Genomic DNA, 72,089 nt, shown 5'->3' on the forward strand with positions numbered 1-72,089 from the left:
ATTTTGCTTAATCTTTATTGTATTTTTCCATTCCCCTTTAGTCTCCTTATTTGCTTCTCCCCCCAGGAATCACCACACTGTTGTCCAGGTTCGTGAGCCCTTTCTCCTTTTTGCTTAGTCCCTTCACTGCCTTACCTTCCCCCACAGCTGTTTTTCCTTATACTAAAGGCTTATAAGCTGTTGTAGAAGTTCTAGGCTTTTTGTGAGAGTAATTGCTATTTTATGGATGACGTAAGGCATTGTCTGGTGAATGGAGTCTTCTTTCCGGGTAACTTCAGGCACACATTTTTTGCCTCCCCACGTGGGGCCTGTTATCAACTCTATCAGACAAGTACTCAGTGATCTTGAAGTTTGTATTAACTCAGAAATACTAGGACCCTAAAATTTCTTGGGTAAAGAACTTTTGATGATTCTCCAATGCCTCTAGGGGACCAGGCAGTTAATAGAGAAAATATACAGAGGTTGGATAGATGGAAAGTGCTGGATACTCTCCAAAGCCAATACATTTAAAAAAAAAGTGTCACCCAGAGAAAATATGCTTTTAGGGCACATTACTCAAGAGTTAGCATAGAACTCTGTACCAAAGTGACCTTGCCAAGAGGTGTACTTGGAAGGGCTTTACCTTGACAATAGGAAAGGACTCTGTTTGAATGAGCAAAACACTTGCACTTCTGCGGACTGGCTTTATGTTCCAGCCTCTTCTGGATTCAGACTTCCTCAGCTAGGGAGGAGAATGCTTTCCTTCCAGCTTCCATGCAATCTTGTTGAGTTTTCCCACTAATGCTGGCCTTGTGCCTCTCATCCTGGCCCAGTCAGGGCACAGCCAAACACAAGCAAAGGGTACAGCTGAGAGAGGAACCAGCTGGATTTCTCCAGATGAGGGGACCATCTATCATGACATAACACAAGGGAAAGCCCCTTTCCCACAGTGGGCTGGATGTGGAATAGAGCTTCCTTCCATCTCTACCAGTCCAGCCTAAGCCAGGGCCATCTGTGCGCCCTACTTCCACAGTCTCCCAACATAGCCCCTGTTTTCACCCTTGCCACCATGCTGTCTGTTCCCAACAAATAAACTAGCATGATCCTTTAAAAATGGGATGTCACTCTGCTGTCCCCAAACCTTCCCAAGTTGTCCGATCACTTAAAACCCTAAATTCTTTTTTTAAAATTATTTTATTGTTGTTCAATTACAGTTGTCTGTATTTTCTCCCCTCCTCCCCCCAACCCCCCCCAAACCCACCTCCCTCCCTTGCTTCCACCCTCCCCCTTGGTTTTGTCCATGTGTCCTTTATAGTAGTTCCTGAAAACCCTTTTCCCCACAGTCCCCTCCCCCCTCCCCTCTGGCTATTGTTAGATTGTTTTTATTTTCAATGACTCTGGTTATATTTTGTTTGCTTTTCTCTTTTGTTGATTATGTTCCAGTTAAAGGTGAGATCATATGGTACTTGTCCTTCATAGCCTGTTTTATGTCACTTAGCACAATGTTCTCCAGTTCCATCCATGCTGTTGCAAAGGGTATAAGCTCTTTCTTTCCTTCTGCTGCATAGAATTCCATTGTGTGAATGTACCATAGCTTTTTGATCCACTCATTTACTGATGGGCACTTACGTTGCTTCCAGAACTTGGCTATTTTAAATTGTGATGCTATGAACACTGGGGTGCATAAGTTCTTTTGGATTGGTGTTTCAGGGCTCTTAGGGTATAATCCCAGCAGTGGAATTGCTGGATCAAAAGACAGTTCCATTTTTAGTTTTCAGAGGAAATTCCATACTGTTTTCCACCATGACTGCACCAGTCTGCATTTCCACCAGCAGTGCACTAAGGTTTCCTTTTTTCCACATCCTCTCTAACACTTGTTTGTTGATTTGTTTATGTTGGCCATTCTGATGGGTGTGAGGTGCTATCAGAGAGACTGTAGAGACTTGGGTTTATTTCTGGACTCTCTGTTCTGTTCCATTGGTCTATGTGCCTATTTTTATGCCAGTACCAGGCTGTTTTGATTACAGTGGCCTTGTAATACAGTTTGATATCAGGTATTGTGATCCCTCCTGCTTTGTTCTTCTTTCTCAAAATTGCTGCAGCTATTTGGAGTCATTTATGGTTCCATATAAATTTCTGAAATGTTTGTTCTATATCTGTGAAATATGTCATGGGTATTTCAATAAGGATTGCACTGAATCTTTAAATTGCTTTGGGTAGTATGGCCATTTTGATGATGTTAATTCTTCCAATCCATGAGCATGGTACATGTTTCCATTTGTTTGTGTGTTCCTTAATTTCTTTCTTCAGTGTTGTATAGTTTTCTGAGTAAAACCCTAAATTCTGAACACATCCCTTGAAGTCCACATTGTTTGGTCTTTGCTGCTCCCTTCTCTCCTTGTTCTTTGCCTTGGCCACCTCCAGCTACATGGCTGCTTTTTGTTGTTGAATCAGTCACGCTCTTGTCCTGGGGCTTGTGCCTTTGCTTTGTCCCCAGTGGGCTCACTCTACACACCCTCAAGTTTCTCTGCTCAAGTCACCTCCTTGGAGGGTACCTTGACTACTATCTAAAATAACACATTCTATCATTCTCTATTGCCTAATTTGTTTTGTTTTATTTTGGAGAGCTTATCACTATTTGCTATGCTAAATGTCTGTTTTGTGCCTGACTCCCAGGTAGAATGAGCCCATGAAGGATGGAGCTTTGGTCTGTCTTGTTCTCTACTGTTTTCCCAGAATCCAGAACAAAGCTTGGCCCATAAGAGTGGTTGAACAAATGAATGAAATAAGAACAAAATGTGTGTGTGTGTGTGTGTGTGTGTGTGTGTGTGTGTGTATGTATGTATGGGGAGGTAGCTTCTGCAGGGGCTGATCCATATATATCCTTCTTTAATTTCATTAAAACCTCAAGAACTTTTTGCATTTTCCTGAACTGATGATGTTCATACCAAGATATGCCAATTATAAAACTGTCCTAGAATGTTTTGGGAACTGCCACTTTAAATCCCCTGAGACCTGAGAAGCAATGCCAACTGTTATCTAAAATCAGCCTTCAGCACTTACATGCCCTTCTCAGGAAATCACAATGCTGTTTGCTTGGGGTCAAGTAACAAGGCAGATTTGTTTTTAGTTTTAAAGACCTAATCCTCAATGAATTTCATAGGTAAAGAGGTGAATTTAAGGAAATATAAATAACTAGGGACTTAACACATATTCTCTGTCCTTAACGAACCAATAGGCAAGAAATGCTTCTGAACTAGAGACCCTGGGATTCATGAAATGTTCTGAACCAAAATTTAGCATTCTTTAACATTTCCTAGGTTACGCACCCCTCAGTGTGATGAACACAGGAAATTCAAAGAGAGTGCTCACCTTGCCTGTGTCAGCAGCTTCTTCCCCCACTGATTAAATAGATCTCTGTGTGTAACTGGTCAACTTAAACCAGTCACCTGAGCTCTGTCCTCAGCACAGGGTCATGCACATGAGGCTTTCTTAAACTTAAAGGTGCAGGATAATGAATCTTGATTTCTTGGAGTAAAAAAAAAAATCACCACATGCTAGCATTTCAAGGGGAGACCCAAGAAGGAACACTTATAAATGGGATTTCAAGAACAAAGATTAAAATCAGATCTCCAAATGGACACAAGTAAAGAATTGTTACTTTTTTCTTAATGAATCATGATTTTTTGGCCCTAGAGAGGGAAATAGCAGCTATCACTTGAGTAAAATACTTTTTATGTGTTGCCTCTCTCTCTTATGAGACCCCTATACAGGTAGGTGTTATAATTTTTGGAGAAGGACAGAAGTTGAGTGGTTAGCAACTTATTTGCGGCCACAGTTAGTTAAATGGTACAGGAAACATCCAAACTTATACCCAATTCACTGCATAGCTGGTATTCACTCAACATTTTACTCATTAAGTGAATCCTTAAATTCATTAAGGACCATCCAACTATCAGGTTTTACAAACTGTTTTTTTATAGTTTCTCTTGTTCTTGATTTCTTATTTTTCTCTCACCACTTTTTTGGATTCACTGAGTCAATTTCAAGGTTTAGTATCCAAGATAATTCAAATAATTGGGGGCCATTGACTAGAAAAAGTTTCACATGGAATATCTCTAAGGGTTTCAAAAATATAGCCTTATTGTAAATGAATTTCAATACAGACTACTTAAGAGTCAACAAGGAGAAAGTATTGGAATGCCTTTACAGTTTGGCAAGGCCCATCTTGTCCTGCCACGGCAGGGCATCCTTCCTTCACCAGGCACCACTTGTTCTTGATCACCCAAGGGAGGAAGCTCTGGCCTAAATTTCCTTGGTCATAGTAGCTTTGTTTTCCATTTATATTATGGAAGGAGTGGAAAAGGAGAGTCTGAGAGGGAAATACAGTGGCTGGCTATGGTAAGGCACTAATTGTACTTCCAAGTATGGCAAGAAAGGGGACATCTGTCATTCTTTCAACTTGATGGCTCCAGAGCTGGGTGGTCCTGGTCCTTGCCCAGAAAGGGATGACTGAGCCACTTTCAGGGATTCAGTGAGGAGTTTTCTCACCTTCAGTGAGAAAAGGACAAAGATCTAAGCAAACACTTTTTAGAAAAAGCCTTGCAACAATGATCTCAAAAATAAACTTTTATTTAAGTTTAATGCACAGATGCTCAGTTCATTAATAAAAGGAAAATGTTTATTTACAGGTCAGCAGGACTGGATGCACTCCAGCATGTTTCTCCAGAGTTCCAAAGACCCTGTGCATGATAACTTGGCTGCACACACTGGACTTCTGGGGCATTACATACTCTTAAATCACATTCTGGTACTAAGTGGAATTTTTAAAAGGGGAAGATAGTTTATTCAAAGCCACTCATTTTGTTCAAAGAATTCCTTCCTCCCTGTGTACATTGAGAAATACTAAGATCTCGGGGGTAGATCCCATAATATCTCATATCCAATCCAGGACTTATAGCATCACCGCTCAGCTGACAAGTCGCAGTTCTTCCTGTCTTCTTGGGTGAATCTTTCTTTATGAAAGCCTTAAAAATTTAAGATTTGCTGTATTACAGTGTGTTTTCCCCAGTATCTTTATACACAGGAATGATGTTGCATGACTATCAATTCCTTTAGGGAATCTTTATTTTCCACCTTGCAATCTAGTATTCTACTTCTACTTCACACAGATGACAAAGGGAAATGATGCTGGAACTTCTAACCTTTTGTAAGCATGACATGTAACCATCAAAGTTACTCTGAGCCGACCTGATGTAGCAGGCTAGCCTTGTCCTCTCAGTACACAGCCACTGTGGAAGCCAGCCATTATGGGCACTGAGGCACCTGAGGAACTGCTGAAGCATCCCAAGGTTAGCAGTAAAGGGGACTCAGCAAACAGACAATGTGACAGCCAACCTAACCTTGACACAGCACTGCCCTTTTTTCTGAGATAAGATGGCAGTAAGCACATAGGGTGTTAAATCACATTATTTGTAGCCTCAGTTTCCATGTTGGAGGTAATACTCACCTATGTGGGTTCTTGTGAAGATCAAATAAAATACATGAGAGCATTTATTTAGTACATTAGGAAGCATAATGTAAGAAGTTAAGGGAGACTGAGCAGGCCCCCAAACATTCGTTTCCATGTCTTAGCCATGTGAAGTCAAAAGGTTGAGGCAGGACCATAGCAGCTATACCTCTGGGTCTTAAACCATGCAATCCTTTCAGCCTTTTTAACTATTTACAGGTGACAGCACTACTTGAACTTCAGCCTCAGAGCTCATCAGACAGGTGTAGTGGAAAACACTTGGGATGAGGTCTAAGGCATGGCACCCACATAATGAGTCAAGTTACCTGTATGTCTCACTGGCAAGGTCACTTGTCAGTTTCTAGACTATGACACAATACATACAAAGACAGGCATATCATCGAGAGTGACATTTAGCAGTGACATTTGCCTTGCACCTACTATATGGCAGGTGCTGTGCTGAGCACTTCATCCTCACAACGTCACAGAAGACAGCCCCCATCACACATCCCCATCCACATTTAGACAGAAGATTGGTAACTTGCCAAGGTACCACATGCAAGACTGATGCATAAGTCAGTGTTGTTAATCTCCTCGCTGCCAACCTCACTTTTTCCTTAAGCGCAATGAAGAAAAAACTGTTTAAAGTGTGTCCCAGGGTCACTGTGAAGTGGCACCCCTACCCTCAGCCAATCCTACCCCTTACTCAGTGAGCATGGGAGGAGACTTACAGGGGCTGTCAGGCAGTTTGTTCCTGTTTCTCTCATGAGCCAGCCTTGGAAATGCTGAACAGAATCAGGACACACCATAGAGAGATGCAACATTACTATAACCTATCCCTTAGTAGCTTATGTATGGACCCCCAAATTTCACATACAGAGCCCCACTGCTAACTCACATTCCGCTTTTCATGTGTGAACGTGTATGGGAACGAGCAATATACAAAGAAGGCCAATGACCCTTCCCATGAAGCTATTTTGAACTACAAAGCTTCTATGCCTGATTTGAAAGAAATGAGTCTAAAACATAAGCCATTGTTTACCCTTCATATTCATTCCTCCTGTATTTGGAAATAAGACTGGCAGGTTCTATTCTTCATTCTAAGGACCTAAGTTATATAACAAAAGCATATATATATATATATATATATATATATATATATATATATATATATATATATATTTGTGTTTGTCTGTTTTGCAAGTTTCCCCACAGTTAAAAGCAAATCAAAGATTCTAGTTTCTGTGTGGGTCCAAAGTAATAAATTGCTTCCTTGGGTTACAAATTCTAGGAAATTATTGCAGTTAGACTCCCTGATACAGGACTATACCCCACCAGATTTTTTTGGTTGTGGGTGAGGGGAGTTTTAAAAATCAAACTTTAGTTAAGTTTCACATTTCTAAGTGCTAACTGAAGAGTTAGTCCTCTAAATGTCCTATCATTTTGCTGTCTGAGAAGGGCTATCTGGCTTGGATATAAGGGACAGAGGCGAGAGCCAAAGTGGAAGCCTTATTATTCTTCTTATTATTTTGCCTTGTGTTCATCAAGAATAGAACACCAGAGGCTTGGAAATGATACCAAAACATTAAAATAGCTACAAGAATGTTTTAAGGGAGCTTGTTGAACAACTGGGACTATTTCTTGCCAAAGGGATAGCTTGCAAAGGCTGCTTAAAAATTTGAACTCAGAGGCTTGGCTGGATTTCTTTACCAGGAGCCACAAATGTGTTTATTCCTATCATCAATCTTAGTAGTGATTCCTAAAGTCTCTGGAGGACCTACTTTCAGTGATTTTGTATGTGATAGGAGTTAAATGAACCTTAGTGTTTGATAAGCTTCATATTTTACCTCTTAATTCCCATCTCCTGCAGTAAACTCTAGAGACACAGCAAACTTATGCTGATATGTTTCACACAGGATTCTAGAAGTTCTTGTTTGGATACTGAAGCCCAAGGCTCTAGTCCCTCGTGAATTGCTACTAGATGCTGAATTGATGAGCCATACAACTCTTCTTATTTCAATAGAAATATCTAGTTATTTTATTTCTTCAAATAAGTTTGTTCCTCTTAAGTTAGAGTTTTTGTCCTTGGCTACTTACTGGGGAGGTCAAGGTACAAGAATGAGATGGGTTACTAGATTCTTTGAAGGTTGGAAACTGGGACCTAAGGAACTAGAAGGAACCAGAAGGAATACACTGGGGACTGGAGTCCAAGAGAAGATAATGGAGAATAATACTTGATTTTGTTCTTTAAAAATGATGACTTTGGGCCTTATAGTTGACCAATACTATATAATACGTGTGATACTGGTTTATTAAGCTTCCTAGGAGAGAATTTTGTATTGCTCCAACAACAAAAAAATGAACCAATGGGTTTTGTACCACAGCAGGGTCAACATATGTCAACTAAATGGTCTTCAGAGTTTAGATATGATGAGCACTAACCTGCTAATCAAATAGGCACTGCAGACACCTCATGTCAATAGGCTGCATCATGTATAGTGTGGTGACTATTTAAAGAGGAAATACTCTTTTCTGAGGAAATACACAGAGTCTTACTTTCCCTGACCACAGAATTTTCCTTCTATATGCATGGGTCCATGCCTATTCTTCCACTTTCATCCATTTGATCAAAAACACAAGAGGTATGTATTGAACAAGATGATAGAAGCAACTTCATCTGGAGTTATTGATCTCCTTGCCTAAGCATAAGCAAGATGTTGTCTTATTTATATTCCAGATGCAAGTGGGATAGGAGTCATCCACCAATCCATTTAGCTACTTAGGATATCTTCTCTTCATCCTTTTGTTTCTGCATTGGTCATTTCATCCCCAGAGAAATTGCTGCACCATCTACAGTTGACTCTCCATCTCATTTGGACTTAGAGCCTCTTCCCAGGGTTTCAAGCCTTGTATCTTCCCTTGCTTGCTGACATCCTGAACCTTTACAGAAAGGAAGCCATGGCCAATCTGATGGAAAACTTACTAAATCCCTGTGCTACTCTTTCTTCTACCTAAATTCCTGATCTGTTCTTCATACTAAACGTCTTAGAAATAGTCTATAGAAGGAATTCATCCTATGCCAGCCAGACTGAAAAATTAAGAGATAGTACAGATTCTTTGTGAAATAACATTAGAATAGTGGTTTTCAAATATTAGTTTACATCAGAATCACCTGAAGGGCTTGTGAAGACACATATTCCTGGACCATCTCCAGAGTTTCTGATTTAGCATTTTTAACACATTCCCAGGTGATACAGGTGCCAACCTTAACTCCAGTGAGATCGCTGCTTTAGATTGTTCAAGCATGGCACTGCTTGTTACCTTTCTTAGCCCTCTTCATGGCAGACTGTCTAGTCTTATACAAGAAGAAAGTCCTTTTGCATGCCTTAGAAGTCACTTGTCCTTGAACTATATATAACTATAGCACATGGAGAACTGAGATTTCAGTATGATGCAGTAGAATTAATAGAAATCTTAACATATGTTTCTAGATCAGAAAACAAATTAATGAGAAAAGAAACATTTCTCTGAGCAAGAGGAATTCTAGGTACAGGCTACCCTGTTTTTGTTTTTTAAGAAAATAAATATTTGGAGAAGAAATATTAATTGGTACCTTGTCCTTTTAGTGTTTGGTTACTTTAACAACTAGCAAAATCATAGGCTTGGTTATACAACATCCAGATCTATAGCTCAGGTATTTACTTAGGACGTTTGATACTACTCAGCCTGTTGACAGTTTTTCCTGGAGGAATAGGCACAAACCATGGTTAAGCTGCTTAGTTTAATTTTTGTAGCACTTGAAAAAAATGTACAGTAGTTTGAACACTCAGTCTTTGCAAACCTCCATTGAGGTCAAAGATTTCATTCACAGGTAAAAAATTAGTTTACAAATTTTTTGGCAATTTCATCTTAATAACCCGTTTTATCCTATTGCCATTGTCCCAACCATTGAAAAAGTTTACAATAATTTACATAGAAATATTTTCAAAGTGCTTAAGAATAGTGATTGTTCTCTGGGATATTTACAGATGGCCTATACAATGTATGTACAGGTGGTATACACTATAGCACAAGGTTCATTGCTGGAATATGGCTTTCTAGGGAAAGTGCATATTTGGCCAGAGATGGCAATACTGTCTGGAAATTCAAGGGCTACAGGTAACCACATCCAAAGCTGAAGCAGAATGTGGACAGGAATATTTACCAAAGTCATATAAAAATGATCAAGTACACAAGCTTGATCCACACAAAGATAATCCTGATATTCTTCCAGGCTGGAGGAAGAAAGAGACTTCAGCTGCTGGCTCGGTTACCATTCCAAGTTGGGGTATTATTGGTTTAGACTTTCAAGGTAGAGACTTGTCTCAGAAGTCAAGCTAGATCATCATCTGTGCTTACAATTGATATCTGTGGAAAAGAAAAAAATACGGAGTGAGCTGGTGATCACTCATTGGTGGCTGCTCTAGTGTCTAAAATGGACCTTACTTTTGATTTGGTCATTTAGAAATCAAAGGTGCATAGAAGGGAAGTCAGATCCAAAACAGCATTGAGTTGTGTCACTCATGTATTTTAACTTGAATTTAATTGTCTGTATCTACTTGGCAGAGAGAGGAAAGGGTGTGACTGATTCTGCTTGTTCTATTTAATAATCTAAAGTCCTGGAGAAAAATATGCAAAGACACATGGGTGCTATGAATTGGTTACCACCCTTTGTTTTACCAGAGAGCTTGAGACAGAGTGCTCAGCACTTGTTTTTTCCAGATTGTTCACTAAGTGAAGGCCAAAAACTCCATTTGGGTTTCAGCTAAAGAACAAGTGACTGACTCTACTGCTGAAGAAAAGCTAGCTATGCTAGGTGGGATCGGACACTTCCAAGCATTTGGTAATTTTAGCCCAAAGAATCTTGCTCACTACACTGCCTTTAAGACAACGTCCCTATGTATAATATGCTAATTTACTTTTAAGTATCCAGTAGACATCTGATTAAACCATTCAAAAAGGAGCTACTTGGTTCATGCGAATATTTATATGTGGTTCCTATAACCAAAAATATCTCAAATGGTATAGTGATAACCTGAAGTTGATTTTACTTATTGTTCTATACAGGGCAGATGCTTATCAACTGACTGACTCGTGTTCTCACAGGCTGAACTGTCTAATCTCCAGTAGATGAAGTATTTGGTGGGTCCATGATCCACTCACTCTTCCTAACCCAGGCAGCCATAGCTTGAGTTTGAAGTCTCCTTTCCAAATAGCCTTCCTGCAAACTACAGCATAAAAGACACAAAGCTGACTTACCGCTGGGTACGTGTGTCCAACAGAAGCACTGTGTCTGCCAATGTCTATTGACAGGTCCTCTTCAGTGGTCTTCAAGTACACGGGATTGTCAAAGTTCATGCTTTTCATGTTCTTGTGTTGCCAGTTCCGCCACATCAAGTAGCCACCTACTGCTGCCATCGCTAAGAGCACTGAAAGAAGGTAGAAGGTAACTAAGCAAGGTCTGCTCTCAAAAAAAGAAAAAAGATCTGCTCACACAGAAAAAAGATCATGTTCATGAGTCCGTGATAATTGACGTTCATAAAAGTTTCATGTTTTCTGAAACTGGGATGACTATAAGTTAGAATATAAATGAGCCAGGAACTTGAAACAAGTTCAGACCAGTGATGAAGTGTTATTCTATGGAGTGGCGCTGAGCTCTACACACCCATCTGGGTGAGGGCAGTGTTCTGGGCCCCTCCCCATGCTGGCTGAATTAAAATTGCAGATGCTTGTGGAGAGCTCTTCAAGTGGTCCTCCTAGTGTGACAGCTAAGCTTGGAATCCAGTAATTTAGGATTAAAAAGCCATGATAGCATAATGCCTTAGAATTTACATGTCCAATAGTAGCTTTAAAGGCTCTTCTCCCTGGGTTTGAAAATGACTAACTATTTTTAATTTACTGTATTTTCAGACCATAAGACTCACCTAAGTTTTAAAGGAGGAAAATAGGAAAAAAATTTTGGAAGCAAAAAATGTGGTAAAATATTTAATAACATAAATAACATAATATTTCACCAATGTAAATATAAACAGAACTCAACAGCAGCATTAACAACCATTATTCCTCCCAAATTGCGGAGGGGGATGTGTCTTTTAGTCCGAAAATACGGTACTCTCTGCAAGTCCTATATTTCCTCAAGAAAGCATTTAAGCATTGTGTATCTCCTCTGTATGAAGCAATATACATATTTTAATGGGGAGTAGAACAGTGTTCTTCACTGAAAGTGACTTACTGTGAAAGGGGATAAGCCAGACCAGCCACTTGGAAGTAGAAAGCAATAAGCACCTATGATGTAATAGCTGGGCATTTATCACTGCCAGTCACTGTGAGAAGGATACCACCGAAGAGAAAGGTATGGACTGTCACCTCAGTGTGCCCTGTTGGGGAGGGAGCCAGTGTAACTCAGTGTCACGAGTGCTGTGAGAGAACAAGGGACCATGGGAGGGGTGTCTCTAGATGAACTAGAAATGCCCATCTGGTCTCTAAGAAGTTCGTGGGATCCAGGTATATAAAGAATTTACTTACAGAGGGGAAGGATGGCCCACGCAGCGGAAGTCCCTTTGGGGGGAACACTGACCTCTGATATCGCTGTGGTCACATTGATCCCTATAGGGGAACAAAGAGAGTCAGTTTAGAAGGATCCTAAATTCAGACTTAGAAATGTATGCATCTGGTAGAGAACCCAATGCCCCTGCATCCATCGTTAATGTCCAGTATCTACTGCAATTGTATACCAGCAATGACTGATCTAGAAGTATTTCAAAGTCACATGCGGCAATAGCCATTTCAATAAAATTCTCTAACACAAACCTTAGTAAGTCAGGTCAGGCTAAGATTTGCAGGTTCTTAGTCTTTGGAGCTTAAGTGTAGGTTACCAATTGAGGCAGAACTAGTGGTTAAAGGCTGTATTAATTATTTAAGCAATAGATACAAAGAGTGTGGCTGTTAGTTGAGATTAACAGTTTGTAGTACTGAACCCAATACCTCCAGGAACTAGTCCACTAGTTGGAGAAATTTCTGTTGTGTTGCTTTCTTTTGTCTCATTGTAAGTCACAGTAGTTGCAGTACCTGAATTATAAAAACCAAGAACCTGGTTAATGCCAAGGTTCCAGAGTAGCTAGCTGTTTAGCCCAGATAGGCCCTGTGATGAGTTATTTTAACACCATGGGAAATAGACAAACCACTGCTAAACTAAGCTGCATGGTGAATGTATCAAAACTAGGAGAAACAGCAGTCTTCAGGCAAACCAGACACGTGAGACTTTGGGCAGAAGAGTGAGCATTTGAAATTTGACAATTCAAAAAGATGCACAGCCACACTTCACGACCCCTCTAAGCAATGTCTAGGCTCCTGAAAGTTACAAGAAATGCTCTTGAAAACAGACTACCAGGCATGCTACTCTTACTGCCAGATTGTCTTGCAACTACTTTCTCAGTCAACTGAGCTAGTCTCTGCAGGGACTAAGTATTAAACTAATAAAAACCACATAATAGGAGTTCCTTGCTCACAACATGTGAGTTTAATTTGCCACTTAATCAAAAGCTAAGCACAGACGACTAAAATGCAATTTAAAGTGTGGGTTTAAGATAGTGCCACCCACTGGGGCCATGAGGTTTCCTGTAACCATAACCTTCTTTAAGCATAATTTCAGGCCTCTCTCTTTGGAGCAACATGTTAAGGCTTTGTTCTGTTCTCTGCAAGTTGGCTAGCTCAGTGCTGTTATGGGACTGATGGGCACAAATCTGTATGAGGCACATTAATGCTTCGACTAAAGTGTCATCTATAGACTCATCTAATGTTGGAATGAGTTCAAAGTCAATTCCAAAGTAATGATGTCAACACTGGTATGCGACAGTCCCAGGTATATTCTCAAATCTATTCCCAGAGTTAGTTAAAATAGAATTTTTAAAACCAGGCTAGTTTTTATAGTTCATGTCTTAATTCTATTGCCTGTTGTATGTCCTGCCTTTGCTGAAAAGTGAAAAGCCTTACTTCGGCACTCCTGGCCATTTTCCTCTAGATTGTACCCGTTGGGACAGGAACAAGTATATTTTGGAGAGTGATCATTAATCTGTGGTGCTGGCAGGCATAGATATTCACATCCTCCATTCTCCATGTCTTCTTCACACCAATTTTTACCTAATTGGAAACAAAAGCCCTTTATAAATACACCAGTGCCTGTTATACACATGACGTCCTGTTTTACATGCTGAAGACGAATGAGCCCTTGTCCCCAAGGAGCTTAAACTTGTCTACTCTGTTAAACCTTCAAATTAAACCAATACCAATGGGCCCTGGCCAGGTAGCTCAGATGGTTAGAGCATCATCCTGATATACCAAGGTTGTGGGTTTGATCCCGGTCAGGGCACATACAACAATAAACCAGTGAGTGCATAATAAATGGAACAACAAATGTTTCTCTCTTTCTCTCTCTCTAGTCTCTTCTTTTCTTTCTCTAAAAATTAACAAAAAATGATACCAACGAAGAGTAAATATGAGGGTACAGGCAGCATGCTCTAAGGACACCACAAATCCAGAAAAACTTCTTGGAAGTAGAACAAGTGTGATGCTTTAAACAGACAGGTGGTGTGGGAGCAGGTGGAGAATGGACGTGAGTGACCAGGTGTGGCACTCACTATTGGTCCAAAGCTTATAGTAAGGCTCAGAGGAAAGAGATAAGCATGTCCTCCTGGCTTTGTCTTAACTTGTTCCCAAAAAGTGGAAGGAACCCAGCTACATAGAGGTTTAAGAGTTTCATTCATTCATTCATTTTCATACATTACATATACTCCCCTCACCTACTACACACACATTTTCCCTTCACCTAGTCAGCCTTCCTCTCTCCAGCCCCTGGTAACCACTACTCTGTTTACTATTTCTACAATTTTCCCTTTTCCAAGGTGTCATACAAATGTAGCTATACTGTATGTGGTCTTTTCAAACTCTTTTTTCATTTAGCAATATTAAGATTTGTGAAGTGTACTCATTGTGGCTTAGTCATTTTTTTCCTAATGACTAAAGGTTTTGAACACCTTTTCATGTACTTATTGGACATGCACAGTTTCTTTGGAGAAATATCTATTCAAATCATTTACTCATTTTAAAATAGAATATTTTAAAACATTTTTGAGTTGTAAGAGTCCTTTATATATTCTGGGTAACAGATTCTTTTTGGCTCTATGATTTGCAAATATGTTCTCCCATTCTTGGGTTGCCTTTTTACCTTTTTGATAGCACTTTGAATCACAAAATTAAAAAAAAATTCTGATGAAGTTCTATTTAACTATTTCATCTGTCATTTCTGCTTTTGGTATAATATATTAGAAACCATTAACCCAAGGTCATGAAGATTTACTGCTATGTTCTCTCTCTCTCTTGTAAATGAATGTGCTTTAGGGCTCTTGAGCAATTGTGAGCATTCTATTCTATGGATTCCAAAGCACAGTCTTTTACAACCTTATATCTCCAGGGCCTAAAAGTGTACCTGTCACAAAATAGATTTTTTAAAAAAAAATTATTCCCATCCCTTATCCCCTCTCCTTTGGCAACCATTTGCTTGTTCTCTTCTATATCTATGGGTCTGTTTCTCTTTATTCATTCATTTTGCTTTTTAGGTTCCACATATAGGTGAAATTGTATGGTATTTGTCTTTCTCTGTCTGACTTATTTTACTTTGCATAATACCCTCTAGATCCATCCATGTTGTCACAAATGGCAAGATTTCATTCTTATTTATTGCTGAATCATATTCCATTGTGTCTGTGTATATATGTATATATTTTATGTTTGTGTGTGTATGTATATATATATCTCATATTCTTTATCCATTCATCTATTGTTGGACATCTAGGTTGCTTCCATATCTTGGCTACTACTAGTAATGCATATATCCTTTTGAATCAGTGTTTTTGTTTTCCTTCAGTAAATACCCAGAAGTGCAATTGCTGGATCAAATGGCAGTTCTATTTTTCATTTTTGAGGAATCTCTATACTGTTTTTCATATGGCTGTACTAATTTACAATCCCACCAACAGTACACAGGGGTTCCCTTTTCTTCACATCCTTGCCAACAGCTGTTTGTTGATTTACTGAAGACAGCCATTCTGACAGGTGTGAGGTGACATCTTGTTGTGGTTTTAACTTGAATTTCCCTAATGATCACTGATGCTGAGCATTTTTTCATGTCTGTTGGCCATTTGCATGTTGTCCAGGGAGAAGTTTCTATTCAGTTCTTTGTTCATTTTTTAATTGGGTTGATTGGTTTTTGTGTGTTAAGTTGTACGAGTTCTTTAGGTACTTTGGATAGTAACCCCTATTGGATGTATCATTTGCAAGTATTTTCTCCCATTCAGTAGGTTGTCTTTTTGTCTTATTGAGAGTTTCCTTCTCTGTGCAAAAACTTTTTAGCTTGATGTGAAGGGTTTCATTTAGATAAAACCAGTCAAATATTTTGAGCAGGAGATAATATGAGCACAAGTGTTTGAGCATCTACACAATCCTGTAAAATGTATCATGTGGGGTGGAGGAAGGGAAAGTCTATGTCTACTTTGGAGGCTAGTGCCATAGTCTTCGCAAGAGGAATGAAGGACACGGGGATAGGGAAAAGACGGAAATAAAAGACTGAACATGAAGGGCTGGGAGGGAAGATGAGAGCTGAGATTCTGAAGCTCTTTCACTAGGAAGTCATTAAGAAAATATACCAAACACCAACTTGGAAGTGTTTGGTAGAGCACAGAAGCAAAAAGTTCCATTTTAGAGCAAGTTGAATATCTAAGGAGCTACTGATACCCAGCAGGTACTGGGTCATGTTCCTGCCCTTAAAGTAGCCATGAAGGGCCCTGCTTCCCCAGGTTACCTGATGGCTGTACAAGTTCATGATAAACAATGATGTCTTGGGCATCATTAAGGTTGTTAACTAGAGTGGCCAGCTCCGACCCAGTGAATTTATTGGCACCATAGACTGCTTCATTTTCCCCGTCTATCCAGTAGACACGATCCTAAAACAGAACCCCCAAATTAGCATGTACATGTAGGAGTAACACAAGTCACCATCTAACTAAGGTCATTATTATTTACTGGAAATTTAACGGGCCAAGTTTATTTAAGGATGGTCTGTGATACTGGATGTCAAACTGTAAGAGAAGCAAGTTCAGGTTCTTTAAAGTGCTATAAGGAATCAGTATCTAACTTGGCCCCCAGATTTTAAGTAAAAGCAGCTTCTCAAGAGTTGCTCCTCTGCCCTTCCCTCCTTCCCCCATGCCTATACTTTCTTCCCATGGTGCCACAGTAACTCAAAGGTATACACTTAGATGTGAGGCATGTGTCTTACCTCAAATATCGTTAGTGCAAGAGGATGAGCTAGGAACTCCACAGACTTCAGCACTATCCTACGATCTTGGCCATTCAAGTCCACACTGGATAACATGTGCAACTTGGAATCAAGCCAATAGAGACGGCTCTTTATAAGGTCTAGGCAGGAAAAGAATTTCATTGTATAGTAAGGCAGTATTGCTTTAGCTTCCATTTAAAATATGTAAGGAATCCAATATTCAACTTTCATGGTTTCTTCTCCAGCAGGGATTCTTAATGGGATCCCATGAATCTTGCGAAGCAGCATGCCAAAGCTATACATTCATTTTGGGAAACTAAAGGGGTACCTAAGATTCTCAAAGTAACTGACTTGAAAAACGTTATTCCCATGACAGAAGTTTTTAAAAAGGCTAGCATTTTGTGGTTCTCCCCTTGGGAGCCGGAAGAAAACTATTAGAAGCCTGCAATTTAGGAAATGCTCAGGCACCTAGGCCAGGAGGATTTAGGGTTACAATTCCCAAGGCCTGAGATTCACTGAATTTGTGTCACATATTAGGCCCAAATGGAAATAAAAGCTAGTAACTATGGAGTAGGTAATTTAAATACATCATGCTGTTTGTATTGCTTAGTTTTTTTCACCCAAAATCACTGCTATTGAGTTGTCTGTTGTAGTCCAGAATTAATTGTGGAGATACGTTAAAACTGTGGACTGTTGAGTTGGTGGTCAGTGTAGGAAGAACATACATACCAAGTGTAATTCCGTTAGGCCATTGGATATCCACTGTCACCAGCGGCCGTCTATCAAATCCATTCATTCCTGCTTTTTCTATTTTAGCTGGTTCTCCCCAGTCTGACCAGTAAACAAATCTGGGAAGAATTAAATTAGAAATAAGCCTCAATGGTTTAGAAAAAAATAAAGATGTAGATTAGGAAAAGTGTTCGAATAGTGAACAGAAAACTCTAGAGATTGATTATGACAAATAGTAACACTTCAGGCTAAAGTGTGTTCTGCATAAACGAAAGCTAACAGTAAGACTACAAGCTCATTGACTATATGAATGTATTTAAGTCAGCCAAAAGTCACAGGTTATACCATTTTGTTCTAAAAAAGTCAGTTCTTTCAGAGGAGTGGAGATGGTTATCTGTTAAGGGTTATAGTAGGGGTAGCTGATTGTGTGCTAGCGAGGTTGCATGGGTACAATTCTGATTACTGCATGCTTAGCCTCCTTAGCTGGTGTGTGTGTGTGTGTGTGTGTGTGTGTGTGTGTGTGTGTTTTACTTAGCAGCAATTTAGGAAACCTCTCAGTGGAATGTTTCTGGAGGGGTCTGTTGATTTCAACTGGACTTTGGGACAACATGTACATTTAGAGGAAAGCCGTGAGATAACATGGTTACCAAAATCCTCATGACTCATGCTAATGCTTAGGTTTGATCAGCCAGAACTAACCTGACAAAGCATTTGGACAAAAATTAAAAATCAATTGTGTAGAAGTGGGGTGAGTACAAGGGTTCATATACACCTTTTGGTGTATATCAAATCAGAAACATTGTTTCTGTAATGTCAGCCAGCAGTCATACTGCCCTGGGAAGTCCTGTCCTATGGCTGAGGCCCTCCTGGTGTCGCACAGTCGTGGCACCATGACATCTTGAACAAGCCAATTCTTTCTTGTGGGCAGCTGATATGTCTTGGTATTTCAATTCTACTGCAGGCATGAGGAAAGCTCCTGGCCTGTGCAGGCAGCATCCAAAAGGCTACATGGTGAAAAGCACAGAATACAAACCCGGACAAGGGGTCCACAGCTATGGAGGCAGGCTCTCGCAAGTCAGAGTTAAACAGGAACTTCCTCTTGGTTCCATCTAGGGTAGCTACTGAAATAGTCTTAGAAGCCGCGTCAGTCCAGTAGATGGTCTTGTACACCCAATCAACAGCAATGGCTGCAGGATTATAGACATTGTCGATCATTTTAACATGTCTACCAACCTTGTCATCAATTGAGGCACTGAAACAGAATAGGTCACAAGACATTTAAGAGTTTGACACCATCAGAGCCTGGAGAATGGACTTTCTGCTTACAAAATGGGCAACAACTTGGTTCCGAAAGAACTCTAGTAACACCACTCACCGCTCAAATTATTTACCCACGCTGTTTACTGATACTAAATTAATGATAATGTAGGTTATCTAGTTGCTGTATGTAGTTTATAGGCAAGAACCACACACTTCTAAGTGAAGCTATTAGTTTCAGCAGCCATCATCTGAGTTTCTATAGTTCCCATTAATATAAAGCTGCACTACCATTTCTTATTATAGCAACCACAAACAATTCTCAATTAACTGTAGAGAAAAGGGAGAAAATAGAAGAAATTAAGATGTCATCTTTTATAATCTTATAGCTGTAGCCATCTTTTACTTCATAGGTAAGTGTTAATTTCTAATGAGATACTGATAGTAATTTAAAAGCTAAGGAATCAGTATTTAGACTTACTATTTCCAGCTAATTAAGATGCTAGATTGAGACAAGAGAAATTCCTCCAAACCTTCCCAAAGGCCAAGTGACAATGACTTAGGCCAAGATACCAAGAATGGAACTGAGAGTTACCTGAAGATGGCCTTTTGGCTTAGATCAGCCCAGAACAGTTTCTGAGCAGCAATGTCAGCATCGAGAGCCACTGTGTTTCTCAGCTGCTCAACTAGTTGGATATATTCTTTCCTCTCTAAGCCAATCTTCCTGATGTCCCTTCGATTTGTGAAGATCAGACTTGGTTCTTTGCCTGCAAGATACAAGTCATGTTTATTTAGTTTTGCTGTAAGAAGGCAAGGTCCTACTAAGTTTCTTCCTCCTAACAGAGGAGCACTTAAAAAGTGAAGCCACTGCTGAGCACCTGAGGAGCACTCTTGCCCAAGTCTGTGCCCCTGGGACCTGCAAGTGCTTCCCACTGTTTAAGAAGGCAGTTCTGAGGTCTCAGCGTTCAACATAGGCTGGTGATAAGTAAGTTACTTATTTGAATTGCAGTCAAGTTTTGGAAGCAGAAACTAAGCAAACCTGGTAGGTATTCATGGTATCACGTACAAAAACAATTGACCAAGGCAGGAGTCTGGGGAAATGATCTCATTTAACCTATTATACTGCACTGATTAGTAGCATCATTCTCAAGTACTATTTAAATTTCATATTTAGTTTGGCTGTTGTAGTCATTGGTTGTACCTTTCACAAGCACTTACTCATAAAGGTACCAGAGCAACACCAGTCCAAGTCCATTTACCTACTGCCTTGCACACGCCAGTGGCAAGATCCATTTGATAGCCACGACTACATTCACATTTGTAACCGCCTTTTAAGTTGATACAAATTTGGCTGCAGATTCCTGGATTTTGGCATTCATCAATATCTAGGAGGGAAATCAAAATTAGCCATGCTGTTACTAAATAACCTTCAGAGATACATGGTCCTTCCCCATCACCCCCCAGGGCTCAAGTTCTCTTCTTTGACTCACCTCCGCAGGTTTTCCTATCTATCAGTTCAAACCCGGCTGCACAGTCGCATTCGTAGCCTATTACTAGGTCTCTGCAGATATGGGAACATCCACCATTATTAACCAAGCATTCATTTACATCTGAAATAAAAATGTAGTCGAGCTACTTGACAACTTATTTCAAATTGGTATTTGCCCTATTAACATTTAAAATCCAGGCTATCTGTGATAACTTACCTAGTTAGTCTCATCAAACCTATGATTTCTCCAAGATCTAGTAATTTGTCTTATAGATATCATCTTAGATTGTTCTTGGGGAATAATAGACCCTATCTCCTTGGCCAGTTGGCTAAGTGGGATTTGGTCAAGTTTCTCTATTACTGATCATTTAAGGAGGTAAATCATGAACTAATTTGTCACTGGTTGGACTTTTAAGTCATAAAAATTCACTTGTAAGTCCAACAGTTGAACTTAGTTCATTAAAAGTAGTTTAACCAGACATTGTATGAGGCCCAAACAGCATTAGCCATGCTAGATCTAACTAACCTCCCCAACTCTGTCCCCTAAGCAACCCTTTCACTTACGACATTCTTTCAGGGGCTCGTCACTCCAGTCCCTGCAGTCCTGTTCCTGGTTACATACTTTAGTGATATCTATGCATTCCCCGCTTCTGCACTTGAACTTTCCAGGGCCCAAGCAGTGATTGACTACAAAGAGAAACATAGAAGGGAGATTCCATGAGTGGGTCTGATCAGAGCGATCCCTTGACAAACCCACAAGAAGAGGCCCTTACCATTTTTGCAGTTGACTTCATCAGAACCATCAACACAGTCTCGGATTCCATTACACTGCCTGCTGCCATGGATGCAGCTACCATCCTCACATTCAAACTGGTCAGGTCGGCAGGTTCGAGAAGCTACAAAGGCAGGGGACACTGTGGAACAGAGCCAGCCAGCCAGTCCCCAGTGGATACATGGAAGACAATCAAACATGTCCTAGTGATAAGGGTGCTACTTACGACAGTTGACCTCGTCGCTGCCATCCTTGCAGTCAGGATCTCCGTCACATCGCCACTTCTTGTGGATGCACTCGCCGGAGCCACACTGGATCTCGCTGGCTGGGCACTTGGTGTGGATCGCTGGCTGGCGGCCACACTGCTCCAGGGACTCATCAGACTGGTCTGAGCAGTCCGCATCATCATCACAAACCCAGCTGATGGGGATGCAGGAGGAGGCGCTGCACTGGAACTCATGGGCACCACAGGACGGTGGGGCACAGTTGAGCTCATCGCTGCCATCGTTACAGTCATCCTGGCCATTGCATACAAAATTCTGGGAGATGCAGCGGCCACTGGAGCACGTGAACTCATTGGAGCTACATGTTATGTTGCCTATTGAGAGAGAGGATGCCCCGTTGAAAGTGTATCAGGACTGGCCCTTTTAAGACATTTGTCCCAAAATCTAACCTGCAGGTCTCTGATCATGAATCCTAACTTTCTAGCTTAACTTAAAAGCTAAAGTGCAATTATATCAATATCCAAGTTCCCGTAACAATAGGAACAGTCTCGCCATTTAAAAGATGCAGGAACACTCAAATAAGAACAGAAATAAAAGACCAAGAAAAGAGTTGAAGAACAGAAATTATTTTGAAACGAAAGCCACAATAGACTTTTATAGGAAGTGATCAATAACTTAAACAGGGTATTTCATTCTGGAAGGCAGAGACTGAGTTATCTTTTCATGGACATAGCACTAATCAGACCAGACTGTATCATTAGCTGAGACTATCATGCATCAGGTATTCAGGCAAATATATATTCAAAATGAGCGCTATGGCACTATCATCAAAAAGAAGCCATTATGACATAACACATACACGGCTCCTTCTCTTTAGATCCTTCCAGTGAGGATCAGGAATAACAGGTTTGAAATACTTAGAAGTTTTAGAAAGTCACTTGGAGGGCTAGAATACCAATCTAGCAGTCAGGTATGCTAATAATGATAAACTAGTCAGAGTCAAAGATAAGCCAGTTTGTACTTTGATTCAAATTCCGGCCAAATGAATTAAGGTCACAATTTGGTGGTAATTAGGGTAGAGACTACAACTCTCTTGGGAAGCAAAGTCTAGATTTAAGAGGGAAACACTTGGCAGCTCCAAAGCTTACCAATACATAAAGCTCAATTCTAGGATTAAACACCGAAACTCATTGGACTAGGTGCAGTGGCACTGACGTCAGAGGGTAATTTCTACACACGAGGCTTGTTTCACTACAAATATCCTCAGCTCACTTGTACACCACATCAGGAGGAACGTGCTCCCAGGAAGCTGGAGTTATAGAGGCCCTATAAAAAAGGGTGGTAGCTTGAAAGAGCACTCTAAACAATGTTTGTTCAACCTAGAGATTTTCCCAGGGCCTCACCTTTAACCTGTAGCATTTATTACACGTTTTCCAAGAACAGAAGCACAAAAGGGTAGGAAAACAGAGTTGGCTTTTACAGGTAGAAACTGTGACAGAAGACAAAGGTACCACTGGTTAGGTAGAGTTTTTTTCAGGTATCTGCTAGCAGGATGTTAATTAATACTTCTGTGCCAGTTGGCTTTCTGGAAGGGTTAAAACAGAATCTGGTTCGGGGGCTAAGAAATGCTTATATGATATTCAAGTAATTTATTTCAATAAGAAGATCCAGTTTAGACCTAGAAATGTGTTTGCTGGCCCTGCTCCCTTTCTGGCATTGAGTGAGGAAGGCCCATGAAGTCTTGACAGAGACAAAAGCCTGCACACTCGGTGTTCCACTGAGCCGCATCTAAATGTGCGTGCCTTGAGTGACTTACCTTTTTTATTTCTATTTGTCTAGAGGAAACACCAAAGCAAGCAGTGGCCAATTACCACGTGAACTTCTTTTGGACTTTCAGGGCAGTTAGGAAGGACAAGTAGCTGAGCAGATAGTGAAGTCACTGAAAAGCGAGTCAACGTAACTGCATCTTCACGCTTAAGTTAGCTTCCCCTGCCCACCCTTCTTTGAGCAAAGGGGTCTTTGGGATAAGCCACTCAACACTGGTCTTCTTACCACAGTTTTCTTCATCTTCTCCACTGTCACAATCATTTTCACCATCACATCTCCAGGACTCTGGGATACACTGAGTAGAATAGGCGCCACAGCTGATTTCATTTGTGCGGCATGTTCTCATATCTGTTGATGATATACAGTCTCAAAAGAGCCTCCAGACTCATCAGTGCAAAGGTGCTGCTCCTGTGCTGCATGGAAGTGGTACACCTGTAACTCAGTGGCCTGGCATAGTGGTGAAATTCGACTTACTACTTGAAGCCTGGGTAGATCCTTTGCCAGCTCCATTGCTTAGAAGCCATGCCAACCTATGCTACCTGGCAGTACACCTGAGAGCCTTGACTGTGTTTCTCCTTCAAGGTTCTGTGGTGTGCTCAATTCTGGCTTTTGTTTTACTTGGCATAGTTAGGTTTATTGGCTGGCCTCCTCCTTGACCATTATTATCTGCTGGATATCAAGTGGCACACCCAGGTATCTAATCCTAACTTCATTAAAGGCCAGATGGTCTAACACCCATGAAGTCTTCCTTCTAGATTCTTCTACAGGCCTTCTTCACAACCTCTTTTAGATTTACATTTTGTGAAATAGGAACATCCCGTAAGTTTTGACTTTTTACTGGGTCATCCTCTACTAATACTTGGGGCTGAATTTTGTGTAACCTGTCTTTACCTGTGGTAGCTCACCTGCCTTGACCAATATTCTTATTAATGACCCTCATTTCTTGCCTAGGAAATTGATAAAACACATTTATTTCCCTTTTTGTTTGATTTCCTTTTGTAGCCATTTTCCAGACCAAAAATTTGTTCATTAGTACTCTACCCTTAGTACTTAAACAGGTCTCCACTGCCTGAAAATGAACTCCAAGTCTGTTTTCACCTGACATTCAAATAAACCCAAATCCTCCTCCTCTATCATCTCATAGACTTCTTCCTGAATGTCAGCCTAAGAACACAGAGATACATGTGAATAACTGAAATTTCTTATTTAAATTTAAGAACAAGCCATAAGCTATAGAACTGAATAACTTAAGGTTACAAGTTTGTTCAAAATCACTGTATCACTCTACTTCTAGGTACTTTACCTCTTCAGAAATAGATTTTTTTTATAACATAAGAAGCTGTACATCCAAAAGCTTGTGTTTGGCCTACCAGGGACCCTCACATCTTGACTTGGCTTCCAGGACCAGGGTACCATCTGCTCAGGTTCATCATTATCAAACATTGGAAATCTGTGCACCTAGTCAAGGAGTTCTTAATGAAATCTGCTGGCTTCAGTCTTAAATATTCAATAGTGAAGCTACCCAAGAGAATGTCAGTCTTGTTAGACTAAGGAGAGCATTCTTTAAAGGACACTGGTCCACTGTTAATGACTTGAATGACTCTGGAGTCAGCTAGCCTACTTTAAGGGAGTCAGAGGAAACTAACACCAAGTATTGGATTCAACAACACTTAGAGCTGTGAGACACAGAACAGCTTGGAAAGGTTCAAGTCTAGAGCAAGTCGCACTCACGGCACTGTTCTGGGCTTTCATCAGAACCATCTTCGCAGTCAGGATCCCCATCGCACTGCCATCGGCTGGGGACACACTGGCCATTGTTGCACACAAAGTCAGACTCGGCACATGTCTTCTTCACTACAAAAGTGTATTTGCGAGGTTAAAGTTGAAGTCACTTACCCAAGAGCCCTATATTTCCATCGGGGGTAAAACTGTATTTTAATATGTTTGCTTTACAAAATAAAGCTGGGCCCATGAGCACAGAACTTCCAATCTCCAGCAGAACCTTAGAAAAGTGCCCATCCTTCCCAGAGAAGAAAGGTGCTCATTTGAGAGACTTGCTGGATACTGAAGACATGGTAAGACAAAGGTTTCCCACTATGTTACAACCCAGGGATTGCTTACATCTTGTCTGTTTTATAATGTTAAGACTAAGTGATAGTTTCATTCTCTTCCTGCATTTCTTCCAACTCATTCAAGTTCTTTATAACTTTAATAGTCAAACATTTCATCCTATGACTGGGTCATAGTATAACTGCTCTGAGACATATCTTAACAATACATAGGTTTAGTGTAGAGATAGGAGAAGTCCCAGGACTGAATACTGTCACCCCTACAGATCTATTGGTGCAGGGGAACCCACCCAGTAAGAAATAGAGGGAGCTTGAATGCAAGTGTAGGACAGGTCATGTTTAGAATCCAGAGTGGGCTAACATCAACCAGTTCACAGTGATCGGTGCTACTGTGGAAGCTGACAATATCCAGAACTGACTGCTGGAGTTCAATGAGCCTTCAAGGTGTCAATTCTGCTACTAATTCTTACCAGGGCAGGCCTTTACTCCTATAATTAGGGTGACCATACAACTTGTCCATATTAGAACAATCCCAGGAGAAAGAGATACTGTTAATTGCACCAGGAGGATAAGCAAAAGCCAGGACTGTCCTAAGTAAACAGGCAACATGGTCACCCTACCCAGGAGGAAGTCAGAGGGTTAAGAAGAGTCTTAAGAAGTAGCCACATAGGCTATGATAGGCTCATTCTTCTCAGACTATATTCTTCCTTACCCATGTTTGCATATGTTCTGAGTTTCTAGTTTAAAACATCCTTCTCTAACAAATATTCTGTAATGGTAAGTCAACTAAAAGCTGACAATGTGCTCAAAATTTGAAAGGGATCACTTCAATGAGGGGTTTTAACTAGGTACAATTCTCTGCATCTGGAATGAGAGGGTCCCTCTAATTGAGCCTCTGATACTGTAAAGGGGGGAGACAGTGATTGAAGTCTATTTCTAGAACTCGGCATGGTGAATTATGATGATCTGAAAAGTCTTATTTCTCTCCTTGAATTGTGTAGCCAAGGAAACCAGAAAGGTCACATTAGCTCTTTGATTCTCCTGTTTCTAAAATCATTGAAATACTGAAACCCCAGTGTTAACATTTAAATGACACCCAAGGCCATGTTCTCTTGAGCATGTAGTTGGGGGTTGGGGGTTTTGCAGGGCCAGTTACTGAAATTTAACCTGTGATATTCTTCAGAAGTTGTGAAAGAGGGAGTAAGGGAAGGTTGGTTGTAAAGAAACCGCATGACTTTAAAAAGTATAAAATATGGCAGGAATAGGAAAGATGGGCTGTGTTACAAAGTGTTTGAGCAAAAGATAAATAGGGACAGACACATTACTTGAGTTCATCTCTCTCCATTCTGAGCATAGACTGGGAGGGTAACGGAAGACTATTTGAACTGGGCCTTGAGATGGATAGAAATGTAGATGCACCACAGGGGAAGAGAGTTACATGCTTAGGGTATCCAAGTTACTGATGAATCAGCTCAGCCTAATACAAAAGAATGAGTTACTGCGACCAATAGGAACACAAGGCTTGTGGAATCCAAGCTGAAGTTGACTAAATATGCTAGCTGACAGGCTTGAACGATAGAGTCCGGCTGAAACTGTAACCAAGTTCAATATCAAGATGTTGGACATTGGGATGGGAGTAAAAGGCAGAAAACTGTACTCGAACAAAAATTAATATAAAAAATGGCAAAAAAATGTTGGATGTGAAGAATAGGAAAGTGGTGTTATAAGTTTCAAGTAATTGTGTAGCTTTTCTCTTCAGAACACTCCAAAATAAGCATTCAGAGCTTCTCTGAGCAATGCCGCCACTTTCCTTCTCTGCTTTCATACCTGAGAGGCAGAGCAAAGTCTGGTCAAGAAATATTTAATTTTTCCCCTTTCATGATCTCAACTGTATACACATGTTCCTCCTTGCCTCTTCCAAACCCTCCTGCCATGTGTCTAGAAGTCATTTATGCAAAGACTATTTTAGGAAAAGCCAATGATGACCCCTAAGATGACCCATGTTAGTTTCTACCAGAAATTGACTCTAATTGCTGTCTCCCCCTTTTACAATATCAGAGCCTAAACCAGAGGGGCCCTCTTGTTTAGGACCCTCTGAGAGTTGTATCTAGTTGACACCCCTCACTTGAAGTGGTCCCTTTCAAATTTTTAGTGCATTGTCAGCTTTTAGCTGACTTACCATTACAGAGTTAGTCAGATGGTAAAACACTTCCCAAACATGAAGAAAATAATAATTTTTATAAGAAAAAACAATGGGTTTTGACAAACCAATAAGCTTAGACTAGAGGAAGAATTGCTACCCACACCAAGAGAACAGTTGCCGAAAGTGGGGTCCTGCCGGTGGGACATTTAGTGAGGGAATGCTATTTCCTAGGTAACCCAGAAATAGCATGAAACTTCATGTCTTATACAGTAGATGAAAATCTTAGTGTTAGAATGCAAATGACAGAAAAGCGTTGTACAGCAGAACTATTTTTGTCTTCAGACAGGAGAGGAGTTTCTTCCCTGAGACTGTAGAAGGGGCTTCCTATGCTTCCAGATGAGCTACTAACCCTCACACGGGCCGAACACATCCATGGTGTTGCTGCAAGAGCCTGAGCATAGGACAGCGGGCCATGGTGTTTACATGGTAACATTTTAGTAATGGTGCCTGAAGAAGCAGGTACCCATATTTTACTGAGTATAATGCACACTTTTCCCCCAAAATTGTTGAGAGAAAAGCAGGGATGTGCATTATACATGGGCAGTACTATACCATGGGTGTGCATTATACATGTCAAAATATGGTAATGGCATAAGAAGATGTCAGTGATAAAATCTACATCAAGCTGTTCTTCTTCTGTGTTTCTAGCTTGTATAGTGAGTGGACAGCTCTACATAACATCTTTTCAAAGGCAGATGACAGTGTTCTTCCTGGCATTCACATACAACTTTGTTTCAGGATTTTTACAACATAGAACAAAGGGGCTATAAAGCAAACTCCAGCATTTATTCAAGGTACCTACACAGAACATGCAGTTCTCAGCTATTCTGGCTCCACAAGAGGTTATACAGACCACATAAACAGACATTTCTCACAGTGATCTTTTGATAGATGCTGATCAATGGGTATGATGGTATATCCCCATTATCTTGGGAGAGACATCTTCCACCCTGTCTAATGTTTAGAATTAGCATCTATTGTAGGCAGAGACTTAAAAAAAGAATTCTTATCTGGTCTTTGATCTGTGCTGGCTTGCAGTTTCTGTGCCAGGAGTTAATTAACCCCCTGAAACTTTAGGGGATTTTTTACTGTTCGTGGTTTTCTTTTGTGGGGGCAAGAAGGATCACAGCCATTTGAGAATTTAAGAAAGTCTGTTCTAAGCAGTCTTCTTCTGTCTATCTCCACTTCTCGTCCTCCCCTCCCTTCTCCTAGCTTCATTTGCCAAATGTTTGCCTGACCTGAGATAAACCAGGTCCTGTCATTTGAAAGGAACTCCTGTACTCAAGTTGATAACCCCAGGTCAACCATTCAATTATGTTTCTCTAGACCAGAGAGTACCAAATCTTTGGACTCTGGTCCAAAGGAAGTCTTAGGAGTAGATTCTATTTTCAAAATCTTGACACATTTGTAGAAACTAAGATAACATCATTACTTGTCAATAAAATGCATAGGTCTTAGTGAGGTGACAAGTGAGACTGTCAGACTCTACTCACCACAGTTCTTTTCATCACTGCCATCAGCACAGTCTTCGTCCCCATCACATTTCCACAACAGTGTGATACAGCGGCCATTCGTGCACTGGAATTGGGAAAGTTCACATTTGGCTTTTCTTCCTAAAATTAGGAGGGAACACTTAGCTAAGCCTGGGATAGAAGGGCAGTAAGTTAAAGATGCACGTTTACCCAAAACCTTTGGATAGGGGTCCTCTGAGAGGGACAGCTGCAGAATGGAGAGGCTAACACATTCTATGGGGCAGAGCTAGGTGGGTCTTGGGGCTATGATTGGCTGTAACTGAGCTCTTAGCGGGACACACACCATCTAAGTAAGACTAGATTTCCCAGCCTCTCTCACGGTGAGGAATAGCCATGGGGATAAATTCTGGCTAATGCAATGTAAGCAGGATTGGTAGATACGACTTCTAGGAAATATCCTCAAAGGGACAGGGGATCCATTTCCTTCCCTTTAGTCCTTAAAACTGGGCGTGGTGGCTGAAATAGTGATCTCAGGCCAACACGACCAGAGCAAGATAGAAGGAACCTAGGCTGCCCAGGGAACACAGGGGCATTTTCACCTGTCTCCAGACTCATTTTTCTCACTTGTTTAAAAGTCACTCTTGTGGCTACAATCACACAGCCAAATCCTAGCATTTCAATGGCATTTCTGGTCCATGTTCCATACTATTATTCACAAATAATGCTCCTATTCTAAGCAAAGTGAAGGGAATTTAGAAGGGGTAGCAAGGAGAGGGGAGACACAGAGGTTTAATACCATGGTTCCTCGTCTTAGAACTCGAGGTCTGATTGCAGAAAGACGTGTTTACAAAACAGCTCCAAGATAAGATAAAAAGCATCAAGAAAGTACAGTTAAGAGACAAATGGAGATCATTTTTAATTTAGTGATGGGAGAAGAGCAAAGTAAGGTAGAGCCACAGACTTGGACTCTATTTCTCTGAACATCAGTTTTCCTAAGCTCAATGTATGCATATTTAACTCACACAATCACATGAACGAATTCTTGTGAGTAAGGCACTTAGTTGTTGCTGTTGTTGTTATTGTTGCTGTTTTTGCCTGGCACAGGACAGCTAACATCCAGGTGTTTCCTGACATAGAAGGTCTCTCCTTCTGGAGAACATGACCTCTGAGATAAAAGGCAAAGATCTGATTGCTTAATGCAAATATACTGCAAATATTTGAGAAGCCCAGAGGAGCCATATAGTTCCTGCAGATTACTTAGGGAAGGAGACCTTCCAAGCAGAGAGCCTTCTGATTTCCTGCCACCTTTCAGCATCTGCAGCTGTGACATGCTGGCAGGGGAACAGATGCTACAGTGACAGGGACAAGCACAGACTGGAACTCTTGTGTTATGTACACAATACTCTAGTTGGCCTCTCTACTCTCAGCTACTCTCTTCTATCTGGGAGGATTCTCTGCTTTGTGGCAAATTCCTGGGGAGATTAAAATTGGGTCTAAGTCAAGTTTACCATATGGGTGTGGTTATCTTCTTAGGTACTAAATGTATTAGTTTAAAACCTGTATGTATCACTCTGTTCCCAAGAGTCTAGTTAAGCTAGGACCCAGGCACAGAGCAGTATGATTCGACTGCATTTCCTACATATATTTCATACTATTCATTCATCCCACAAATATTTAACTGGGATAAGATACTAGGGATGTAGAAGGGAAAACAGGAGAGGTTGCTGTCAGGGAGCACCACCTGCTAGTTTTTATACTGCTAAACCAAACATGAAATACCAGGCTGCTGCCCACTTCAGCCTAGTCCAGGGGTGTCAAACTCATTTTCACCGGGGACATCAGCCTTGAGGTTGCCTTCAAAGGGCCAAATGTAATGGCCAGTTTTAGGACTGTCTAAATGTAACTACTTCTTAACAGTTAAGTGAGAACTCAGTGCTGCCACTGGGTAGAAACAAGGTGCTGGGCCAGATAAAACAAGGTGGAAAGCCTGAGTCAGCCCGCGGGCCTTGTGCTTGTCACCTGTGCTCTATATATTCTCAGTATGCTGAGTGCTGGGGTACCTGTCCCAGGGGCCATTGGCTGTGGTTCTATATCACCACTACATTTGAGGGCTGTGGAGTGATAAGAATCTACTTGAGTACTCTTTCTACTTTATTTGAAAAATAGAAAAAGAACAATCTATAGTCAGAGCACACAGATATAAATATATCCTGATACTTGTAAAGAACAGTCAGGTGACAGTTAGGACACTATGTAGACTGAAAGGTCCAAATTTTTTAAAGGTTTTATTTACCAAAGGTTGTTTAGTCAGAATGAGACAAAAGCATTGATGTTGATATCTCCACTGTCCAAATATAGCCATATAATCAGACAGGTGTCAAATGATGGTTTTCCACTTCAGGGTTTGGTACCTAGGAAATCTTAAACATGAGTAACCTGGAAGCTACCTATGTTATACACACTCAAACCATCCTGGGGTTAAATAGACACATAATACCCTAAGGCCATTGTCCCCTTAAGGAGGGTCTCTGAATGTAGTCATAACATACAAGCCATCCACAGTAACAAATGACACTGAAATTCCATCAATGCTGCTTCAAGTGTCGATGTTGAGTGGGCTCAGGGCAAATGTAAGCATTTTCTTCATGCTTATTCCAATAGCCTAAGGTGAAAAGGAGTTTAAGTTCTACCTTTTCTTATCTGAGACGTTCTCCCCTTCACCCCTGCTTCTGCCTGTCAGGAAGCTATGTCTTACGAAGACTCACACGACTCTCCACTAAGAAGAAGGGACACAGTGTTAGAAGCAGAGTATGCTCCTAAATGTCCCCCTGCTTATTTAAACACGGAGCAAGATGGGGTATGGGTGGGTAAGGCTAGAAGGCTCTATAAAGGACCCTTTAGAGAGTAAGGTGAGGAAAGAGCTTAAGCATGTAGCCATGTCTGTTCGTTCCCTAAGTACTTTTGTTTCCAGAGACTGTCACTGGGCAGAAGGTGTTCTCTGGTTCTGCTAACTGCCTGCATCATGCCGAGTGGCAGAGCTCAGACACGGAGTCCAGTGCCAACCTTGGCCACCCGACCACAATGCTGTGTGTGTTTTCTGTCCAAGTTTCAAAGAGATTCCACCCTCATGCCTCTGTCTGGTATTCAACTCTCCTGCGTGGGCTAGAAGAGAACTGAAAGCACCACAGGAGTTAAGAAGCTTTTGGTTTCCAAAGCTTTAGGGATTATAGGCTAGTGGGGCTGTAGTCTATTTCCATCCCTGACAGTTAAGTCTCCAGTTCAGTATTGAGCTTGACATCTTCTATACCTGAGGTTCTTTTCACTCTTAGGCTCAGCTAAAGCCAATGATGCCTCAGAAAGTAACCTGAGAAGGAGTGCCCTGTAGGCACTCTACAGGGTGGGGAAAAATAGGTTTACAGTTGTGAGTACACAAAACACAGTTTATACTTGTCTTATTATTTATTAATTATTGGATTATTTTCCACACAAACAACTGTAAATCTCCTTTTGCCCCACCCTATATAATCCAGAGCCTACCCTTCCCTGAAAGTTGAAAAGTTGGAGTAACTGTGATTTTTAGTGGGTCTCATAGGGTTTCACGGGAATGCCTTCAGACCAAAGGGGTGGTTGAAGTGGGAAGAAAGGCATGACGGTGAGAACCTGGGTGTTCTACCTCTGTCTGAAGCAGGAAGGCTTTCTTTTGACTTGGAGTTCTGTCAAAACTCCAAGTTTTGATAGTAAGACTATCAAAAGGGTTCTAGTGCTTTAATAAGTCAAACCATTGGACTGGGTCTCAGTGTTCTTCCGGCTCTAACATACAGAATGAATACCCCAGCCCCTTTGAGTCAGGGGGTGGTATGTCACTTGTACCTAGTCACACATGTGGCTATTTAAATCTTTAATGAATGAAGGCCCAGAGATGTTGAGGATGACTCACTTACACTGTCACTTACACAGGTGGAATTACACTATGCAAACTTACTTCAAGGCACCCATATCCCAGGAGCCTTGCTTACCTAAACAGTTAACGCTGCTACCCAGACATGTTGGCAGGTCACTGGCTCCAAGAAACTCGGGTTTTTTAATGCAAATAGAAGTCAGCCTGCCATTGTCTAATTGTCCCTGCAAAGGTTACATGGAAGAACAATATGTAAGCTTTAGTAAAAACTGCATAGACCTTACAATAAATACCAAGCCTTCACCGTGGACTACAAATTTCCCTATAGGGCTCTGAGCAGCACCTTTGCAGGAGTGTCCAATAGGCATGCCTAGAATATAGAGATGTTTCTGAGTATCAGGCTCAGACATGAACTTCGGGCTACTCAGAGGGGCTCATGCTGTCACACTGCTGGGACTGGCAAGGCAAGACTTCAAATCTCTCACACCCTTCTCACAGCTTGGGCACTGGGGTATTATCAGCTACTGCAATTTCTCTCGTCCATTTGTTTTGGCACTGCTGGGGCTGCCAAGGGCATTTATTTTTAGTAGGACTCATTTCTGCTTGGCACTTTAATGTCAATCTTTCTATTCATAGGTGAAAACTTGCTTTTAGACCAGCAGATATCCTAGTCAGCAGAGTTTTCCCACAGGGAAGGTTAGTGACAGGAACTAAGCAACAGGGCCTTAAAGTCAGTCTCTGAAGCACAGTTAAAAACTGTTAAATACTAGGTTAACCCTTCTGATTCACTGAAATAAGTGAATCTTACAATTCATTTGTCATAGTTTTTCCATTTACATTGAATTGAGATGATCTTAAGAACCACAAAGAACTTAATTTCTTTTATTTGTTAGCCAAACACTGCACCAAGACTTCAGTCTCTTAATTCATTTTCTTCTCAATCCTACATGGTCAGTGTCACTATTACACTTTTATATATCAGGAAGCCTATTTGGAAAAGGGAAGTAAAGTATATGCCTGAGATCACTCTGGGAAGAACTAGAATTTCAACCTGAGCAGTTGATACTGTGTGTACTGTGTGTACTAAGGCTCCAAATACTGTGTGTACTAAGCTTGCATACAAATTAGAGCACCTGACTCAGGACTACGTCCTCCTAGAATATTCTGTTGACTTATAATTTGGGCAGTAGAGTCAACTTAAATTAATCCATAATTAGGAAGTCTTTTACTTGTCATAATGACATGATCCTAACACAACTTTATTGTTGAGATAGAGCCCTTTCTCCCATCCCTATTTTAATTTTTAAAAATGCTGCTATTCTCAGTGGGTCTTTTCCTAGAAGGACTGCAGTGCTTGGTGTTCTTATTTAGGGCATATTGGTCAAGTCAGAGCGAAGGCCCTCCTGATATTCTTGAAGTTATTCGAACTCCTGTGGATAGTTCTCAAGCTCTCATTTACAGCAGAATCCCCTGGAGGATATAAAATGCAATGCTGGGCCCCATCTTCCAGAAACTCTGATCCAATGGGTCTAGGGTGGGGTCCACACTTGCATTTGTAATAAATTCCCAGGTGATGCTGTCACTGCTGGTCCCTGACCACACACATTGAAACCACTGCAGGAAGGGTAGGAGGCTAAGACTGTACCTACTGTAGATGTGACTACTCCATTTTCAGGGTTGGGATATATAGTACTCAACCCCATAAGCCCTCAGGCCCATCACTGGATGGATATCACTGATACAAGCCATTCGTACAATGTACATGAGGGTGACAACCTGATGTAAAGCCTTTGTGCCCATTAGGTAGGACAAATTTATCCAGATGCCTTAACCAGCATGTACTGTGAAGAGGTTCTTCTAAAATCTATCTTCCCTCTCCTGTGTCCCATCACTGATTGGCCCCATCACTTGCTCTAAATCAGCAGTCCAAAAATGAGTCCAGATTCTTCTCCCCTGACATTTTGCCATCAAGCCCTGGCCTGTCCAAGCCCTCATCTCTAACTTGATCTAAATTTGTCTCCTGTCTGTCACCCAAAGGCTGTCACATTCTGCATCCAAATCAAGATGGTGATTCAAGCAACCTGGAATGGCCTGAAGTGCCAAGGATGGTATCATGTCCAGGCTTCCCACTGACTTTAGAATTGAATCCAGTTCACTACCGATTCCTCCTGATTTTTCCCTATTAGTTACCACCTGCCATCTGCTCAGGCTACACCAAGAGGCCCCACTCACTTGCCCAGGCACTCACTGTTGCTTTGTCTTCCTTTGTTCGTGTTACCTCTGTTCCTTACCTACCAGGAGTGGACTCAGAAATCACCCCTTGAATGAGGCCCTCAATTCCTTTCTTAGCCAGTTAGGTGTGGTCTGGCTGCTTTCCATCGTCTCCTGTGCCTGCCACACATGCTCTCACCTTCCTGTTCCCATCTACAAATAGAGATCCCCTAACGTTGGGCCTGGAATTTATCTTTTCAATTTGGGACCTGGTGTTTGACATCTAAAGATCCTTTTGTCACTAGTGAGCATTCATGGATGTATTAGTTGTGTTGTTGGTTCACTAATAAAGCTGGTCTATAGACTCTTTCCAAGCATTCTCCCTAGCTCTTCTGAACTTGAAACCAAGTGTGATCAGTTGTTTCACTAGCTAGAGTTCTTTGATAGAATCTAGGTTATGAAGGCTCCCTGTACCTATGAGGGTACTTTCCCTCATCTTTGGACACTTTATGATTTAATAGAGTCTTTTCCACACTTATCTGTCAGAAGGGTGTGTCAACGTGGGTATATCAGCCCCATTTCCATGCGAGGAGAGAGGTTGACACACAGGAAAAGTTAGCAGTGGCTGACTGGTGAAGTTAGAAATTTGAAGCAGGGAACCCAGATTTTACTTCAGACATGTCTGAGCGCTCATTGGTAATGTTGGCGGCGATCCATCATGCTTGTATCAAATTGCCTTTGTAAGATCATCTGCAGAGATGGAAGAGTTTCTGGCTTTGTCACATTAGAGTCTAAGATCTTGGTGATTTGGGGAGGGGGGCTTCCTAAGCTGCAACCAGCTAGCACATGGGAACTCCAGCAATTCTCAGCAGCTGTCAGCCTCTTTTATGACTGGGTCTGAAGCACTGGATCTGCTCATTCCTACCCAGTGCTCTCCTCCAGGCTGTCTTTGGATCACTAATTTCCTGGGTTGACTTCATCACTAGAGTAAATGCCAGGAAGGAAGGGACCAACCACCTGGTCACAGTGTCCCCATGCCTGTGCCATATGCCATATGGTGGGTGCTCGGTAGATAGAGGTAAAGTGGGTTCAAGCAGACGTACAAAGTAGGTCAGCACCAGCCAACAACCTACTTAGAGATCCTAGAGATTGGTTAATGACTCAGATCTTGGGAATTCTTCTTAGGACAACTAAAGATTAGAGTCAGTTTGTGAAATAGAAACTGTATTTACTCTTGTATTTGGGGGAAGTACTAAGTTGTAATACATAGAGTTACTTTCAAATGTTGGATTTAAGGGGCATAGTAAGTCAGAACACATGAAGGAACTTGCAAAAGTCATCTTTTGCCAAGGTTTTGTCACCACCCTTTCTTGGCAGCTTGCAAGCCCCACTCCATCTCCAGATACAGAGATGGTGCCCACATCACCTCTAGATACAGAAAAGCTACTAGCCAGCAGGGCCAACCCAGATGACCCCAGTTGGTGACAAGGTTAACCATTCTAGCCAGTGGTCCCATCTTATAGTTTCTGGCTGCAAAGCTGTCTCTTAAATACAAGGCCATGAATCCCTCTCCAGCCTCCTCTGCCCCCCGCCACCATCCATGTAGTATCTCTGAGATAAAAAGTGGCAAAGAATTCCTAAGCAGACACGAAAACAATTTTTTAAAGTAGAACCTGTACTAACTCTCTCAACCCCTAGCAGGCATTCTTTTGCTTAATTTAGAACCAAAAATAGCCATCAGGCCCAAGTTTTCCTAGGAAACTTCACGTGATGGGAAAAGTGTGCTAACTCTAAGGTATCACCTGCCATCTCATTTAGCTGCTTCAGTGCATCTAGTGGGTCTAAATAGGTGGTATTGGTGACATCTAGAATTTTTATTCACAGCCAACAGAAGAGCTTAACAAAGAGATACTGACTCAAATTGAAACACGCACAGAGTGAAATTGAGATGACTTTTACTTACAAAGCCAGATTCTCCTAGAGCTCAGTCATAGTTTGCCTTGAAGTCCTCTTAGAGCTATCCTCTGATTTCCTAGTTAAAAACACATTAGCCGAGCAAAGAAATTGTCCCTGGGCCACTTACTCCTGCTCTACAGGTACATCTAATCCATCAGCTCTGCAGAAGGTATTCCTGGACTCTTTGCCTTGAATGTAATCCCCATGCTGTGGCTTAAGTACTCTTGAGATTAACTTAAAGTAGATGGGAACATCCTAAACAATTTTGAGGCTATGGACTAACCATCTGGAGAGCAGCTGTATTACCTTACTCCGGTAGCTCTCCTAAGGCAGGTACGTTTATCATGAGCATCATCAAAGACCTTATCATAGCCCTCTGAGGCATGTAACTTCTTATAGGCCAGTATGTGAAAGTGGCTTTCCAAAGAAAGGCCAGCATCTAAAGTAAATTTAATTATGACTCAAAAGTCATACAGGGGACTGCCTACACTTGATCACTATTCCCTCTATTGAAAAGGACAGCCTTGGTCACATTCTGTGAGAAACAGAAAATGGCCTAGATATTTAATGAGATATCTCTATACTGTGCTCTGAGTCTTCTGCTCTTTGGATCGAAACCCAAAGCCATATGGCTGGGAGCTATGTGTTCCCTTGATCTTAAGGCCATTCTCTACTCTAGGAGTTCTTGTTACATCTTATCAATTTGATACTCTTCCTGAAACAGAAGGGGCTTGTGACTGCTGTTCATCTTTTCTAGAATAAAAACTACTCAAGTGAAACCGAGTTTATGGTTATCCAATTTTATAAAAAGCAGAAACACTTCAAACAGGCCTTGGGCCTTCACTTCTTTTGAGCATGGAGGCTGCCATAATTAAAATAGGCAGTTTTATTGTACTATAGTCCTAACATTTGGCAGCTCTACTGAACTTGGCCATTGTATGTGATTTAGATATCTGGGGATCCAAGCAATAAAAACAAAGAATCAAAACGACACAGGACAGGTGCATAGCTAACTGTCACATGAAGTGGCCCACGGAGTGATTTGGGGAACAAAGCTGCTCCAGACTTTAAGAAGCTGTCACGACCAGTAGGGGCTTGCCTGGTGACCCTCCTTAAAAGAGCCCTGCTCACATGCTTATTCGTTAGCCTAAACGAGAACCACAACCATTGCCATGCCTTCCGTTGGTGCTACAAGATGAGCCAGGTTTATTTTCCCCTTGCCCTCCAGGTCTGTTAGTACTGCCATTTCACCAACCCACCCCCCACAATAAGCAAAGCTCTGTGTACTCTTTTGCTAGTTGTTAGCCATATCTGAGCAGCTCTCACAAAACCTTTGTCCTTCTAGGCTTTGGCTTTAACAAATATATGGCACCCCAGGTCCTAATCTTGACTACATAGGCTGGAGGAAAATATCCTAGAACTCCAGAGATCTTGTAATCAGGTGTACTATACTACTGAATTTTAACTTCTCTTGTTAGCCTGCTTTAAGTTCCTTGCCAGGGTCTTAGAGCATACCTGCCCTATTATAGAGTATTTCAGGATAGCACCACAAGTGTAGAAGAACAGGGCCAGCAAGTCAGCCTACAAGCCCTGGGCCTTTGAGCTTCAGACAGGAGCCAGTCTGCATTGCCTTGGGGTCAATACCTGCCTCAGCAGACCCCAAGTTTCATCCAGTTCAGGGCGATGTGCCTCCTTTCCTTTGAAGAATTTAAGCCTTGTAAGGGCTTCTGTTTCCACTGTTCCCAGCATGTGACATATTTCGTGACTTAGGGGAGCAAAAGGATCCTCACCTACCTAATACAGGGTGAACATATGACTTCAACTATTTTCAACAGTTTAGGTGCATTCCTGGCATTCTATAGGATGAAGTTAACTTCCAATGTAAAGCTATGTGTTAAATTAAAAGAATTACATGCAGCAAAGAGAACTACAGTCAAAGTGAGTAGGACAGTTATCAGTACATGCTAGTATAGTTTAGTCTTTTGAAATGGGGTGAAAAGTATAATGCAAGTCATGGCACTATTCTGAAAGAATTGTTTAGTAAGTTAGTACTGCTCATCTACTAATGGTTAATGTCGGAGTCTGAAAACTTGGACGCAGAGCTTTTCCAGGCTCTTGGGTGAGTACACATCAGAGGCCCTCTTTGGGACACTCTGGCCGCTCGGAGGAGTGCCGGCATGCGAAAGCATTTGGAAGAACAGTCGGTCTCAGCCAGCCGGGTCTTTCACATTCCCTTGAAGATAACACTTCTCAGGCTGCTGTGGAGCCATGTGACCAACCTAAACGTGACCCGGCAGCCAGCCAATCGCAGAGGGCAGACAAGTCCGTCCCAGCTTCACAAACAGAGCCAAAGGGCAGGGGGCATTCTCGGAGTCTTAAAACCACCAAGTATTGCCGGAGAAGCGGCTTGACCACAGAATTTAAAGTTCGCTCTCACTTCAGGAGACACGTGACTGTACGCAGGCGGGCCTCCTAAACCACCAGGCAGCCAGGAGCTAGGGACTCTGGAATGGGTACTTAGGACAGGGGCAGCTTTCTGTCCTAACTCCCCTGGAGCTGGTGAGCAAGCCCCATTGATGTCCTGTCCAGCTCATTTCAGGAACCTGCCTGATTCTGATCGAATCCTCTTAGAGGGCCTTCCTGTCTCTTGCCCAGGAAAGTTGTGCGGCCCCAAGTGGGAGAGTGGCTGCAGGGCGGGGGCTGCCAGGCCCAGTGGGGCAGACCCTGGGGACTCCACAGTAGTTACCAGAGCCCTCCCACCACACACCAGCTCTCGACTCCTTTTGATCTATTGTTTAAAATAAAGGCTAATTACAATCACTAGATTAGGGCTCAATTCCTCTCGAGGAAATCTCACCGGAACAAGGATCAGCAAACTAACCTGATTAAGTCTTTGTTCCACTCCCCTCCCCCGTTCAACTGTAGGGAAAACCCACGAGGTTTACAAATGCGGCGGGAGAGGTGCAAAGGGGAGACAGGAGAAACACTTAAAGAGGAGTTCTATTTCAAGCCTCCCTAGTCCTCTAACCCGAACTCCAGAGAGACAGCCCGGCAGCGCCGAGGGAGTCCCAGGCTGCGCACTTCTCACCGCTCCGCGGAGACGACCAGCTGCAGCCCACCGAACGAGCACCCCCTCACACCCCTGCTCACCGCCGCTGCAGGGGGGGGGGGGGCGGGCGGCTCACAGCACCCGGCGCCCCGCATCCGGGCCAGCGTGCCCGCAGACGCCCAGCCTCACCCACGGCCTGTCACCACCCTCCCTCAAGTCCGAGGAGCGCGCCCCGGGCTGCCGCGCACGTCTCCGCCCGGCCCTCTGCCTCCTCGCTAACACTCCGCCTGGCAGGGGAGACAGAACCATTGTTCAATGGCTCAGAAGCCCACATTCCCCAGCTTCTGTCACGCGGGGTGAAAAATGAGGCAACGCTGTGGCTCCGGGGGAGGGAGTGTAAGGGAATGAAGACTAGTTCAGGCAAGGTTTTAGGACACCCCGAGCCCCACTGTCCCCCAAGCCGGGCTCCCTATAGACCCCACGCTGACAGCTCAGAGGCGCCACCAGGGTGGGGAGGGAAAGAAGGCGAGGAGAGCGGAGAGGCGCCTCTTAGGAGGGGGTGGGCAAAAGGAGACCCTGCCTTGGGGACGCCGGGCGCCCCGGCTGGGTCTGGGCAGCCCGCGGAGGGGCGAGTCCTCACTCACCTGCTCCGGTGGCGTCGCTCTCCCCCCGCGGGCAACACAGCGCGAGCAGCAGCCAGAGCGCCCAGCGCGCGGACGTGCCCATGGTGCCCGGCTGGATGGTGCCGCCGCACAACAAGTTACCAGCCTTTCGGAAAGGAGGAAGGAGGTGGGGGCAGGGGGAGAGGAGGAGGGAGGAGGAGGGGAAGGAAAAGGGGGAAAGGGAGCGGGGAAGTAGAGGACACCCCCTCTCCTACAACTTGCACAATCCCCACCCCACCTGCCAGCCCACTCACCCACCCACCCACCCGCCTCCCCGGGCTGCAGCAGCAGGGCAAGCCGAGCCTGTGGACAGAAAATAATGCAGGCGCTGCAGAAGAGGGAAGGGCAAAAGAGGGGAGGGTATGGGAGAGAAGGGCAAGGGGGGGGGGTGAGGAGTCGAGAACCGAGAAGAAGACAGAAGAGATAGGGGCCAGCAGGAAGCGCCAACACTGGCAGCAGCTGGAAGAGCGAGAGAGCAGCGAGGAGGGGTCAGGAGGGGGAGTGGTCAGCGGGCGGCTGGGCGAGGGGAGCAGCGGCTTCAGCCCCCGGTGTCATGGACGCACTCCTCTTACAAGCTCGGGACAGCCAGGTGCCTGCGAAGGGGGTGTGAGTGTGTGTGCGAGTGTGAGTGTGAGGGCGTGAGTGGCCTTGGCGCTGCTGCTGCCACCCGGACTGCTCCTGGGGCCCGGCTGCTCCGAGCGTCTGCCGGGTGCTCACGGGGGCCCGGGGCGGCCGCTGGTTGGCTCACGCACAGCCCTCGCCGCCAATCCTCGGTGCCTGCCCTAATTTCCTGATCCAGGGAACCTGCCGCCGCAGGAGCTGTGCGCTCCCTACAGTCCTTACTGTACCCTCCCGGCTGCAGCCGCCAACAGTAAATGCAGCAGCAGCGGCAGCAGCAGTTAGCGCTGATGCAACTGTCGCTACTATTGCTACCGCCTTCCCACTAACAGAGGCTTGCAGCCCCGGGAGGGGACTTGCAGCTTCCAGGGGCAACAAGCATCTCTCTACCACCCTCTCCTGCGCCCCAAAGAGAGGCTGGTACTGTGAGGCTGGTAGGTAGCATCTTCCTCTGGCCTCCTCTTTCCACGAGATGGTGGTGAAGAGAAGAGGGTCTGACATTTGGGTTGCACTGATGTGGGGTTCGGAATGCCTGTCTCAATTGCACGCTGAGATGCCATTTTTGCTAAAAAATTAAATGTGTCTTTAAGTGTGTGCGAGAGCGCGCGCGTTGTGGCTTGTCCTCTGTAAGAGAACAGGACTAAAATAACTCAGTCTGGGATGAGGAGGAGGGAAATTGCTAGTGCAGCTCTGCATTCTCTCATCAACGATTAAAGTTAATTGCTAATTGCACAAAATGATAGTTTGAGGGCCTGTAATTAAAAGCTAAACCTTTTCTTGTTTGGGGGAGGGGAAACCCAGAGGTTTATTCTTCTTAATATAGTTTGTAATATTTAATTACATGGCTCAAGGGGCAAAAAGAGAGCAAAGGCATGCCTTCTATAAAGGATTGACTCTTGTTTTGTGCCTGGCTGGAGAGCCCATAATTTGCTTTTTGTGTACTTCAGTTTTCTTACACACTTTCCCCTACTGTGGTCTGCTAAGCATCTAACAAGACACGGTGGGCACACCGAGCTATTTCACTTTAAATTCTTAAAGGAAGGATTTATATGTTTTTAAAAGTTGTTTTTTATCGCAAATGCTCAGCCTCTGCTCATTTCAATAGGGCCATGTTCTGGTGCTCTTCTGTTGGTGACATGGGAAGTGCTGGGCACCCTTAGCTATGTTCTCCTGGTTCTCTTTGGTATTTGTCAAGGCTAGTTGTTAAGTGGGAGGTTTATTAGGAACTTACTGTATCCGGAGACAAAAGGAGAGAAAAACTCCAGGAAGAGATACTTCGGTAGGACCAGAGGCTACCCAGACTGTGACTGATAACACGAAAGGGCACAGCTGTGTGCATTGGTGGAGTCTTGCACAGCAGCTCGTTTCGAATGCTGTTTTGCCCACCCTGTGATTACATGTTTGGTGCAGACCTGCAGCAGCTACACAGAGGTTGCATGTGAAACTATCTAAAATTTGTTTTAAGCCATTTAGTAGTGAAGATGCATGCAGGTGCCGTTCACTTACTAGGCATTAAGGTGCGATGGTAAAACCATAGGGCAATGGTGTCTTCAATATTCTTGGGGTTCTGAAAGACCATCTGAGAATGAGCTGGGTCACTATACAGAAGAGGAAAGGTGGTAGAGGGGACCAGTGGCCTTAATATGAACAAATACAACATTGATAAACAGTCATGTGCCTTGTTTTTAATATTTTACTCAGAGATGAGTGTACATTGCAAGTTAAACATTGATATGGTATAATAAGGCTTATCTTTACAAACATGTATTATGCTTTCTATCTCTCCAAGGAATATAAATCAACTGTTGGTGAATTCAGTGGCAGCTCTATATTCAATCCTGTAGCTTTTTTGTTGAATCAAAAGAAAGCATAACTTTTGGCTCTGACTCTGATTGGCTGTATAACTTGGGAAAATCACTGTGCCTCCCTCTGCCTGCCTTTGACCTGTAAAGTGAAAACAAAACAAATCCACACACTATCAAAGTGCCCTGTGACTTCAAGGACCATCTCTCTGTAAAGCATTGGTTTTTAGAAGAGCAGGTTTATTAAGAGGAATGCATTTGATTTAAACAGAAAATAACTGAATGACCAAAAAGATACATTTATCATGAATGGAAACTGGTGTGGTTGAACAAACTGGGCTTACAGAGGTTTGACACTGGTGGGTTCAGAAGCCTCCAGGTCAATGCACAGGTAATCCCATTCTTCCCACAATCCACCATATTCTTGTATTTGTTAGAGAAATGCATAGTAAGCATCCTTGAGTAGTAGGCAAGGATGCTTATCCCTGGAAGTTCACTCAGAATCTGGTCGGGAACGCAGAGCAGGAGCAATTACACTACCCTCTGCACAGTACCAGGGATGGTAGTACTGCAAGAGTATGGGGGAAGCAGCTAATCTGGCTGGGGCAAGGGCATCAGAAGAGGCTTTCTGGAGCAGTTATCTTCAAGCCGAGTACAGTGGTCATTTTTACCAAGCAGTTCCAATTCTCCATTCTGCTGGACACATGGTAGGGTTGCACTTCCTGGCATCCTCATGTTTGGGTGGGACTGAAAGAAGAATTTTGGCCAATTATCTGTGAGCAGAAGTTACAGGATGCCACTTGCAAACTGGAGCATTTAATGACTTGCATGAGACCCTCTCTCAGGGGTGTCCAACCTTTTGGCATCTCTGGGCCACACTAGAAGAAGAAGAGTTGTCTTGGTCCACACATTAAATACACAGACACGAATGAAAACTGATGAGCTAAAAAAAAATTAAGTAAATTTACTTTGTTTAAAAGATTAAGTAAATTTACGATTTTGTGTTGGGTCACATTCATAGCCATCCTGGGCTGCATGTGGCCCCTGGGCCACGAGTTGAATTATGCCCGGATGATGACAAGAAATGTTCAATGGAGGTGGCTGCTCCATTAGCCCAATGTGTGAATGGCTAAAATGGTTCTCTGCTGTCTACCTGTCTCTGGTAATGGTCACCTAGAGCAGAGGTCAGCAAATGTCCAGTGGCCTACCTATTTTGGTCTATCAATAAGCATAATTTTTATATGTTTAAAAGAATTGTACCAGAGACAGAGAGAGAGAGAGGGAAGATTATGAAATAATCGGACAGAAACAGTATGCTGCTCACAAGGCCTAACATGTTTACCATCTTGGTCTCTAGAGAAAAAACTTGCTGGCCCCTAACCTAGAGTGAGTGAAAAATAAGTCTGTGTTTGTCTTATCTACTGAGCTTTTGTTACCTTAGCATGACCTAGCATTAACCTGACTGATACATGGGATGAAGGGAGAAGGAAGGCTGTGGTGAGCAGGAGAAATAAAGGCAAAAGAGCATCAAGTATTCAAGGAAATGCAAGGGATTCAGGATGGTTCAGGGGCAGGGTCCAGTGGGTAGTGGTGGGAAGTAAAGCAGAAGAAGACAGGCAGGAACTGAATGATGTGATTTGTATGTCATGCTAACGCTTTGGACATCATCCTGTAGGCTATGGTGAGCACTTGTGATCATTTTTAAAAATTTTTAAATATATACTAAGTTACCTGGCTGGCATAGATCAGTGGATTGAGCATGGGCTGCGAACCAAAGTGTCGCAGGTTCGATTCCTAGTCAGGGCACATGCCTGGGTTGCAGGCCATGGCCCCCAGCAACCGCACATTGATGTTTCTCTCTCTCTCTCTCTTTCTCCCTCCCTTCCCTCTCTAAAAATAAATAAATAAAATCTTTAAAAAATATATACTAAGTTATGTAATTTATTATGGAGTAATTATAAAACATAGAGAAAAATTAAATAAATTTTTAAAAGCATACTTTGAATACCCAGATCTATTAACATATTTCATTTCTTTCCATTTAAAAATGTATTTAATTTTGTTCACAAGTCACAGTTGACATTGTTACAATTGGCCTACTTACGGCTCTTGTTATTTATTTACATATTTATTAATTTACTTTTGTAAATTAAAAGCAAACTATCCATGAGCCCACTAACAGAACCCCAGACATAGAATGTTCACATTAGTGCACCTCCACCAGGTGCTTCCCTGCGTACCAGTCGCCCAGCCTTCACCCCTGGAGGGAGCCACTGTTGTGATGGCTTCTGACCAGAGGCTAGACCTCCAGTGCGTTTCATCAAGTTCACCCTGTCAGTGGTATGAAGGGTGACTTATTTGGGAAGCAGAGTCGGATAAGACCAGAGAAGGACAGTTGGAGACTCTGGTGGTGAGGGAATACAGAAAGAGAGGAGGGGAAGAAGCTATTACTAGCAGTCAGAAATGGTCACATGACTACTTCGTGAGTTTTCCTCCCCAGTCATCTGGATATATCTCTTAGCACAGTGTTTTCCAAACATGCACAATCCATAAGAATCTCTGGTGGTGTCTGCTAAAAGTGCAGATTCCCAGGCCCCCCGCAGATGTCCTTATTCAGGAGGTCTGGGGCAGTGCCCCAGGTGCTGTGTGTGCAGCCTCACTGCAGGGCATCCTTACGGTTAGCCATGCTTAGGAAACTTTCTTAGAGAGTTTTTCTCAAATACAGTTTTAACTGCCGTGCAGCTTTTCTTCTCTCAGATATGTATATATTGATTTGCCCAATTTCTCCATAGGAAAAAAAACTAAGGTTACTGTTGGGCATTTCTTTTAATTCTATAAACTAATAAATATGGGCAGGAGAAAAAAATCTTCAAACCAAGTTGCTAGTTCGAAGCACTGATTAACGTGTTCCCTATACCATGGCCTCGCCATAGCAAACTGCCCCCTTCTGAAGCAGTTGATGGTAACTTTCCAGGCCTCCACTGCATCGTTTTCTAATCGTGCGGCAGCCCAGTGAAATGGGTGGGATTTACCCTACTGCAGAGTCCATGGGTAGGGCCTGGTGCCCTAAGCCAGTGGGTCCCAAACTTTAGCTTTCATAGAATCACCTGGAAGGCTTGTGAAAACACAGATTGTTGGACCCCACCCCCCAAGAGTTTCTGATTCACCAGGTCTGGAGTAGGGCCTAAGAATTTACAGTTCTAACAAGGTCCCAGGTACTGCTGATGCCATTGGTAAGGAAGACACTTTGAGAAACTCTCTTCCAAACCTATCAGTGTAACTTACCCCTTCAGCCACTGTGATTGATTCAAGGGCCTCAACCAGCCTGCTTGTGGCCTTCTCCTGGCCACACTGATGGGGCATTTCAGCCCTTAACACATTGCACAAGTCGGTACAGTTACAGTGAAGCTCAGGACTTTTGCGTGATCAGAAAGGCACCTTCTTCTAAGCAATGTGCTCTGTGGATATTAGGCCAGCACTGTTGTAGCCACTTTGAAGAAAGCCAATTTGAAGGCTGATTCATGGGGAAGAGGAGCCGAGAGAATCAGAGAAATGGCACCCAAAATTACCTCAAGCCTGAGCCCAGGTTAGCTTTTCCCGAAAGCTGCCATTCTGTGGTGCTTCTCACTTACCTGAGCCAATAAATTCGTTTTATTGCTTAAGCCAGTTTGTTTTGGGTTTCCTGTTACTTGCTGCTGGACTGACAGAGGGGCCCTCCTGAGGGATGCAGTGTGCTTACTGTATATCATCAGGCAAAACTCCACACGTGGCCATCCGTGGGAAATGACGTGCCTAACCCCTCCTGGAGAGTATTCAGAAGAAGAAGGCGGGTGCCAGTCAGCAAGGACCATCTTAAACAACTGCTTTCTTCTGCATCCTGGCAAGGTCACCTTCCCACTTCCACATCAGCCCCAACTCAAATGCTCAATGAGGACTTGTTACTAGTGAACCTCTATTGAGGGTTCTGATCTAACAAGGATATGTTTTTTGAAATCCCATGTCCAAAGACCATTTTGCAGACTGCTTTTGAGCAATTTCAGGAAGAAAAATATGGCCAAATATTTGGTAGAGTTTATGGCTAGAGTGAAACTTCAAAATGGGTTGAGTGTGAGGTTAGACCAGTGGTTCTCAACCGGGAGCAGCGTTGCCCCTCAGTGGACATTTGGTGATGTCTGGAGGGATTTTTTTTTTTTAGTTGTCATGCCTTGGGGAGAGGCATTACTGGCATTTAGGGGGTAGAGGCCAGGGCTGCTGCTGAACATCCTACGGTGCACAGGACAGCCCCCACGGCAAAGATTTATTTGGTCCAAAATGTCAGTGCTGCTACAGGTGAGACATCCTGGTGTAGACTTATAAGAAGTCAGATGATTTTTGTAATGTGTGAGCTTTTTTTATCTGGAGAAGAGGAGGGGGACTCAGATGGCCCAGTAAAAAGATGTTCTCTCTCTGAACAAAGAAAGCACAAAGTGTGTTTTGTCCCGTGGATGACAGATGTGAATGCAGCATCAGGGCAGTGGGTAGATTTATAGACGGGGAAATGTGAAGCACCCCACGAGTAGTTTGCATTTTAATTTAAGTAGACCCACGTAGGCTGTCTACATTCTGGCTGCCTTGTGAACTCACTGTTGTCCTTGATTTTGCAAAGTGTTGCGTTTTGTTTGGCTTGTTTTGCAATGCAGTAATGAAGTGCTGGACCACTTCTCCTTACTTTCCAGAAACTCTAATAATTACTTCCTATGATTTTGGCCCCAAATGTGATTGTTTTCATTTGTCATAATGCAGTTTATGGAAGGGTTTGGAGTGTAGAGCTGTAGCATTTAAAACACTCTTATAACAGGAGTTTCTATGGAAATGGAGGCTTTGTGGTCCCTACAGGGCTAGCTAAATATAAATGCTTTTTAGGACAAAAGCACTTTAATTTGCAAATTATGAGTAATGCAGCATGTTTTTAAGTATGTAACATTTAACCATGCAAGTTCCATTTTCAAACTTTAAGGAATTTTCTGGGAGTGGATAGTTAATGTATCTAATGTTTTCTTATTTGTTATGTGTATGGTTTAAGTTTGTATTATGCTATTGCTTGCATTCCCTGAAGGGCTAAGTTTCTGAATGGATATGCTTCCTTCTAACATGGCTCTTTGGGAAGGTTTTGTCTTAGCACCTCTAAATTGTCATTGAAACACTTATGAGGAGTTGCAATGCTTATAATGGTTGTATCCGGAGTGTGGAGGAGAGTCCTAATTCTCATGCCTACTTTTAGGGTTCTCTGATGGTTTGAAGGAGGTACAAGTAATTCACAATTATTGGAGGGTAGAGTGGGGTAAAGTGGGAAGATAAGCAGAAGATATTTGAATGTGGTTTGGACTTTTATCCCATAAACAGTTAGTAAGCCATCAAAATTTTTTGGTTGAGAAACAGTGGGATCAGATATGTGTATTTAGAAGTATGGCTATCTGATGTTTGGTTATGATGTTTGTACAGGATCCAGAAGGACCCACTTGGTACCTGCAAGCCTTCATGCACTGAATGAGTGCAGAGAATGTTTAGGAGAGAAGACTCTGCCCCTATGTTTCTTGTAGCGTTATTTACAATAGACAAGATGTGGAAACAACCCAAGTGTTCATCAATAGATGAGTGGGTAATAAAAGCGGTGAGATTATATGCATATATTGACATATTCCTCAGCCATAAAAAAGAATGAAATCTTATCATTTGCAACAGCATGGATGGACCTAGATGGTATTATGTTAAGTGAAATAAAAGTTGGAATACCATATGATTTCACTTATATGTGGAATCCAAAGAGCACAATAAATGAACAAACAAAATTGAAACAGATTTATAGATACAGAGAACATACCGATGGTTGCCAGAGGGAAGGGGGATGGGGTGACTGGGTGAGAAAAGGTGAAAGGAAAAAGGATAAGAAGTACAAATTGGTAGCTACAAAATAGTCACAGGGATGTAAAGTACAGCATAGGGAATATAGTCAATAATACTGTAATAACTATGTGTGATGCCAGGTGGGCACTGGAAATATCAGGGGAACCACTTTGTAAAGTATATGATTGTCTAACCATTGTGCTGTTCACCTGAAGCTAATACAAAATACTATCAAATAGAAACTGTAATTGAAAAATAAAATTTAAAAGACAGGGGGAGAGAAGGTGCTGGAGCCATTCTTCCTGGATCCTAAGCCTGGCTCGCTCGCTCACTCACTAATTGTGAAATTTTCAGCACGTTTTTAAACCTTTCTCTATGGCTCAGTGTTTTCACCTGAAAGATCGTCAGAAGTGCATGCACCTCTTTTGAGAATTCAATGTATTCATACCAGTAAAAGAGTTAGAACAATGTCTGACATATAATAAATGCTCAAAAATTGTTGGCTCCTATTGCTAATAATGATGCCATGCGTTATGGTTTTTTTCATTGTTGTTATCAGCAGGCATCATAGAAAAAACAAGCAATGGGGCGGAGGTACCAGCCCAGGGTTAGCACAATGGAGGGCAGTGGTTCTGCACCCTGCCTGCAAATTGAAATTCCCAGGAGAGCTTTTAAGACTATCAATACTGGAGTTCCACTCTGACCAATTCAGTGACCATGTCTGAAAATGGGGCTTGGGTGTGAGCATTCTGAAGCTTCCAAGGTGATTGACATTCTAACTGTGACCTACTTGGGATCAAGCCCGAAGCTCTGGGCCAGAGTAGTATAGGAGAGCTGTGTGGTGAAGTTGAAATGGACTTCACTGGTAGGGAGACGGGGAAGTTGTGGTGGCCGCTGCAGACGAAGCAAGAACAAATCCCCTGCCAGTGTTCCAGAACGGTCTCCCCTTCCTCACTCTGTGGATCCCGCTCCTGGCCTCAAGTCTCAAATCCAGCTAGATTTCTCAGCTGTAAGAGAGCCAAGGACTGTGGGTGGTCAGAAGCTTGGCACAGCCAGACTGTGAGGAACCTAGCTGGTGTCTGCCTATCACTGATGGATTACGTATCACCAGTCTCATGTCTGTACAAATATACCTACCGACAAGGACTTGTGGAGTACCTTCTGCGGGACCAGCCACATGCCTGGTGACGGCAGGGCAGCAACTAGATAGCAATGTGGTTGCCGCTGGGCAGCGAGTTGTCCTCCCTTTGTTTGCTTTTTCTATAGGAGCCAAAATCAGGCTTGTTAAGTGGTAATTGACAGTCCTTTCTTCTGAGGAAGTTTTCTCTTGGATTTGCTGCCAATAGGAAGTGTATTATTCCTCAGAGCACTATAGCATTCATTTATTGAGTGCCCACTCAATTATGAGGCATGACAGAGTTTGCCATCTTAAAGAGGAAAGACCACTTAATGATTCCTAGAGTCAGAAGTCTGGAATAAATGGACAGGCAGATCAAAGAGTTAAGGAGATTTCATTGTAAATGGAGAAGCACTTTTAGCAGGAACTGGGTCTTCCACTGAAACCTTAAAGGAGCCCTTGAATTAAGTTGTATGGGAGAGAAAGTATATTTCTGAATATAAAGGAAGAGTGATTTTAGCTGATCATCTGATAGGAAAAGAAAGTGCAGGTTGTGGCTTTGCTAAACCACGGTGGCAATAGACTTGACATCTGGTAGAAACTGGAATTCTGTTTCAGGATCTTAAGGATGATTTTTTTTACTCCAGGAGAAATTGAACTCTCTCAGACAGTGTGTTTATCCCAGCAGTTTTTTAGGTCTGATTGTTCTTCTGGACAGGCCATTCTTGCATGTGAGGGAAATAAAAAGCTTCACACTTTTCGAGAGATTCCCTCCTAGAGCTGAAGGACAGTTCACCGTTATTGGCCTAAAATGAAGGCTGACTGACGCTCAGTGACCCAAATCAGACCTTGTTCCTCAATTGTTTAGGGATCACTTTGGGAAGACGACCATGGAAGGCCAGTTGGAAGCACAGATTAGAGGTTCTACAGAGTTAGATATGGAGAGGTGGGGAAGGACTGGGATGAGGATGAGGGAGTTTGAGACATGAGACAGATCTGAGACTTCTACTAAATGTAATAACTGCCTTTTAAAATCTTTGTTAAATTTATTGATTTTAGAGTATGTGTGGGGTGGGGAGAGAAAGAGAGAAACATCAGTTTGTTTTTTCTTTTATTTATGCATTCATTGGTTGCTTCTTATATGTGCCCTGACCAGGGATGGAACCCACAACCTTGGCTTATCAAGATAATGCTCTAACCCACTGAGCTACACAGCCAGGGTTGCCTTTTACCTTCCTATCTGTAATGTCCTACATCATTAATATCCTTTGAAATCAAGACTTACTTTTTTCCTGCTACAAGAAGTAAGCACTTTGAGGGCAAAAAAGATGTTTTAAATACTTGTCGGGCCTGCCATGAGTATAAAATTGAATTGGAATATACAAACAGATATTTTAACAAGGTTCTTTCAGTGAATGCAGGAAATTCGGCACCCATCTGGGAATAAGTGACTACGAGGAGGATGGAAGCTTGTTCACTTTTCTCTTTACATTCCCTCATTTCTTTCTTCCTCACCTTTGCCAGTCACACCAAGAAAGAACAAAGAGGTGAGGGAGTGAGCACTGTGGGCACAAAGACTGTTCAAAATACTCAACAATCTATGAGGGTCATTCACAGAAGACCCTCTCTTCCTTTTCTAGTGGTTCCATACAGTGTGTCTGCTAGAGGGGCAGTTTTTAAACTGTGAAACAGAAAATAACGATGGCTATGGCTTACGTATTATGAGAGGAATGTCTTGGATTTGCACACTGCCTTTCTGCTGAGGAGGTTCAAAATACTCTGCAAACATGACACCACTACTCCCTGGGTGGAGACTGTGGGCTGACTCTCAGGAAAATAATCCTTCTCCATACAGCAGTTCAGAGGAGCTCAAGCACACATCAGTGACCTTACTGAGTTTAAGCTGGTGTCCCCAGATTGTTTGAGTCCTAAGTCCCACATACGGAAAGATGGGCGTTAATACTAAATGTGTCTAGCTGAAGTCTAGGTGAGGTCTCTTGATGAATTCTACATCTCATGCTTTAAAAAAGCACACTGTAAACTTTTATAGTTTCTTATTCTTGTCTCCCAAATGGCCATGCTTAGAGCTGGCCTCCATGTAGCATCTTTCCTTTGGAACAAAGTAAAAAATAAAATCATAGAACAAAACAAGAGACACCAAGTAGTATTTGTGTTGTTATGACAATACCAAGTTGGCTCATCTCAGTTAAAACCTGGAGTCTTAGACAAGATGCCTTGAGAAAAGAAATGAAAATGTTCTATTGCCCTCGGTTTTTATTAGACCCTGTGGCAGAGTACTATAGTTGGAAATTTTGCTAATAACTTGAAGTGGGGAAACAGTAATTTCTTTTTCTGTCTTTTCAAGGACATTTAAATCACATCTAATAAAGTTGCCTATTTTTCTTTTCTTCATCCTACCCCCCACTCCCCCATCCTGCCCTGCCTTCTGCCTGGCTCTATTAAGAAATCTCAGGAGCTTCTGCCCATGGAAAAAAAGTTCACAGGATATGAAGAGAAATGGAACTGTGCCTTGTAGATCTAATATCATTTCCTCAAATCAAGTCCACTTCAGGGGAAGATTCACTAGAGAAATTATTGGAAATATTGCAACAAGGGTTATTTGGAAATTGAAGGCAAAAACAGGAACTGTTTATTATCAGGTCAATTCTCTTCCCATTTCCTTCGACTCTGATATGAACTGGCTTCATTTCATTTATTCCTACTAACAGGCCTGATACCCTGATAGACAAGTTGTTCCATTAGAATCTTTATTTTCTTAATCTCAAAAGTGTCTCTGGCAGGGAACATTCCTGGACCTTTAAATCTTGCTCTGCTACAATTACTTGTTCTGTACCTGGACTCGATAGTGTGCATGTTTGGTTTACAATCACGGCGGCAAGTCGACTGCTTTGGCACATGGCTATCTGGGGTGTTTGAGGTCTCTCTGTGTTTCTCTCCCAAGATACCCCCTTGTTAATTTTTAAAAATATCTTCATGGGGATATGGTGGGAGTTTTTGATGTATTTGCATTGAATGAGAAATGGCAATGATTTGTGTCACGTATTTATAAGTGGACTGCCAAATTCATCTTCCCAACTTTCACATCAGTGAAAGTTGTACACATCAGTCTTGCTGGCAAGTTTCCAGTGTCTTTCTTTCCAAAGGCTCACCCCTTTATCGTGTGGACACTTGGAGCTTTGCACAGCTACCCTTTCTCTGTGAGTTTGTCACACCCTCTTCCCACCTAGGACCCCCTGCTGTAGTCAGGTGTTTCCTCACAGCTTCCCTTTGGGCCACTGTCATGTGGGGAAGGGGGTTTATGAAACTTCTGCTATTATGTTATCATATCCAGTAAGGTTGGGGGTCACCAATCATGACTATTTGTTTGCCATGCAACTTTGCCTTCCTTTTGCTTATTTTTAACTTTTTAAGACTCTGCACAGACTTTCAACTGCATTGACATTCATATAATTTTGGGGATCACAGCAATTTTGGGAGTCCACACCAGGAGGGTCTAGCATGTGCACGCTTGAAGGGCCCATTCTGGGATGAATGAGGACAATCTGTACCCAGCCTGCACTGAGCGTACCTGTCATAGCCCACTGAAATTCTTACTGGAATCCGAACTCAGACTCAAAGTGTTGGAAGCCTTCATAAGGTCCTGTCCTTTGGAACACATAGCATGGATTCTTATAGATGTGACACTTTGTACCAGAATCCTCGTGTACCTTGGCAGCATAGAGTCTGGAACTGTACACAAGAGAAAGCCATCTCGTACTAAAGCTGCTTTGTGGAAAGACGTTAACAGTGGGATTCCACTGTGTGTAATTTACCACTGATTGTGATCTTTGGTGACTGGTTCATTGATGTAGATTGTGCAGAATAAGCCCCATTGTTAAGGTGTAAACGCTGATGAGTGGGCATTGGGGGTGCATACTCTTGTTGGTGGTAGCAAGCTCCGGTTTCTGGGGCTCAAAAGCCCACAGTCTTTCTCACTCTCAGAGCTGCAGGCAGCTCACAGATCCAGGTTAGTTCTGACAGGCACTTGGGAGAGCTACTCCATCGGAACCTGGCATGTTCTTCTGCAGTCCAGGGGTGCCTTCGGAGCAGAAATGGTGAAGTGCCCATGTTTCATGAGGGAAAGGCAGAATGGTCTTTGTCCCAAACATGGGATTTCAGAGAAGGGAGAGACCTCAGTTCTCCTGCTGTGTGAGGATCTCCTACTAAATGTGACAGTCTTGAAACTTCCTGCTCTTCCCCAGGCTCTGCAGGACCTCTGAGTTTAGGAACGCAGGGGATAATAAGCAATGGTGTTTGATTAATTTCAATAGGAAGTCTGCAGCCCCAAAGATACAATTTTAAATTGCCTGGACATGTCCCCTTCATAAGCAGCTGTAACAGTGTGTGTTAGAAGGATTTCTGGTCCCTATTGGTAACCAGAGGGTGACTCTTGTTATTTTGTTCAAAAAAGAAAGAATACATTTTCAAAGGGGTGCAGAGAAGGGGCTTGTTTGACTCCGGGATGGCTTTGCAATGTGATGTGACCCATGCTGGCATTTGGACTCAAAAACTGGGCATTGGGTCTAGGCTGTGCTACTCACAGGCCCTGTGTCCCAGAGAAAGTGCCGGTCCTCCTCCAGCACCTCACTTTCTTCTTCTGGGTAAGGAGAGAGTTCTCGTCCCACCTGTGTGTTACAGTGTTTCATCTGGCACAAAGAGAGAATGTGCATAAACGTGATTGTCAGTAGTTTTCATGGAGTATCCAGTGAGGTTTCTGCTGTGTCAGTTGGATTGATAGTCAGAATCAAATAATAGGGGAAGGAGAGGGAGGGGTAAGTAAATTTGCATAAGGACTTCTGTGACCCTCCTGGGAAGGAAGGGGCCAAAATCTCATTCCCCTCTCCTTGTGATTTCAGGTTACAGAAACCTTCAGGGTGGGCTGGGCGTTCCACCACCACAGGAGCATACAAGGCCTCTATAGACACTCTCAGGATGGAAAGCTGAGCTGGGTGTGAGCAGTGGTGCTGGATGTCACCTTATTCCAAAAATGCAAAGGTTCAGCCTTGAGCAAACAGCACTCCTGAGTGGGTGAATCTAAAGAGATGGCAGTTGGGAGCCCACGTTGCTTTTTACATGAGGCACCCTGAATTGAGATGAGACAGAGCGAAGGACTTTCCTTTTCACTATGTTGCTTAGGCAGGAGGTTGCACTCTGTTTGATGGGAGAGTAGGCACTGTGAGTTGCCCCCTTCACGTAGAAATATCTTGAAGTGCCCCTTCTCTATCCTGAAATGAAAATCATAGATAATATCATGTACACATATAATCTGCAAAAATAATAAAAACGCTGTCCTACATATACTATAATGAAAAAGGAAAGGAAACCATGTGTAATAAAGTAGTGTGGCCCAACCACACGTGTGGACACATGCCATAGTCAGATGTTGCACATGCAGAAGCTGCACATGCAGAAGTTCGGTGAACATAGCGGCCACATGGGCCAACTGATGCAGGCATAGTGGGCGGGAGACTCACAGCGCAGTGGTGCAGCTGGTAGTGGCATGGCTTTCTGAAATGATGAGCCACAGTTAGTGATCTTCCAGGCAAAATAAACAACAGTCTTCCCTTTACTGGACACCGTAACTGCATTCCTGGAAGGTTTGGTATATGTTAAAACCATGCGAAAACATTTTGTGCTCATGTATCAAACAGAATTGGGATCTAGGCTCAGATCATTATAAAGAAGGAAGAAACCCTTAATCCCTGGCCCTGACCACTAAATGCCAGCAACACACCTACAGTCATTGTGACAACCAAAATGTGCCCTTCTGGTTCCAAAACACCCTCTGGAGGTGGCACCATTCTCCTGGAGAAGCACTGGGGTGTAGGCCTGGCCTCACCTATGCTGCTCTGGACACAGCTGGAAGTGACCATGACTTCCAGTGAGGGCAGTGATAGCCACAGAAGACCTTTTCGAACTTCAGGGAACACCAGGTATATTAGTCGACTTGGGCTGCCATAACAAATACTACAGACTGGGGTGCTTAAACAGCAGGAATTTCTTTCTCACCATTCTGGAAGCTGGGCAGTCCAAGATTAAGGTGCCAGCTGATTTGGTTCCTGGAGAGTCTTTCTTCCTGGTTCACAGATGGCTGCCGTCTTGCAGTGTCCTCACATGGTAGGAAGAACACTCTGGTTTCTCTTTCTCTTCTAAGGACACTGATGCCATCATGGAAGCCCCACCCTCATGTCCTCATCTAAACCTAATTATTTCTCAAGATGTCACTTCCAGGGCTTCAACATAGGAGTCTGGTGAGCGGGGGTGGGGTGGGTTGGGGAAGTAGGGGGACTGGGACACAGACATTCAATCTGTAATGCCAGGTGTCTGGCCTACCTTTGTTTTCTAAGGTAACCATTATCTGTTGGAAACTGTGATGATCTCCTGGGATCAAAGGGGCGCATCTGAGCTCTGGCCCTAGGAGCCAACTGGGAGCAGGACTGACAGGAGCTTTGTTCATGAGGAAATGCTTGGGGAGTTCTTAGATCTATTGAGGTGGGAAGACCCTGGAAACAGAAATTAGATTTTTTGTTCTTCTGGACAAGTGGAGTTCTAATGAAGTCGTGTTTAGGAGCATATGTCTGGGAGTTGGGCAGATCCAGGTGAGAATATTATTTCTGTCATCTGGTAACTAGCTCTGTGACCCTGGATAAATTAGTCAGTGGTCTGAACAACAACACGAAAATGGGGATAGACTTACCTTGAAGATTGGTGGTGAGCAGTAATGAGATCTTTTGTCAAGAGCTTTCCCGGGTTCCAGGCACATGACAACCCTGTATTTAATTCACTCCATTTAACTATAGCTGCTTTTGGTAATACAGTCATCCTTTGAGGACTTATTTTTGTGGGAAAGAGCATTAGTCACAACTGAGGATTCATAGAACAATGCTATGATGCGGTATAGCTCTATTTCAGCAAAAAGTGATTTAGTGGAGAAACGAATCAGTTCTGAATCATATTCAATGGGGATATTTTAAACATGAAAGCAAACATCTTCCTTCTGACCCTTAATACTTAAGGGTATCCCCTCTTAATACTGTATTTCATGTGATTATGACAGTCACACAACAACCTTTATGCAACCAGAGGTATATTCAGTGGCTGCCATGGAAGTACAGGTTTGCCATCTTATGTTGGACTGTCCCCCACCAGACAGAGTTAGCACCATCACCACTGCTCAGTGTGGAAGGATCCTGAAGCAGAAATTCATGTGATTTTTCTTTACCTACACTCTTTTGCTAATAAGTGAACGTTTACATGTGCTTATGCTCACGCAAAACAAGCAACCAGGCACCTCTCTGTACACACAAGTTTCTGTGGCAAAACATAGAGAACCACTATTTGAATGTATTTAATGGAAACACTTCCCTAGCTCAGAAATTCTTAACGAGGTGTAGCTTTCTTATGGAAAATAGCCCAGGATTCTCAGAGGAAATTTCAAAGTTTGGAGAAGTAGTCTTCTTCCCCGTTATCGGTGTAGTTTTGCCAGAGATGATGCTGGTTGCATGTTTCACTGAAGAGTGGGAGGAAGTTCAGATCGTATGCTTACATCAATCCAGGGGCACTCTTCCAAACTTGTTTTCCTTTACAACATTAACACAGGTGCTTAAAACAACAGCTGTCTTGTTTCATAAGACTTAAAGACAATTAAAAAACAAAAATAATGAGGATTTAAAAGGAAAGAGAAATAACTCAAAGTTGGGCATAGAAAATATGTGCCTGTAGAACAAAAATTTGGCTTTGGGCTTCCCCGTGACCAGGGCAAAGAGGAAAAAATCTCATTTGGTTATATAATTTTTAAAAAATGAAGCTTCTTAGGGTGAGCTCAGTTGCCCCTGTCACTCAGAACAAAGGTAAGTTTTCTCACGGGCACTCATAAAGAGGACATTTTTGAGCTCTGATGATTAATTTCCTCAAATGCCCCTCAGTGACTGCTACTGAATTACATGTGACTGCGTTAAAGAACATCCCTCATTGTTGACATTTTGCCAAAGTATAATTCTATAAAGGTAGAGAAAGAACCTCCAGGCAATTTTCCATTTATACTATCCATTTTCCACTGAACTTTCACAAAGAGTTAGAGGTCATCTCTGATAAGTCCCTGGAAGGCAACGCTTTGGGAAGCGGGAAGTGTGGAGACACAAGCTGGGGCAGAAATGGCGTTCTTTTATAAATATAAAAGTGAAAACCAAACGTATGCAAGCTGAGAGATAAGGCGACCCACCTCTGTATATAGAGGGGCAAGTGCATCAAAGAAGGCGTAGAAAATTTGGGGGAAAGGGAAGAAAAAATGAATGATAGTTTTATTACTTTAAGGTAACTACTATTAACCCTTTTGTTAATACTTCCTTTCATTTTTCTCCTAATAGGTAATGTTAACACCATCATAATTGGCATATAATTTTATATCATTTTTTTCTTTAAGCAAAATAAAATAAGCTAATATATTTTATATTTTTGGTATGTGGATGCTGTGATAGATTTCCCACCATGGCTGCTGACTTTGAATAAAGTATCATAAAACCATGTGCCATGAATACACAATGTTCTGTGAAAAGTAAGAAAAGAGCTGTTTAAATGGATTGGTGATTAGGAAAGAGACCAGTGGGGTCATGGGGGAGGGATGATGCCTGAGCATGGGGATGCGTTTAACAGAAACTAAGAATCAGAAGGAGAAATGGCTGTGAGAACATAAGCTCATCTAGGGGCTGCCCACTGAGTGTGGGCCTCCGGTTTTAATTTGTGTGTATCTCAAGATGAAACAAGTGCACCTCCTGTAATTTTTTTAAAAATATAAGCATCATGAATAAGATCTGCCCTTTCATAAAAAGAAGTAAAAATAGAACATCAGATGGGTCAAATAATGAGATATACTGGTATTGTTTGGCAATGTTTTTCTCTTGTAAAGAAGTTTTCCTAGCAATCCCTTTTCTAATGATCAACAATTTTTCTTCCTTTGGGGGTACAAAAAGTCACCTTTTTATTATGGAGGGAGACTTTGGGTTTGCATTCAAACTGGTCCCCAAATGCAAACACTTCTCAATAATCCACCATTCACTTTGTTCAACTTTGTGGTTTTTCCCTCCAAGACACAGAACACAGAAGTACAACCACAAATCCATCGAAGTCATGTCCCGAATGACCTCTAGGTTCTAATACTCCACTGTTGACCTTGTACAGACTTTTTCTCTTCTGATTATCTTGCTTTGAAACGTGTCACTTTCTTCTTCATTACTTTGAATTGCCTCTGCTTCAGAAAGGGATGTATGAGTGCATTTCCTTAAATTGTGGTCATTTTCTGCTGGCCAGATGCTGTGGTAAAATTCCACTTTCTCCAGGGACTTCATGAAATGTGACTATCAAGCGAAGAGGCTAACCTTCTTTCTTTTCTCCATTGTGGCTTGTAGCAGTCAACCCCCCCCCCAACCCCGCCCCCCATCCCGTGTGCATGACTGCTTCATTCTCTGAGAGGCGAGAAAGTTGGAGGAAGGAGCTATCTGGAGCTTGCCTCAGACAATCCCTTTTGTAGTAAGATGTTTTTTTTCCTGAGGAAACTCAACCAAAAGTGACTTTAACCATCTAAAATCTCCCTTTCCCAATAAATGAGTGTAAGTATCTGAAAAGACACAATGAAATTAGAACTTTTCCACTGATTTAATTAAGCAGCTGGGATTAAGAGGATGTATGTTGCCTGCAGTTATGACTCCTCCATTACCTGTGTTCAGTTAATGAAAGGAAACAATCGATCCATGTTTGGAACTTTATTTTCTCTCCAACACTGAAATTTTTACAAGCTGCCAGTTTTACTACCGGACATTAAAGGCTTACGGATGCTAAAGCTGGAGATAAGAAATCCAGCTTCCTTTGTTACATCCAAAGGGACTGACTTTTTGGGCTTCTAGCACACAGGTAGGCATTCATCAGGTGGCATGTTTACTGGCCACACTTTTCTTTCAGAAATGTAAATGCAGTATAGGTCTGCATCACAGAAAAGGTCAATTTCCTGATGAACTGGTTCACAAGTTCTTTGTAAAGTGCGTTCTCTTTTCTCACTGGCTTCTGTTTTAAAGCCAGAGAAACACTGCCAGGCCAGGTTATATGACTGAATTCACGACATCTGATGGGAAGCTCAGAAGATTATCAGGTCCCTGAAACTCTGGGAACATCAGTGGAATTCGCCTGTCCACTATAATTCTCTTCTCACTTTTGGGGTCTTGGGTAGCTCTGTTCCTAGAAGGGCTTCTCTTGTCTTACCCTGCATCTTAAGAATTTCTGTCTCTATTTATGGCTTCTTAAACTTTATTCATCCCTTGCTCTGGGTACCTGGGAGTACCTCTGTAGAGCTGTGTTTTGGTGTCAGTTTCCTCCTTTCCCCCTTCTACTCCTATGGACTCCCCCACTTTCTCCCATATCCCCCTTTAAGCCTAACCCCTCTCTCCCTTTAACCCTCCTCCCTTCCTGTCAGCATAGTTTGGGTTTTTTCTTTTTGCTTTGATACATTAAAAATACAGAAAAGCACAGGCAGTAATATAACAAAAAACTTTTTTTCACTGTGCAAAATTCACAATTAACATTTTAAGTTTCAAATTTGTTTTTATAAAATGAAATATTACAGATAAAATGAAAGTCCTTTAATGCGTTTGGCCCATATTTTTCCTTGTCCGCCCTAAAGGTAATGCCACAGGTGCATATCTCGTTAGGCCGGAGCTCATCTGATGGCCCTGCTTTGTCTGCGTGGCCATGTCAGCTGGTGCCCCACAGGAGGCTGTCCTCTTGCTTTGGGTCATTACTTTAGTACTTGTCAATGGGGGCTGTGCACTAGATGGGGACAGTGAGTATCCAGAAGCAAATGTAATAAACATCCACTCTTACCCAAATTGTATGGGAAAATAAACAGATCGAGTAGTCTACGGGGTAAACTTGTGAGGAAGAATTATGTGCAGGAGACTTCAGCTGATGGCAGCCAGGTTCTTTCAAGCCACAAAACTGTTCTTGGTGGAGTTCTGTCTCCCTTGCCTTCTATCTGCATAGGCAGCTCGGTCCTTTGCAACTGCTCCTCATTTGTCTTCCTTTTCCAGGAAACCTGATTTGGGTATTTAGCACTTCTGACCACATTCTTTATGTTCTCTTGGCTTCTTATGGATTCTGAGTTCACATTTCTAGTCCTACCTAGCCTCATGGCTGTTTTCTGATTCCCTGGCTATGTACTGGTTTGGTATTGATGTTCTTAAGTCTAACACCATCCCCAAGCTCTGCATAATTTAGTTGAAGAAACTCAGAAATGGGGTCAGATAGTTTCTTCATCCTAACTCACCAGAGAGAGGTAAGGGCTGGTAATGTACCTGGCTAAGCTTTGACTTTGCCCCTAAATCTACAGAGCTTTGTCATTTACTGCTAGCTCTCAAATCCTTAGGGCATAAGTGGGGACCCAGAAAACATGGCACCAAAAGTTAGCAGTGTCATGGAGCCTGGGCCTGAATTGTCAACATCCAACCTACTAGGCAGCCTGCAGCCTAGCTAGACAGATCTCAGAGGCAGGGGAGTGGATGCTGAAACTGGCCATAGTTCCAAGGTTCTGTTCTGGGCCTCCTCTTGGTATTGAATCTGAGACTAAAGCCTCTTCCTTCCCCAGCTCCAAGAATTGTTGACAGTGACATGGAGACCGAGACTGACAAGGCTGGGCTACTGCTGAGTGTACGTAGGGTACCTTTTCACCCACTCTGCCACCTTCGTTATATGTGAAGCAGTCAATTCCCAAATTTCTTTATGAGCTTCTTGTTGTCATGATTCTTCTCACCCTTCTCCCTCCAGTTTTTTTTCTGTTAATATTTTCCTTCTCTTTCTGCATTGACTTATGGGTCTGTTTGGCTTTTTTTCCCATGCTGTATCCAGTTAACTTGTCCTCTCAGCTGGTGAATTGTAGTGGCACATAAATGAGAAAATGGAAACTATTGATCAGCCTTGTATAAAGCCTGCCAAATTTTTCATTATCCCTTCTCACTTTCATCAAATACCAGGGAAATAATATGGTGAATAGTAATTTCCGACAATTGCTTGAGATTCAGGACTCATGCTGTTGATTGTATTTGCTCTGGGGGAAAAATTCCATTTAGAGTCTATAAGAAGATAGTATTATTCAAGAACAACTCTTTATTTTTACATATGACATTTTGAGTGTTCATAGGTCTTATAACCCCCTCAGTGATTAAACTTTCAGTCCATGGGAAGAGTAATTGATCCACTTTTTCTCTGTGCTGTTGCACCATCTCTCTTCAAGGTTACAGTAAGTTCTGGTGTGTGAGGGCTCTCTTAGCTGTCCATTTTTCATGCTTTTTAAAGAAACAAACCAAATAACATAACTAAATAATATAAAACATCAAACAACAGAAAACAAAGCTTTCCTATGCCACAACCACTGGCCTGCAGTGATCGTGGAATGCTGCAGATGGCTCGTCAAAACACGAGAAAAACATACACAGAGACAACCAGGGTCTGTGGGGAAATAGAGATGGAACGGCTACTTTCTCTAGTGGGGAGCGCCTTGGCCACTCTCCCAAGGGGAGAGCGCCTCGTTCTCCTGCCCGAGAGTCAATGGCTCCAATGGCTTTTATTGGGTTCGTTTGCATAAGAATTCAGGTAAAGCTCATTACTCATTGCCAGGAAGTAAGAATTAAACAATAGATAACAAAGAACTCTCGAGGGCCTATTTTGACTCAGGGTCAGATAGCTAAAGAGCTATAAAACTTTGAGGAACAAACTTACTTCTTGCTTGGACCCTTAGCAGTTAATTGAGAGCATTCTAAACAAAGCAGGTTTCACAGGATTTTATACATTCTTTCTTAGGCCTGATTCCCCGGGAACCTGCCCTCTCCAGCACAGGGCTGCACCACCCTCCGTCATTGTTTCAGGCTTACATGGAGCAAGGGAAGTAAGGCAGCCAAGGGATTAGGAGATTTTCTCACAGACAATGAGGACTCAGGCTATGTCAAAGCTGAGGGGCGAGGGCCCATCACCCCCTGTTATTGTAGCCCCCAAAATCCTTCCTTGGGGGCCTCCCATGTGATTGTGCCTGTCTCAGGTCATTCTCCCCTTGGGGAATCTTACCCATCATTGGCTAACTGACCAAGCATTGGGGGCCAGGCAGGGTGAAGTAAAAGGACCAGAAATGGCGCTCCTGCCAAGGAGATAAGCTTTTGTCTCCCTGGTGGCTTACAGTCCAAGGTTGTTCCCTCAGCCTTATCCTTGGTGGGAGTTACAGCTTCTGATACCAGGCAGGGTGGTTCCTAACACTCCTAATTTCCTAGATATTAGAACATGCTTGAGATTTGAATTACCTGCCAGACCTCTCAGCAAATGCCTCTTTCTGCCCACCACAGGAACATTGGGGCCATTGACTCTGGGGCATCTGGCTGTCTGTTTTCTAATGCTTGCTCCAACATTTACCAGCTTGGGGACTGTAGACAAATCATCTAACTTCTTTGAACCTCAGTTTTTTCTTGTGTAAAAAAAGGAGCTGAGGAAACAAACCTATCTTAGGATGTTGCCATAAGCAGAGGTAGTATGTAAAAGGTGCTTAGCAAAGAGATGGGCACTGAGTCAGCAGTCAGGTGTGGCTGACTCATGTTTACTGTTCTTCCTGTGTCTCCTGTCCTCCCCCTGACCCCTGCTGCACATTCTTGTGTTACCAGGGACAAAATCTTCTACCTTGTTGAGATTATTTCTGGATCTACAAATTGATGATGATGATGATGATGGTGATGAAAATGATGATATACCCAAGTTCATTTCAAGTTTTAACACAGGAAATGTTCAATAATTGTTTCTTATTATAATATGATTATTAGTATTCTCTTAAGGATCAAAATCTTAGATCCCTGATAAATTTCTGAGGTGCCGGCAGAATTGAGATGGGAAGTAAACTATAAAGTTTAGATAAGTAGTTGGTGACTTTTCAGAGAAAGCATGCTGTCTGGATTTATTCCTTTAAATTTAAGTGAGTCTTAAGTGATCTCTAAGTTTCCTTTAGTTCTAACACAGTACCCCAACAAGATGATGGCAGAGAAATAGAGCTGCCTTGGGTCCCCTTCCTAGAAACTTCCTTGAGGGGTCAGGTGGAGGAGAGCTTCTGGTCCTGTAAGGCAGCAAATGTGTTTTGCTTTGTTTTTCTTGACTTCTCCACATTCCCCTCTCCTGTCCTTCCAAATGTAAATAGACTCAAGGGGAGGGTCACTGCTTGCAGTGTTGGCAGTCAGTCTACCCCTTTGCTGATTCAGAGTTAGTGGGAATTAACTAACAATTGTCTGAAAGCAAAGACATGACCTGGGATAGGTCCTGGGGAACAGAGTCAGTGCCAGAGTGTAGAGTATGGGAGAAGGAGCCAATGACCAACTGCCTGTTTTATAGGCTTTACTGAGCTCTTTTACACTCAGTCCCCTTGTTGAGACTGCCTGGTATACAATCTACAGCCCATTGTCTTTGCCCTTAACAAATGGAGATACACTACCAGTATCCAACGTTTGCCAAATAAAAGTTGACGAGTGCACTGGCCCGCAGTGTCCACAGCGTTATGGATGAGATATGAGATAAATTCACACGGACTACTGAGTCCTGTGGAAGAAAAGGGATGGCACGGCTACTCTCTCAAGGGGAGAGCGCTCCGATCCTTGCCTTGACAGGTTTTTATTGGCGTTCAATTTGCACAGGAATACAGGTGAAGTTCATTAATCATTGTCAGGCAGTAAGGATCAAACAATAGATAGCATACAAAGAACTACCAGGGCCTATTCTGAGTCAGGGTCTGTTAGCTAAAGGGCTACAAAACTTTGGGAAACAAACTCATTTCCTGCTCAGACTCTTATCATTTAATTGAGAGCATTCTTAGTGAAGCAGGTTTCACAGGATTTTATGTATTCTTTCTCAAGGCTGACCACCTGGGGAACCTGCCCTTTCTAGCACAGGGCTGCATCACCCTCTGTCATTGTTTCAGACTTAAGTCAGGCAGGGGAAGTAAGGCAGCCAAGAGATTAGGAGAGTCCTCATTCTCACAGACAGAATGAGGACTCAGGCTATGTCAAAGCCAAGGGGTGACGGTCCATCACCCCCTTTTGCTATAGGCCCCCAAGTCCTTCCCTGGGGCCTCCATGTGATTGTGCCTGTTTTAGATTGTTCCCCCCTTGGGGAATCTTACCTGTCATTGAATAACCAATCAAGCATTGGGGGCCAGTTATGGGTGAAGAAAAAGGAGCAGAAGTGGCACTCCTTCCAGGAAGATAAGCCTTGTCTCCTCAGTGGCTTACGGTCTGAAGTTCACTCACTCAGCCTTAGCCATGGGGGCTTACAGCTTCTGAAACCAGGTAAGGTGGTTACCAACAAAAGGTGTCCAACTAAAGGTATCCAACCTTTGGCATTGCTGGGCCACACTGGAAGAAGAAAAGATGTCTTGGCTATACATTAAATACATTGTGACACATAATCACAAAAAAATCTCATAATGTTTTAAGTAAATTTACGATTTTGTGTTGGGCTATATTCATAGCGATCCCAAACTGCGAAGGAGCTGCATATGACCCATGGGCCACAGGTTGGATGCCCCTGCATCACTTTGTCTTTTAGTTTGGCTTTTCCAGAGCACTGATTGGGCTGAATCTAAACCATATAAGCTGCCGTAGTCCTCTGTGTGTCTGGTGGTAACTACACGCTCTTTTCCTCCAGCATTTCAAGTCTCATGACTTGAATAGTAACACAAGTCTGGCTCTCCCAAACCAGTGACAAAGAGCTCTTTTCCTCATTCATGGCTGGTAAGCAAATAGCCAGGGGTCCTCAACCTAGAGCACTGGAAGCAAGACCAGGTTCTACTACCTTCTCAGCCAGTATGGCAGCCATCTTTCTCGGTGGAGCAGTGATGCAGACTGGACTCTTACCCATCCCCAACGGCGCTGTGCACATTTCCTGAAATGGTTTAAATTAGGGGGCTATACAAGTCATTACTCCAAGTCATCAAAACAGTAATTAACTTAATAACCATGACATTAAACCAGCTGTTTTCCTGAGGAATGTAAAATTGGAGACCAATGCTACAGTGTGCTAGGTTCAGCTAAGAGCTTCCACAAGGCAAAATTAAATATTACAAGTGTAAATATTATAGCTCAGATGGTAAACGGACAACCTCTCTTTTTTGGTGAAAGGATCATGGGGACAAAGAGAAATGTTCAGAAGAAAGAATGAAAAAATAGAGTATATAGTTCTGGGAAAAATACCTTTAAAAATGAATATCCACAGCTTCCCTATGTTGTTTATTGTATCATACCTCATCTAATTTTTTTAACTTATTTAAGAAAAAGTTCTGGTTAAATTTCTGCTAGGAGGTTAACAGCTTTGGCAACAATGCTGTAAAAAACTGGGCTTATCTCATTGTACATACTCACTGCATATAGTTGTATTCCTGTAAAATTAAAATTTTAAGATCATACTTTTCATGAAAGAGAAGAGCTATTTTATAAAAGAGCTGTCGAAGTTTTCTTTCTAGAAATCCCTATGCTCAGTTAATATGGAAGTAATTAGAGGATTTTCCAACCAAATAAGGGTCCCACAAATATTGCAACCAAAGACTTAGGAAAAAGTCCCTTTTTTCTGAGTGTAAACTTAACATGTGTACAGAGACTTTTTGGAAAAATATAGAAAAGTATAAAAAGTGAATGTTATTAATATAGGCTCACTACAAGACAATACTTTGCTGTTAATACTCCAGTGTGCTTGCTTTCTTTCTTGTATGTATATATTTTTCACAGAATTTGGATCACTCCATAATATGTACGCTTTCAGCTTACCTTTACATATATCTGTTTGGTGGGCTTTGGTTTTGAAGTTTTCTTTTTGAGAATGTTTTAACAGAAATGTGTCAGGCTATTTAATTGTATTCATTAATAGATATTGTCAACAATAACTAATGTTGCTGGGAACATTTCAGTATATTAATCTTTGACTCTCTGCCCATTTCTTTAGGATATATTCTTAGAAAGGGATTCAATTTGTTCAGGCATCTGACATATTGCCAAATTGTATTTTAGACAGACGAGACTAATTTTCACTAATTAGTGTTTATGTGTGCTCTGACTTCTCCATACCCTTGATGTCATTGGGTATTACTTTTCTCAACTCTGGCTTCACTTGGGAATCTATCCAGGAGTTTTAAATAAATAAACTAACCAGTAAAATAAATATATTCCTAAGCTCTACCCCAAAGCAATTATGTCAGAATTTCTGGGGAGTTGGGAGCCCAACATATCTGTAAATTTAGAAGTTCCAAGATGAGTCTAGTTGATAGAAGCACTTTGCTAATTGAGTAAATGAAAAATATTCTATTTCAAAGCCCTTTGATATCAAAGTATATTAGGATCTAAGTAGTATATGTTTGTCTCACTAGCTTAAAATACATACTGTAAAATTATGGTCCTGGCCAAAATATTTTTCCCCAAGCGGATTTTCACATACTTAGGGAAAAAAATAAGGTTATCTCTGCACCAAAGCAGCATCCTCCCCACCCCACACCTATTTCTCATCTTACATTAGTTTTTAGCAAAGTTTTACAGAGTCTTTTCTATTTTTCCCCATTTCATCTCTACTCTTTATATCTCTGAGACTCTTTTAGAAGTAGCAAACTTGAGTTTCAATAGTTTTAATTTAATTTAAATTAAATCCATCAATTATTTCATTTATTGGGATAGCATCTTCAACACCAGGCTGTGCCCTGCCAATGTAGGGGATTGTTCTATACCCTAGTGTAATATTGTTTCCTCGTTTTTATTTGCTGTTTTTTAGATAAAAATACTAAAGAAGACTATAAATAGTTCTGGACCTTGCTTTTGGTGGCATTTAGTCCAGGAAAACCATTTATGTTCACCCTCTTAGGATAAGCTGATATAAAATATTCTGTTCCTTGGTGAAATATTCTCCTGTGTGTGAGAAATAAGGGAATATTTCCTTCTCACTTCTAGTAATCTTTTCTCAAAGTCGGATGCCAAACATTTATGTCATCTCCTTAAAAGCTCTTATTTTCTTATCTCTCTCTTTCCCCATTGCCATCCCTTGCTCTTCCCCTTTCACTCTAGAAGGACAAGCACTCTCTACCTCACATCCCAGACACTCGTTATCCTACACTCTTGCATCCAAGAGTGGCCATTTAATACAGTTTTGTCCGATTGCATGTAAATAAAATGCTGCTGACAGCTTGAGGGGGAAGAGTTTCATTTTTTGAACAAAGGCACATTGAAATTGGAACCCCTTCCCCTTACTTCTGGCCTTTAATTTTGATGTGATTCCTGGATTTCAGTGGCCATCTTACAACCATGAGGTAGCTGACCTGAGAAAAAGACTGAGAGAAGAGCAGAGACATGGACTTTGCAGTTTTTGAGCTGATGAACCTGCGCTAGCCATTGCTTGTATCCAGACTTCTTTCAAAAGGAACAGATGCTCTTAGTTGAGTCAGTGTTAGATGGCTTTTCAGTTAGTGTTAGCTGAAAACATTTTTGCCTCACACAAATATTAGTCAATATCACATTTAACCATTGATTGTTGCTTACTGTTCCCTATTTCTTTGATATTAGAGCTGAATTATAAAGTCTAACACCATTCCTAAATGGGACAAGGCCTACCTGTCTTATCTCCCTTATTTTCTTCTCCCTTGGGCAATGGTTAGATTTGGGGCAGTTCTTGAGCTAAGCACTGGGGAAAGTCACTGCCACTTGTCTGTTTTAGCTTATATTCCTGACTATGTTGGGAGGTCAGCTTGCTTCAATCTAAAGCTTTTTGGGTTTTACTCAAATGGAAAAAAAATGGGGGGTTATTGTTTATAACAACTTCTTCAAGCTTTCACCTTTGATTTCAGTCCCACAAGCACAAATTAATGACAGTTGTTTGCTTCCTATTTACTAGTGTTTCTTGTGGATTTCTATCTTTTATAATCCTGGTAGCGTGGGTAGGCTGAGATCTAGACAGGTTATTGGTACCTCTTGCTCTAATATGATCTATACTGCTCTAATTTGGACACAATTTCCCTCACCCTTAATGACTGGTAATGAATGTTATTTGAGATTACATCTATTTATTCTGTGCTGCCAAATGTTATGGCAGTGCCTTAATTGGTTTTGTTAGAGTGAGCTTGAAGCCTTGCGTATATAAGGAAATTAAAATATTTGGGCATTGTGCATGAATCACTCAAGCATCATAATTTTTGATGGGCTATGTGATGTACATATTTATCAAACATAAGTAGATATAATTTATGTGCATGCAACTAGGAGATGGCCAAGAAAAAGCAAATATATTTGAGGTTAAAGATAAATTTATCAAATGTTTACTCATTGCTAGAATAGCTAAGTGTTGAATCAACTGGGAAAATAAAGGTAAATTTAATCTCTTTTCTGTACATAATCAACACAAACTTTACCTGTTTCAAATATTTTTTAAAGATTTCTATTTATCTATTTTTAGAGAGGAGAGGGAGGGAGAAGGAGAGGGACAGAAGCATTAATGTGTGGTTGCCTCTTGCATGCCCCCAAATGGGGACCTGGCCCACACCCTAGGCATGTGCTCTGGACAGGGAATCAAACCAGTGACTCTTTGGTTCACAGGCCAGCACTCAGTCCATTAAGCCACATCAGCCAGGGCATTTTTCCAATTTTTAGCTAAGACATTTTTAGATAGGTTTTACATTGTTTTCTAGTTGTTCACTATTTGCTTCTATTAACTGTGTAGGGATTTCTAGAACTTATCAGTGTTTTGCCACTACACTTAAGTTATATTAAGTCTGTGAAAGTGTAATGAAAAAATAAGTATTTTCAATTCTGGGCTTGAACAAAGAGGCTAAAACAAAGACCCGGTTTATTTGTAACCAAGAATTACCAAGTTCACCCTCTTTTTCAGATGTAACATGTACTGCACCATGAATGCAGCTATGAAAGCTTATTTTGGAGCCTTTGTCATAATACTTGCTTACTAGAGCATCCTCTGTACATAGTTTGCCACCATGGTTCTAGCTACATCGGATCAGAACAGAGGTTGATTCTGAAAGAATGTATGTAGATGCTATTTCCTAGCAGAACTCCCAGGAAAAAGTTGCCGAGAAAATGCAGGCAGATCCTTTGCAGACTGACACATGAGATCACGTAGTGATCTTTCCCAGAGAAGGCTCTTACTAATAAGAATCTTTACCTTTAATCTGCTTAATCAGTTTCAGCCTCCTTTGTGGCTGGATAACTGGGTTCAAGCCTCAGCCTGACATCATAATTTGACATACATAGAAGGGATTTTTGTGTTCTATGCTGCACCCTAGGCTTATTGGCTGTGTCACTCATTTCCACATGTGAGCTGGGTCATTTCTTTGTGAGATCAGATCAGGATGTGGGTGGAGTAGAATCTGTCCCTTTTTGACTCACTATGCCTTTCTGGAGTTGCCTCACTCCTTCTTATCATTCAGAAGTGGGAACAAAAAAAATAATTCCACTTTATTCTAGTAATTAGCTGCCAAACCTTGAAATTCCTCAACCTCAGGCTGGGCAACAGCAAAGGAGCAGTGTTCTTCTCTGCTGGCACTGTAGACATCGATGCACCTTCTCTGTATTCATAGGAAACAGACAGATAGGTAACTGTTATCTTCTTTACAGACAAAGGGACTGTCAAGAGAATGAAACCTCCTGGTTCCAGCAGCTGTCCTTTAGACCCCACTCCGAGTTCCCATTCAGCTCCTGGTGTTTGCTCTGTTCTTGGCCGGATTCCATCACCTGGTTGGGTGGTGAGCCCCACCCCTCTTTTCCGGTTGGTCCCTCCTTGTTAAGGATTGCACAGACAACTCCCAGTGTGGTAAGACAATAAAATTCTCACAGGCCTCAAGCGATGAGAATAAGAACTAAAAAAAAATAATCTCTGCCATGGAAACTAATTGTGTATTTTTAATTAATTGCCCTAATTAGTCCCACTCTTTTCAGTTATGACACACTGTAACTATGCCAGCTGGGATGCTTTTGAGAGTGGAAATTGCTGTAATGGTCAGGTACTCATCAATTAAAACTCTTACTATGTGCAATTAGCTTTTCTTCATGTTTGCATGGCAGCTCTGGGGAGTGTAATAGGCAGCATGAATGCAGCATTACCACTGCTAGAATGCATGAATCAGTCCATGTCTAGTCCTATAATTCTGACAGTCTAAATATTTTATTATAGATAAAAGTTCATCATCAAGCATAGTACAATTAATGAGGGGATAATTTATTTACTTATTTTGTTTTTATTTAATGAGGGGCTAGTTTAAAAAGACCCATTCTTGCCCCTTTCTTTCTTAAATTTTGTTGTTTAGAATTTGACAAGCAAGTAAAAAGAGCAGTAGATGGTGTATAGTTAAGGGCTTGGGGGAAAATGTCTTTTGAAGATTTCAACTAAATACTTTAGAAGCAGCTTTAACATATTGTTGATATGAATATTTATAATTTACACATTTATTTGTTCACTGTAGCCAGCCTTCTTAGCATCACCAATAAGGAATGAAGTTGTGCTAGTTTTAGTTATGTACCTGGGACTCAGTCTTCATCCAAGGATATGTTTAGTGATGAGAGAGGGAGAAAGAAACATCGATGTAAAAGAGAAATGTTGATCGGCTGCCTCCTGTATCCACCCTGACTGGTGATTGAACCTGCAACCTAGGTATGTGTCCTAACCGAGAATGGAACCTGCAGCCCTTTGGTGTATGGGACAAGGCTCCAGCCAACTAAGCCACCCAGCCAGGCCACAATCTATTTTTAAAATTTACTGTGAACTGTCATGTATAGAAAAGTACACAAAATGTAACTATATAAGCACACCCAGGTTAAGAAATAAAATATTGACAGCAGCCCAGAAGTCCCCCTCATGTCTCCTCCTGGTCCCTTCTCCCACACCTCCACCAAAGG

At 42.3% G+C, this 72,089-nt stretch overlaps 1 protein-coding gene across 2 annotated transcripts; it reads right to left on the reverse strand.

Moving 5' to 3' along the window:
* Positions 1–9,254: 9,254 nt before the first annotated feature.
* Positions 9,255–41,348, reverse strand: VLDLR (very low density lipoprotein receptor). 2 transcript variants are annotated; one of them, XM_045840490.1, is made up of 20 exons: positions 41,247–41,348; positions 40,657–40,780; positions 28,920–29,039; positions 24,886–25,008; positions 23,380–23,502; positions 21,330–21,701; positions 21,105–21,227; positions 20,896–21,018; positions 20,333–20,452; positions 20,102–20,227; positions 19,438–19,609; positions 18,619–18,837; positions 17,586–17,704; positions 16,857–16,996; positions 16,383–16,524; positions 13,520–13,666; positions 12,512–12,595; positions 12,053–12,133; positions 10,787–10,956; positions 9,255–9,895 (listed from the first exon to the last, which is right to left on the reverse strand). In XM_045840490.1, the coding sequence occupies exons 2-20, from the start codon at positions 40,736–40,738 to the stop codon at positions 9,860–9,862; spliced, it is 2,622 nt and encodes an 873-aa protein (XP_045696446.1). In that variant the 5' UTR covers positions 40,739–40,780; positions 41,247–41,348; the 3' UTR covers positions 9,255–9,859. The 2 variants fall into 2 exon arrangements, with proteins under 2 accessions (XP_045696446.1, XP_045696447.1); XM_045840491.1 differs by lacking the exons at positions 12,512–12,595; positions 41,247–41,348 and having other exon boundaries at positions 40,657–40,896.
* Between the last annotated feature and the right edge of the window lie 30,741 nt (positions 41,349–72,089).

The sequence above is a fragment of the Phyllostomus hastatus genome, unplaced genomic scaffold (assembly GCF_019186645.2).
Source record: "Phyllostomus hastatus isolate PE091 unplaced genomic scaffold, TTU_PhHast_1.1 phas_contig_34, whole genome shotgun sequence".
NCBI classification, from domain to species: domain Eukaryota; kingdom Metazoa; phylum Chordata; class Mammalia; order Chiroptera; family Phyllostomidae; genus Phyllostomus; species Phyllostomus hastatus.

Coding starts and splice junctions, on each gene's coding strand:
- VLDLR (XM_045840490.1), bottom strand. CDS start 40,738: ATGGGCACGTCCGCGCGCTGGGCGCTCTGGCTGCTGCTCGCGCTGTGT. Junction 29,040..40,656: donor GAGCGACGCCACCGGAGCAG/GTGAGTGAGGAC, acceptor TCCTAATTTTAG/GAAGAAAAGCCAAATGTGAA. Junction 20,228..20,332: donor AGATAGGAAAACCTGCGGAG/GTGAGTCAAAGA, acceptor TTTCCCTCCTAG/ATATTGATGAATGCCAAAAT.